At 41.3% G+C, this 71833-nt stretch overlaps 3 protein-coding genes across 5 annotated transcripts; 2 read left to right on the forward strand and 1 right to left on the reverse strand.

Moving 5' to 3' along the window:
• Positions 1–4132: 4132 nt before the first annotated feature.
• On the forward strand, positions 4133–17069 carry kctd1 (potassium channel tetramerization domain containing 1). Of its 2 annotated transcripts, none has more exons than XM_022758026.1 (5): positions 4133–4390; positions 10296–10474; positions 11532–11676; positions 13104–13409; positions 15813–17069. In XM_022758026.1, the coding sequence occupies exons 1-5, from the start codon at positions 4382–4384 to the stop codon at positions 15972–15974; spliced, it is 801 nt and encodes a 266-aa protein (XP_022613747.1). In that variant the 5' UTR covers positions 4133–4381; the 3' UTR covers positions 15975–17069. The 2 variants fall into 2 exon arrangements, with proteins under 2 accessions (XP_022613747.1, XP_022613746.1); XM_022758025.1 differs by lacking the exon at positions 4133–4390 and adding an exon at positions 9155–9392.
• A 23471-nt stretch (positions 17070–40540) lies between these two features.
• Positions 40541–44326, reverse strand: psma8 (proteasome subunit alpha 8). Its single transcript, XM_022757923.1, has 7 exons — positions 44121–44326; positions 42804–42930; positions 42458–42582; positions 42134–42256; positions 41894–42013; positions 41128–41190; positions 40541–41039 (listed from the first exon to the last, which is right to left on the reverse strand). The coding sequence occupies exons 1-7, from the start codon at positions 44220–44222 to the stop codon at positions 40944–40946; spliced, it is 756 nt and encodes a 251-aa protein (XP_022613644.1). The 5' UTR covers positions 44223–44326; the 3' UTR covers positions 40541–40943.
• Positions 44327–44957: 631 nt separating this feature from the next.
• ss18 (SS18, nBAF chromatin remodeling complex subunit) lies at positions 44958–55354 on the forward strand. 2 transcript variants are annotated; one of them, XM_022758164.1, is made up of 10 exons: positions 44958–45123; positions 45597–45673; positions 45769–45853; positions 46778–46934; positions 47714–47944; positions 48111–48281; positions 50448–50570; positions 52358–52488; positions 52941–53003; positions 53772–55354. In XM_022758164.1, exons 1-9 carry the CDS (start codon positions 45055–45057, stop codon positions 52956–52958), a joined length of 1062 nt encoding a protein of 353 aa, XP_022613885.1. In that variant the 5' UTR covers positions 44958–45054; the 3' UTR covers positions 52959–53003; positions 53772–55354. The 2 variants fall into 2 exon arrangements, with proteins under 2 accessions (XP_022613885.1, XP_022613884.1); XM_022758163.1 differs by lacking the exon at positions 52941–53003 and having other exon boundaries at positions 45055–45123.
• Positions 55355–71833: the final 16479 nt, after the last annotated feature.

A 71833-nucleotide genomic window follows, 5' to 3' on the forward strand; every position in this document is an offset into this window, starting at 1 on the left:
TATGTGAGAAAGCTAAGAAACGGAATAACTCATTCATTACATTATCAAATCATATAAATATGAGGGTTTGTGTTTACGTCTTTTGCCAGCAGAGAGATTGCCATTTCTCGCTAATATTAGTCAGAGAAAGTCACTTCCACTGTTTCTGTGCAAAAGAGTTTGTTTGTAAAGAAGCTGATCTGATGAAATTCCAGCTTTTTGTAACTTTACAACTAAGAAATATTTCATTTCATTTGGCCCACGAGGAAGTATTAAAGTTCATAATCATTTTGGAGGTTTACTAAGCTATCAAGTCTTATCGTGTGATTTCTAGTTTGTGGTGTTCCTCTACTATATTGTGATTTTGTTTACCAATGATAGGACTATCATTTCCAAAATGGTAATTTACAAAACTCTGATTACTCTAACACAAACAATCAAGTTTGGGAGGTATTAGCTCATGTAACACACACCTGAGACCCCGGTGGCTTTGACACAGGAAGGGAGGGTGGAGAAGTTCTGATTGGTTTCCTCGGGGCTCTGCTTCCAACTTCCCACCCGCACACATTCCCTCACTCCTCCTCCTCCCCTCAATTCCTTTATGCAGAGCAGCCCAAACTGCAGTTTGATGAAACACATTTGTTTGACTTAACTCTTGCCTCGCCATCACGGCTAAATCTCGAAGGCCTGTCGGTGTAATGTGGCCCAACAGCAATTGGGTTAATGAGAGGATATATGTGCAAGTGTGGGACTTGACCGGAGGAGCTGTTTTCCATTTGGGTTTGGTCTGCTCGTGTTATTAGGGAAACCTTTATTATTGTTGCCCTCTAGTGGGAACCATATAATAGGATTACATTTTATTAGAGCCTCCCAGCATTACCCAAGCAGCCCCCTCCTCTTGTCTCTCTTCCCCTCTCAGTAGTGTCACTCCTCTGTCCACTGTGGGTGGGATGGGTGCATTTGGGGCTGAAAGGGAAACCAACGAGCGGGGTTGCAAGTGATACCACACAACAGGGATCCTCATCTTTTCTGAGTTACAGGAAAAAAGTGATTTGTCAATATGAAATCTTGATTTTTGCGATCACGTTTGTCAAATCGCAAACTGAAAACCTTTCCATGAGGAGAATAGACTCTGTGGTGCGTTCCAGAGTAAAGTGTAGTAAATTGGAATAACTCCATTGTAGCAGCGTGGCAGAAACTTCCAATATGCAAACTTCAAAATTGCATATTGGAAGTTTCTGGAAAAGGGTATGAGTAACAACAGAATATGCAGGCTTGTCGGTTTTTCCTGTTTGCTATTGCTAACCGAACAAGAGAGCTCCCGTGTCATTAAATTACCATTGTTAATGTTTAACCTTCCAGGGCCGTACCTGATGGTGTGACTTGTTCTTCACTGTAGCGGCAGAGAACTTCTCCAAAGCAAAAATTTTTGTTGTGCAAAAGATAATATTTGATGAACAGTTCTGGCCTAAAACTGTGCAACCCTGCAGGGCAGATTGAGTCAGTGCTCTGGAGCAGCTTCAGCACTTTTCCCTCATCCATCCCACTCCCTTACATAACCACAGGCCATTAGACGGGTGTGGCGAGTATAGCAGCAGTTATTAATATGGTCTGAGGCTAAACCAACATCTCTCTCAGTCCATACTAGCTCGGCAGGACCGGGTAACCCAATGTCATTCAGTAGGTGCGGTGGTTTAGCCAGTAAAAATGGCACTGAACACGGTTATAAAGGTGTTTTGAGAAGAGCGGTATCTTTATTACTTGATGATAAAATACACATTCCGATCCCAAAAAGTCTAGACTGTATCACTGTTAAATTAGTAATGATAATACAGAGCCTTCCTTTCAGTGTAAAAATAGGGTCAAAGTCCAGCTTTGAAGTGAAATGATGTAACTTTTGATAAACAGCAGCTGCTTTGGGCCACAAATAGGTTATCTAATAGCAAATGCTTCAACCCAGTGTAACAATAGCAGAAATTAAAAAAGAGACATAACTGATTCCGTGACGTCCGTTACACCGATATGTATTTAAAGTTCGCCAACATGAGTCATCATAAGCCGCTAGCCATACCAGTTCAAATTTAGGCGGCAGCTGGAAAAGTGCTGAGCGTACTGACTGGAGAAAAGGTGTGTTTGACGGTTTATGAATTTGACTTTTCATTCATTCATTCCTTCAAAACTTCATGCTTTCAGTGTTTCAGTTGTGACAGAAAGGACTGATAACCAAACTAATGATTACTCCTCATATATATGTATATATATTTTTTTTCTGCTGCAGTCTGTTTCACAACATTCCCTCAAGCCAAAGAAGTTTTCCAGGGTTCCTCTCCCCTTTCTCCTGTGCATGCATTTATAACCCAATGATGTCATTCAGGCTACGCAGTTTCTGTTTGGGGCAAACGCACATCTGCAACCAATCTGGATAATTTGTCCACCGAAATATGGCGCAGCCAGCCAGCCAGCGCCTGCCTGCTGTTGCTGCTGTAGCAGTTAGATCCAAGGAAAATACTAAACCTCCACAGCAGCATTAGAACAATGACTTTTTTTTTTCTTTTTTTTTAGGGTTTTTTTTGGCACCAAGCACCACATGCATTCAAGGAACTCTGTTTAGGTTCAACAACATCTGATGCATATTTGAAATACTAAAGTGAGAGGATCCCATTAGGAATGGGCTCCATTTGTGTGGAAAATGGATAACGTATGGGATTTTAAGGCCCGCGGTGTTCTCCACTCACTAGTTTGTCAGATTAATGGCATTAAAAATGTGTGTGTGAGTGTGTGTGTGTGAGTGTATCCTTGGTAGCCAAGGCTTAGTGTATTTGTGTGTGCCGGCCAGTATAACCTCTGGGGCAAATAACTTCATGGTGACACTTTAATCCTGTGTTTGTTTTCCTGTGGGACATACATGGTCAAAAAGTGGAAAGTTTAATGATCCCTGGATTGGATGGGGATCGAGGATGTGCTGGCTCTTCCTCAAGAACAACTCTGTTTATCATCCACACAAAGATGCTGTGAGAAGGGAACTCCTTTGATGAGAAGAAGTGGAAAAATGCTTTTGTTTGTACGCTCTCACATCCCTCAGTCACTCGTCCCTCGACGTGGATTTCTTATTCCACTGTTGCTTCAAAACAAATTTGGATTCAGTTTCCTCCCTGGGTGAACATTTCAATCCTCAGCCTGTTTGTAAATATTTTTTTCAAATGGATGTTTTATTTGTTCCTATGATGGGTTATGTTACAATAACATGCCTATACTGATTTGCTTTCATAGCTGCTGTTAAAAAAAAAAGAAAAAAGAAGTAGGTCTTCTGAACAGTAGGGGGCGCGAGAGTGGATATTTCAGCCTTATTCTGTTGTACATGGCGTGGGGATAACTGGTGAGAATGTCAAGAAATAACTATGTCAATTCAATGTTTGGGCACAGAATAGCACTCTGGACTCAGACAGAATAATTATGCATGTTCACATGAAGGGATTTTACAACAGGAATGTCTTTAAACAAGTCATTCCTCTACTGTCTGCATCCCCCAAGTAATTCTAAAAGCCTCAGAAGTGCCTCAATCTTCCTGAAATCATGCATGGTTGAACATTTGAAATGAGCTCGACATCACCCTCAGGCACTGATTCAGACTTGATTGGGGCAAGGCAAGCTGCAAGTGCTTATTTATACAACTACGTCATTTGGAGGTTGTCCAAAGGGAGGAAAAGAGACTGAAAAGATTACAAAGGAGAGACTACAGAGTGAGAATTTCATTAACCACATTCCATTAATTTAATAAGTTGATTCCAGGCTCATCAACAAGTTGCCTAATGCACATGCAGAGTGTATGACATGTGTTAAAGAAACAGACTTAGATAGGTTAGATGTTTGAGAGGTAGAAGGGGGGGAAAAAAAAAAGCTCCACCAACAATCTATATAATTATCATCATCTGCTGCTTTTCCTCCCTGGCAAAGAAACACTCCATCCATTTGTAGAAATCGCCCCGGGGAACGTTACATCAAAACTAATCATAACGATTAAAATCAGCTTCTCTGCGAGAGGGAGGCAATAGGCAAGTTGGAGGCAGGAGGAGTGAGGGTGTTGTAAATGCAGAAAAAAAAAAGATTTCTTTATTTGATTTTATAAAAACATAAACTCAACAAAGACTGAGGCTCTGCTGCTGTGATCCCTTTGCTCGCAGTTTTATTCTGCAGATTGGTTTAGACTGGGGCAGAGACATGAGCTAATTGTATCCTGATCTTTGCCTTGAGGGGTTTCGGAGCCCTGGAGCAAGTATTCTCTGTATTTTGTTCTGTCTACCTTAGCCAAGCTATTGCATTTCTCACTGGTGTAGGAAGAGAAGCAGATCGTGGGCCAAATCGGAGGGAAAAGGTGCACAAAAAGATACTTTTGTGCCGCTCTATGTATCAGGTAAGCGGAGATTTATTTGGTTTGCTATTATTTCCGAGGCTGGATGGACTGGGACATTGAGGCGCAGCAGCTTTTACGCATGTGCCAAGCGATTCGAGCGGTACAGTTCTTAAAAAATATTTAACCACTTCCTGGCTATTGTTCCTTAGTAACTGTACAAATGTATGCGCGTGACTACAATATACAAGGCTGTGGTACATCTCGTCTAAACGAGCAGCGGATTAGACTGCGATCTTGTCGAGCAAACACTCTTACTTATCCACCGTGTGAATTCGCTCCTGGCGCGTTTCAGCTCCGAACAACATCACCGTCTCCGTGTCGCTGTTGCTGTATAACTTGTTCATAACTTACTCAAACCCGTGTTTTTGTCGTTTCCACGATGATTTTTTTTTTTTTTCCTTTTTCGAAGTCAGTTTTGTCATGAAACAGTTCTGCTTCCTGGCTGCCCCAGATCGTCTAATGAAAGACGCCATTGTGGAGTAATTTTGCCGCAGGCTTTTTTTTTCTTATTCTGTAAGACAGGATGTACCTTTTACACACGTCAATGCAGAATCTGTGAAGCAGCCTTTTAATAGGAGCCGTGGTCGTGTTAAGAGAATCATATTTATGTAAACGAAGACACAAATAGGAGCGAATTGTGTCCTCTCTTTTCCCTCTCTTGGCTCTCTGACCGCGCCGTGCGTAATCAACTCCAAGGTCCGGATGCGAATCGGCAAATATAGTTTACTAAGTAATAATCTGGACCTATTATTCCGCCTATGGGGCCGTGCATTGCGTAAATAAACACCTACTTCTCTTCATAAAGTTTAGACTTTTAAAAATGTACAAACAAAAAAAAATACATTGTGCATTTGGTCACTTAAAACATTTCTCACTGCACTACAGGGAGGATAAGATTTCGGATGACGTTTATTTCATGTCAGATCACCAAATAAAATCCTCCAACTTCAGGTCACCTGTGAGGAAAGCCTGTGGTCGGTTTCACCGGTTTCAGTGGACGCATGAATAAACAGAGTGAGACTGAGATGTTGGGCTTGTCAGGACCGATCACTTGATGGCGCTGTAATGACAAATCCACACCACTTTACTGTATGTACAGCATCTGTAGCTGCTGCATCTGTTTCCCATTAAAATTACATTTAACAAACAGACTGATCTTGGTAGAAGACAAATATTTATAAGGCAAATCAGTTAGTCTACATTACATTTGTCAGAATACACCATCAGCTTTTAAAGTTAGTGGTGCTTGACTGTATTAGAACTCCTTGGGCGGAAATGCTGTTATTATATTTCATATTATGGCTCTGCCACTCCTGTGCCCTGGGACAGTTCAGTCTGTGCCAGTGAACATGCACCACCGTCTCCAACAGCCTGCAGCAACACAGTGCTCATCACACTTCCTTATCTGTGATGTCACTGCTACAACAACTCCACAAAGAGCCATAGTAGCCCTACTTGTGGTAAAATTCAGGGAATAATTATGTGCTTGTATTTGATAAATAGGTTACTGGAGTACTGATGAAGTTCACATTGCCTTTTATTCATTGTTAACAGAGTGGCAAAGTTCTGAAGCATTGTTGATTCTATGGATTCTCAAAAACAGTGCAAATGATTATTTCACTTAAATGTACTTACTTTCCAAATATATAATGTGTTTCATCCCAATGTTATATTTTCACTTTAAGGAGCAGGTCAGCATAGTTTATTTACACCAGTAACTTTTTTTTTCCTCCTCTTCCAGGCAACCTCTCCATCCTTTCACTTAATAGGCGACAGAGCGACTGCTGTTACTGAGCAATCTGCCAGCTTTAAGCTGCGAGTATGACACGATGCAAACCACAAACAACCTTACACGTATCTCTGAAATCCATGCATTTTTAAACACGCAAAATAACACCATTATTGTCAAAATTCAGGACTTAACTGCATGTCAACATGTCGTGACAGAGGGAGAGGAGAGAACACGAGTTTAACTGGAAGTTTAAACAATTATATTAGCAAACTATTGAAAAGTATTGCTTTGTAGTTGTGATTAGTCACCTTATAATAACTAACATCCAGTTCTGAGATGCAAAGATACACACACCTGACCAGACCACCAGCCTATAATATTTGCCCACGCCTTTTTGTTATGACAGTCTCTCTACCTGTTTTTTTTTTTTTTTTTTTTTTTTTTTTGCAGTGACTGAAGTTAGCCCAAAGTCTGTAGTTGTCTGTGTGTGGACATTTGAAATGGCCGTGGGCACCAAAGCAGAGACAACCCATCCAGATTATGTAAATACCAGTCTGCCTGCCTCAAACTGAATGTTAATGCTCTGATCTGAAATGCTAATTGTGTCTTGTGCGATATGTCGAAACACTGAAGTGCTGCATTGTGGGATGGAAAATTGAAAGCTAGTTTGTTGTATATGCTGATCCCAACAGGCCCTTTGATTATTGCAGTGGCAGACAGATACTAGCTTCCCAGGTTTTTTGAATGCATGAATGGGTAATAGCCTGCGCACTGAGCAAGAGTTATAGTGTTTGTTTCTTAAAATATAAAGGAAGAAAATTATCCTTTTGCATAACAGGCCTGTCACTGGTGGAAAACAACAGTAGTAACTGGAGCAACCCATGTACTCCATGCTTTGATGCACTGTGTCTGTTTTAGATTTGTTTGTGCATACTGTGGTGCAACAAGATTACACAAGACGAGTGAAGGAGCAAAAGCCGTAAACACATACATTTCGAGTTGTTTCACAAAGACTGGAAACTTTGGGAACACGTTCCACGCACACACACAGTCGCACAGGAGACGTTTTGTAGCTCTGTGCCAAATTCAAAATGGCAACAGGTAGGAAAAAAAGAGTTGGTGCAGAGGATCTGCAGTCGCACATGTGATGAGCATCAGTGATCGGTCCCACATTCACATGCTTACTGATGGGTTCTGATGATGCCGCGACCTTTGAACTGTCCTTGAGGTAGGAAGTGTAAAAGGCAGCAGACATTACTCCAAGAAAAGGTCCACAACACATGTTGCCTTTACTTCCACCAACTCCGAATGATTTTGTGATATAAGAGCCCAATCCCACAACCTGCGATACCCCCCCCACCTCACCACCACCACCACCTCCCACCCACCCAACCACCCAACCAACCGTTCTCTTTCACTCTCTCTTCTCTCTCCCCTGCAATTTTCCATAATGCCTTACAGATTTTACACTCAATCCACCTTTGCGATGACAAGGCTTTGAGGAAATCCAATTCCACCAAGCTGTTTTCAGAACTTACTCTCCACAGGCACACACTCGCTCTCACACTCACTCACTCACTCACACACACACACTCACATACACACACACACACCACCATCTCCACAAATTAGTCAGGGAACAAATTACCTGCATTCTGAGTGTGATCCCACGCACTTTGCCGGCTGCCTTACACAGGTCCCCTTTTGAAGAGCAGCCATGTGATTTCTCTCTCTTTTGCCCTGCAGGCCCCTTTGCCTTCTGCGAGGGATTCTGGAGTTGAATTTTAAAACTATGTATGGCTGCTGCCTGCGCTTATCAGCGCGTGCACAAGCGGCATGCAAATCAGACCAGGATCACACACCGCATTGGAGGCCTACACTCAAAGGCAAGCTTAATTGCTAATTGGGTATCTAGGTGTGAAACTCACACTGCCAATGAGAAGCGGGAATGTGGATGTTTTAAGGCCAGTGGTTGAACTAATTAATTTTAATCTGAATGTTATTAAAAATTGTGGATTCCTTGCATTTTCTATGAAAAACAGCCCAGGAGAGTGCTGTGGCAGTACTTTTAACAGCAATTGGACATGTTGTGGTCTGTTTTTTACACTCCCTGATGTCATTAGGGTTAGTGTGGTGGTGGTGGTGGTGGTGGCGGTGGTGTTGCTGTGCTGATGTGGTCATCTGTTATTATACAGCAACTCTGACCTTTGTGAAGCATAAAGCCAATGAGGAACTGATCAGGAAGTGTCTGTCCTCTCTTGAGGGACAGAGGTTTTGGAGGGATGTGAGGTGCTACTTTAGATGTGATGTTTTTGTGTGAATGGAAAGATGGTGATCAGTCAGGTGGCTTATGATCATATGTGTGTGTGTGTGTGTGTGTGTGTGTGTGTGTGTGTGGGGGGGGGGTATAAGGGGCATTTTTTGCCCTGGTACTGGATTGGGTTACAGCCACCTTGTTGGTTTTGTCACTGACTGAACTTTGTGACTTTGTGGGACTGTTGTGTTGAAGGAGGGTTTGAGCTGCTGAACAATGGGGCAGCAACATCAGGAGGAGTGTGACCGCGCACAGAAACACTGCTCCCAAAAAAAAAAAAAAAAAAAAAAAAAAAAAAAAGAAGGGGGTGGGGGGCAAAGGCCAGCTGTGGAAGGTCCAGATGTGCGCGTTGATCCGACTCGGACAAAACAAGACGATCACATTTTATCAGGCAGCGTTTGTTTTATTCTGAAAATGCGACACACATACCTGCCACTGAAACAGCGACAGCCCAAAAAAAGCCGCAGGCGCTACAATGCTAATGTTGTCGGGGGCTTTGACTTCTCCCAGCCATTGCAAAGACGCTGCTCCGTGTGACAGCCACGGCGCCGCTCTTCCCCCGGTGTGTTCGCTATAAGCCCCCTCTCCACATTTTTGCAGGTGTGTTGGAGGAAGAAAAAAAAGAAAGAAAGAAGAGCCAACCGCGTCACATCTGTTAACCTTTAGAAAAAAAAAAAGAAAAAAAAAAAAAAAAAAAAAAGGAAAAAGTCAGCGCGGTAATGGACGAAACGGATATCATGGACTTAACGCATCAGAAAGCGAGAAAGCGACCGCGTCCAATCAGTTCTGCGGATGAGTCCGTGCACGCTTCCCTCAAACGGCTCCCGATCCGAGCGGCGGAGTGCAGGGAGCCCTCACTGATGTTCGCAGTCAGAGGAGAGCCTGTTCCCGCAGCGTCTCTCAAGCAAAATGACCATTCGGTGACTTCTTCTCCAACCACAGTGATGCCGGCGCAGGTAAACGCGTAAAGTCCGATATTGAAAGGGAGATAAGAAGGAAAGAAAGAAAGAAAGAAAGAAAGAAAGAAAGAAAGAAAGAAAGAAAGAAAAAAAACACAGAAACACTGGGGTCGACCTGTCACTTCAGCTGGAGGAGCGAAGTGAATAGCTTTTATTGAATGCAGTGTGTGAATAGATTGTCTTCCTGCTGTCCTTAAATGTGGAGTGCGCACTTAATTGTCACGTATATTTCAATGTCTCGCACGCACACTCCTCTTGTTGCCTTGTTTCCTACTTTCATTTACTGTTAATCTCTTTTTTTTCCCCAGCAAATCCAGTTATCTTCATTAAATGCGATCTCCCAGACACTATTTTCTTCCCTCCCATCCTCACTCAGTGCTCTGAAACTTTTGGGGGGTAAAGTCATTTTCTTCTGAGAGCTGAAAAGAAATTGTCTTGCTAATGGTGTTTGTAGGTTAACAGGAGACAGTTTCTCCAAATCCTATTACAGTATTCAAATCAAGAGTCATTATTGCTCATTTCCAAGACTGTGAGATTGATGCTCCAAATTAATTTGGTTTTGGAGATTATGGCCCACAGGAGTGGATGCATGTGCTTTGTGGCAACATTCAGGTCAAGGTCAGGCTGCTCTAACTTGCACAGAAAAATCTTCCCTTGCACTCCTACACTGTGGAGTGTGTTACACGGCAGACATATTTTGATTTTTGTGTCTGATTTTTTAAAAATGTATTTCTAAATCTTAATATTCAAAAACCCTATTCATAAACTCCTGCACGGTTGTGGTAACAGTGTCTTTTTTTCATCTTTGATTTGCAGCAGGAAAACAGAATCCGATGCATCTTCTTGTCAATCTCACCTCCACGTGTCATTGTGTTTTCTCCCTTGCCTTGTCTGAAACAGGATAATCGCTCCAGCATGTCCAGGCCCATGATCACACGGTCACCAGTGTCTCCCTTGAGTAACCAGGGCATCCCCACACCTGCACAGCTCACCAAGTCCAACGCCCCTGTGCACATCGATGTGGGCGGACACATGTACACCAGCAGTCTGGCCACCTTAACAAAATTCCCAGAGTCCCGGTGAGTCTGCTCTACCTTGATTGTGTATTTTAAGTGTGTTATGGAGATAAAGTTTGTGGGGTTTTTTTTTTTTTTTGGCCATGAGTGACAGTTTGAGTGTTTTTGCATGGAACAGGAAATGAAATTGTGAAAAGGTTCTGTGTTGTTGTGGGGAGTTCATTCTGTTCGAGTCAGACGTGTTTGTCAGCATCACTGTTGTAATGCCATCCTGTTTTATGTTTAATGTCATCCTGTGACATTAAACAGTCAAATGTCACATCTCTTCAAATCACAAAAATATCCCATGGATGCACTCACAAATGGTACAAATGCTGAGCTTTTTTAATCAAACATTTGCTCCACATATCTTCCTTCATCAGTCGCTTTAGGATTTATCAAGGTACTATCACAAAATGTCTCCTTGTCAAGTATGAAGCCTACAGTTATTTTGAGTGGTAAACAATTTGTAGGAGCTTTCAAGTGCAGGATGCAGCGCTCAGACAAAAGCAACTTGGTTATTCTGACAGATGTCACAGCAGCAGTAAAGGGCCAAAGGGCATGGGGCCATCTGGAGGCTGGGAGGCCGCACTGTCGCTCCGAGCCCGGGCCTGAGGGTGACTGGCACCCTGCCTAGGGCAACAAACAACCAGCTGGCCCTGACCTCTCCAGACCACCTCTGTTTATAATTTTTTCCTTTCTTTCTGTCTGTCTTTATTTTTCCTTCTGTCTTTCTTTCTATCCTTCTTCCTTTTCCGGCTGATGCGAGCTTGGTAATCTGTGCAAGTCTGTGCTAAGGTGTGAAAAACATTTCAGAGCTTGAGAAAACTGAGTGAGTCACAATCCTTTGCACATGCTCTTGCTTCACTGTGTCATTTTTGATTCTCTTTCTTTCTTTTTTTCTTTTTTACATCCTTTCTCTCCCACCACATAAGGTGCAGTAATGATCTCCAGAGCAGCACTGTAGAGATGATGTTTTAAATAGAATCATGCTATGAACTTTTGTTAATGTTGACATGTTGTCCCTCTCCCTCCCCTCCCTCTCTGTCTAACCTGCCACCCCTCCCGCCTCTGTGGGTAGAATTGGCCGTCTCTTTGATGGCACAGAGCCTATAGTCCTGGACAGCCTGAAGCAGCACTACTTCATTGACAGGGATGGACACATGTTCCGCTACATCCTCAACTTCCTCAGGACGTCCAAGCTCCTCATCCCAGATGACTTCAAAGTGAGTGGATGTCCATCCTAGAAACTGTGAATTCCCATCAGCCAGTCAGCAATCCTACAACTTAGCGCGCACAATGAATGCTAAGGCCATTGGATGCCTTTGGTCACTGGTCTTCCTTGAATCGCTGAAAAAAAGGTTCCCATGCTGGAGACAAAATATCAGGGCTCTTCCAAACAAAGCTCAACCCTGATGCATTTATTCATCATGGGATGCAGTTTGTTCCCCTCCAGCTAGTAGCAGCCAAAGATTCTTTTGAGATATGTAAGGGAAGCGATAAGCTTGAATCTGTGGCGCCCATGACCGCATTGCATGTGCTAAATTTTGCCATGGCTGTATGTTCTCGTGCCACTTCTCCATCCATGGCGAGTCTCACTGTATGTGACACATTAGCATTTCTTCTTTTTTACTCTTATGTGTCATTTAGTCAGTAATTACTTTGCTTGCCCTGGGAGAAAACAAATAACCACATTATCTGATGGACTGTCCGCAGTGTGACTCAATCAGTGGAAAGTATGTCAGCTAAAATAAGCAAAGACAAAAGACAGGCTCAAGTTCAGGCTGAGGCCACATTCACATTGGGTAGATTTGTGAGAGGAGCATGAGAAAACTTAAATGTGGTGCGATTTTAGGCTCTGCAGTCCTGCGGGTAAAGGATCTCCTCCTCTGCCCCACGCAGCCCTGTGTTACATGTCGCACCACATCTCCTCCACTCGGTATCTTTTGTAATTTTTGCTGAATAGTGTCTTGGCCTGGGTTTATTGCTCGTTCATGTAGAACGGTGGTTTCGAACTTCTCAGTTGTGTCTTTTTTTGGGTTTGGATGCACATTAGAAAGAAAATCACAACCTTAAACTGATTAAGTTGAGTCTGTTTTTGGTTATTTTGTTCTGTGGCATAGCAACATGTACTTCATGCTGCGTTTAGCTAGCAGCCTCCAGTTCAGTGCAGTCTACCTTGACAACCAGGGGATGTATCTTTTAACAATACATGTAAATATGTTATTGTTGGAACGTTTGAAAGAGTTTCTGGTCTTTTTCTGTCAACAAAATCATTCTAAATATTCATCATTATATACTGATTAAATATTAATTGATACAACCTTAATTTATGTTGGAAAGTATTGGGTTTCCACTGTTTATCTCAAAGCCCTGCATATTATCATCATAGTTCATAGTTTTGAAATTTTATACAGCTTGTTCGCGGAGTATTTTTGACTTATTAGAGTTAGTAGACAGGAGACAGTATAGAGCTGGCAGGAAATGGAGTAGAGATAACCTCTAAGCCACCAAGAAGCCCCAAACCTGCTCCTTAAAAACATTCGGTACTGATGAGATTTGGTACTAGCTGACCTGGTGCAGTAAAAATGAACATAAACAGAACCACAATATCAAGCAACATATTTAATACAATTTCTTTCCCCTCTTTCAGGACTACAGTCTGCTGTATGAGGAGGCGCGGTACTTCCAGCTGCAGCCCATGCTTGCGGAGCTGGAGCGCTGGCGCCAGGACCAGGAGCTGGGCCGGGTGTCACGTCCCTGCGAGTGCTTGGTGGTGCGTGTTGCGCCCGACCTGGGCGAGAGGATCACGCTCAGCGGCGACAAGGCTCTGATCGAAGACGTGTTTCCGGAGATTGGTGATGTCATGTGTAACTCTGTCAATGCCGGATGGAACCATGACTCCACGCACGTCATCCGCTTCCCACTCAATGGGTACTGCCACCTCAACTCTGTCCAGGTAATCGGAGATTTTGGCTGCTGTGGGTGTATGGTTATTTATACTGGGTGGTTTATTCCTCAATAAGTATAAACACTGAAAGTTTGGATAGAGGAGTGTTTTTTTTTTCTGTATTTTTTCCATTGAATTATAAGCCCAAGGAGCTGAGGTGATGATCTGTTCATTCAGCTTCTTTTCATCTGCTGTTATACTGTAGACTTTTCAAATTGTACTTATGTCTGATTGCAAAATCTTATCTTTTTTAATCTAATCGAATCACAAGAACAGCCTTGCAGAAAAATAAGTTCTTTGATGAGTTCATCAAAGCATCAGTTTAGTAAGCCATCATTACGCAAGTCTACCACCATCTTTACTTTTCTGTGATCTGACTGGAATAATGATTTTGACTTTTGCTCTGGAGCCGGTGAATAGTCAGCTACAGTAGTTATTTCTTATGTATCCCTTTGCAACACTCATAATACGGTCCTCACATCTTTCCCAATATTGCCTCCTGTGTTCATTGAAAAACAGTTACAAGTAAATCCTTATGTCATTTTGGGTGTTTTAAACTTTCAATCTTAAGCGGACATCGTTTGCCAACCTGCTAAAATTGGAGAGTAAATTGGCTCATTGTTGACTTCATCCCATCAAGTGAAGGAATATTGGGCGTCTTAAATCATGGTGGAGAGTCACATGAATGTGCACACTCGGGTGGGGGGAAACTGGCTGACAGCAAGAGGAAGTAGGCAATTCAGGATGCTGTGAAACACATAAGTAGACATAAGATGAGACGATGCCCCTGAGTGTCTGAGGGGGTTGCTGGATCAATGCTCAATTTAAAATCAAAATCAAGCCAAGCAACTCCATATATTTTTGTTAGGGAACATCCGAGAAACAAATCAATGGGACACATTTTCAGTAAGATTTCTTACCAAATAGTTCAAAGACAGAGTTACACAGATCCACGTGAATCCAGATGCATAAGTGGAGGAATACCAGCAGTTCTTCTGCAGGATAGTGGTACAGCAATGAAGTTAGAAAACTAGTCTTTCCATAACATTTTTAAGTTGTTGGGAAAGTTGTGATTTGTAGAGGAGCGAAACTATAACTTGAAGTCTTTCATTATCCAAGTTCCTTTGAAGGACTGAAGGCCAGTGTGCTCTTGACACTGTATAGAGAGGATTTAATATTATTCTATCCTTTGGGTTCTAGGCCAAACCGTACTTGTAAGACTTAAAGCAGGACTGTAAAATCAAAGCTTCTATATTCAGAAAAATGTGTTAAATTCATCTTTTATATTCAGCATGTATTTGGCAATATTGTATTTCTCTAATTATATATTGATATTTCACTAATTCATTGATGGTAAAATCCTCAGATATGCATCAATAAAAGATGGAGGAGAGGCATATTTAAAAAGATTTCACAATGATTTGGACTGTGTCTCCATCTGAGGAAGTCAAATCTCCATCTCCTTCCCAAAACACACACAAACAAACCCGTCTCTGAAGTGTGTGAGTCGTGGAGAGCGAGCAAGAGAGTGAGCATGCTCCCTGGCAGGTTGTCCCCAGGCAGGGCCCATAATCCTGTTTGGTTATTAAAGCACGCCGGCGGTGGATGCTGTATCTGCGGCTAATGGAGGCAGGGCGGGGGTTTTGAGAGAAAGAAGGGGGGCATAGAGAGCTGCCAGCAGTAGGGGGACCTTTGTAGTTTTGGCGGAGGCTTGGGCCTGGGGCTGGGGGAGAAATGGGGAGAGGGGGTTTTGCTGAGCAGCCCACACTGAGCCAAGTGGCAGAGAGAAAGCCTCACTGCTCCCTGGGGCCTCTTCGATGGAATGTGATCCTACAGCCCCCCCGGACACGTCTGTAGATGTCTGCAAGGCTGTGAGATCAGGAACAGCTACACACACACACACACACACACACACACACACACACACACACACACACACACACACAGAAAAACACACATATATACCAGAAAACAATGAAAATGAGGCATGAGGCAAAATGAGAGGCTCTTGGTTTTGTGGAAGTCTCATCCAAATTCCCGTCACAGGCCGTATGTCGCTGCAGCTTACTCCCAAAGCTGTTTCCAATGCTAGACTTAGCACTAACTCTGCAGCATATAAGTGAAGGAGTGTCAGATTATTCTGTGCTTTCCAGTTTCGCAGTAATGAACAAAAGGTTAGAGGTTACATTAATGTTTTAGCACCATAGTTTATGATGAATTGTAGACCTCCACAAATGATTTATCTGGCATCTGGATTACAAGGTTGACACTGACCATCAAAGATAGATGAGTAAGCGCTATCTGTATCGGACTGCTTATAATGGGTGCTAATGATGCTTTTTCCTTCTATAAGTGATGTCCTGTATTGCTACTGAAAGCTCCCTCCTTCTTTACGTTCCATCTGTTTTTTAGGTTCTAGAGCGTCTCCAACAACGTGGCTTCGAGATTGCCGGCTCCTGCGGCGGAGGCGTGGACTCATCCCAATTCAGCGAGTACGTCCTGAGGAGGGAACTGAGGAGGACAGGTCAGCGAGGACCCAATTCAAACAGGATAAAGCAGGAGCAGCTGGACTAGAATCCTCCTGAGCAGTAGGAGGTGCTAGACTTTTCTGCGGCAGCCAAACGCTCGATGCTGCAGAGCTCTGTGGACTCTGTTTTTCTTCGTTTCCTTGTTGATGTTTTGTTTTCTTAAACTTGAGAACCATCTAGAGAATAAAAAAGAGGTGCAACAGGAGATTTTTGCCATAAGAAGATACAAGACATTTGATAAGTTTGAGATTGCAAGGACATTTGTGATTGTCTAGCCCCCATAAACCAATTTAAAAAGGATTTATATACGCTGGATCCCCAAACAAAGTTTGTTTTAAAACTTGGAGCCTACATTAGGTTGAATATGATTTCTATTATACCCATATAAATTAAAAAGGCTTTTATCGCTTATGTAGTATGTTGCATAGCTTGTCACCAGTGACTTGATTTTGTTGTCTCACTGGCCAATTGGCTACGTCTGTTTTTATCCCTCGCTGTAAAAAGGTCACAAATGTGTTGCATACAGTACAGAATGTCTCAGTTGTCATAAACAATTAGTTTCAACAAAGCATCTTTTTTTTTTTCTTTTTTTTTTTTTTACAATTAACATGATGTTGAATATTGTGATACAAATGAAGTGTTGTTTTTTTTTTGTTTTTTTTTACCTTAATGGAAGTTATTTTATTGGATTATGCCATAAAATATAGTTGACATTAGTATCATCAAAAATTTTACATCAAAGACCATTCTATAAGCAGTAAAGAAAATAATTTAGTAAATTATTATGTCACACCATTTGCCTCATTGGGGAGTATGAACTACTAACCCCCATGTGCTACCTTGGGAATTATTTAATTGGATCATAATATTCCTCTGAGTGATGACCTGTAAAGTTTTTCATTGTATATGTGTTTGTGTTTTTTACATTGAATCTTTTTCAAGCAAATTTGTTGCCTCAGACATGACTGAACAGATTAAAAGCTTATTGTACTACCCACTCCAAGATCACTTTTACTTGTAGCACATATTGATATGAAGTTGAATATAAAGTATTTCTAAGACGACTGACCCACCTACGCTCCCTAGATTTGAGTTAAGAGGAATGTAGCAAAAAATGTGAAATAAATCTCAACTAAAGTTGTCATGGTGTCTGTTCGCTGTTTTTACATTGCTGTAGGGAATGCTTTCACATTTGCTACGTCTGCCCTGCTCTGCATTTGGAGCACAGTGGTTAGATAGTTATCCTTTAAACCTGAATTTACAGTATCTATTCTACCTCTGAAGATTCTTTCTATTATCCTGAATGTGTTCAGTGGAAAACAAGGAGCAAGATCTTGTACATTACGTTGTGTTTTAGCTCTCTACAACCAGAGAGGTAAAGCTAACTTTACTAAGGCAATATTGTACCTTGGAGGATTTATGCTGGTGCATCAGTGACGACTTGGGGCATCCTTTACTTAGTTATATTGAATAGAGCCGACTTCTCCACGCAAGTCCTGTCAGTTGTGCTTCCTCATATCCCTGCAGGGCCAAAATCCAAAGTGAAATCCCACACAGAGCCCTGTCGTCTTGTCTTCATCGCTTTTGGCAGAATCTCCACTTTCTTTGGCTATCTACGTTTTATGCTATATGTCTCCCTTTCAGGCCTCTTTGCCCCAGATTCCCTTTTGACTGACTGTTATTCTCAGAGGCTAGAGGTGCAACTGTGATGTGAGTGGTGCACAGCAATGCTTTGCTCTCAATCATAAAATCAAAACTTTCTGTGCCTGTGAAATTAACAAGTATTCATGGAGCAGGTGTGAAACACAACCAGTCTTAGAGTTGGAAGAATTGTACACAGCATTCAAGTGTTCAGGGCAATATACCACTGATGAAGCATATGTTTTAATATAGCAAACTATAATGATATCACTATTAAATCCACAAATTTAAATTTCCACAAATGTATCAGTCTTTATCATTTCAAATGAGCAAAATATTACCTGATAAGTATTTAAAACACTCACTTTCACTTACAATAATTATACACCAAAAAAATCAACAAGGGCATGTGTTTGATTAGCAAACTAGAGATATGTTGGTATTAAATTAGTTTATTGTGTTTGTATTCATTAAATGATTGGCTCATATTTGTTGGAATGACTAAAAGAAAATTCGGATAAATTAATTTCATTAATGTTAATCCAATGAGAATGAGGTCCTTCAAACCAACGACTCTGAGAGGTTACCTATTGCGCATGCTCCACGCCCACCGGATGCAGAAAAAAGGTAGAAGCGGGACATTTAAATCGCATGCCCTTCAATTTCGACCTAATTATTTGGAATCCTTGAAATGAAGGGTAAGTCATTAATAGATATCTACACGAATGTATTTAGTAAAAAGGGACAAGTGATGAACAGTACTTAGATATTTGTGAGGCATTTCTCAGTTGCTAAAACATAAATTGTGTCACTCATTTCTCACAGTTAGTGCTAGTTAAACTCTAGCTCTTAAGTTAGACAGCCCAGTTACATTATCTCACAAAATAGCTTTTTTGTGCGTGTAAAACCTCTGCCACTGAACCGCGGTGTAGAAAAAACAAATCTGCAACAAGTTCAGTGAAGGTAATGGCCCTTTTAGAGATTGACTTGGTGTGGAACGTGCACCTGTAGCCAGGCTAGCGGTTCTATTAAGAAAGTGACGCAGTGTGTGTGGGCAGAGTGCCATGACGTAGCCGTAGCCATGGTAAGTTGTAGCGTTTAGAGCAGTTAAGTTACTGTTTTCATTTTGCAGAGATGCTAATGTTGTAGCGCAGCAGTTATCGGTGGACCCATGTGTTGCGTCAATGCCACAGAAATAAATCTCTTGGTCATGTATGTCGGCATTTCTCTACCGGCGTCTGTGATGGCTTTTTTCAGATAGGAGCTAGGCTAAAGAGCTTTAAAACAGGGATCACCCGACCACGGTCTGCGGTGCAAAAGACTGTGTAAACTCCGTCTAACTTTTTCTGCTGGACAGACTCAACTCTCTCCACTTATATACAAAATATTGTATAGGAAAATATGATGCTATGAAAGCTGTGATGTAATATGTTTTTGTCTTGATGCAAAAATGTGTCCTTGTCAAACAAACTAAATTTTCATTTTAGTATTTTATTGTAGAGTTATCTGCACTGTATTTTGCAGAGGAATAACAAAAAAGCAAGATGAAATCTTTTTTAATTAGGTGAAATATTGTATATTTTTTTAAGTCTGGTCATCTACATTAAAGTTTAGCAACATGTGCTGTCTATAATCTATGTAATTTTAGATAGTGTAATACTAATAGAACAATGCACAATACAACAACAATAGAAATATTACTTCTGTCTCATGGTGGCCATCTCCGAGGTTCGTATCACAATGGATTGACCTATGCTTATAAAACATATTTTATGCCCCTGTCATGACAATTGCATTTCACAATTCTCTATACATGTGCTCGACACAAGTGCCAAATGAGTATGAAGGTTTTCACTTAATCAAAATACTTCATCGGGTGATTATACTGATTACCTCACCTTCAGTCAGAGATGAGGAAGCAATTGGTCGTATCACGTAGTGAACATTTTGGTCAGAATGAAAAAAACACCTGTGTGGTTGCCTCATTTCATGTCTGCTTTAGTTGAGATATTGTATAAATGTTGAGTACTTGCCCTTAGGGTTTCTGAGACCAGAGTATTGTCTATCACACAACATGTCCAACACTTTAATCAAACTAGCTTGTTTGCTATCAAGACTATCTTGTAACTACTGCTTAAATATTGTCCTTTCTTTTTTTAAGATGACACAGTGTTCCCTCAAGTCCTTGTGCATCTACCTAAACGAATACCTTGAGCAACGTGTGAAGGAATACATGGTGAGTTACTTGTGAGACACTAGACACTAGATGTGACAAAGTGACAGATCTATTAAATTCACAGCAGAAATTAAGGGTGATGAAAATGAATAACAGCAAAAGATACATTTGAAACTGTACAGTTAAAGCACATTGTGCTTTGTCCTTCATCTGCTGATTTGGTATTTGCTAAATGTATCAGCTTTAAACGTCTTAAAACAATATTATTAACCATTTTCATGTATTTTGCACATAGGTTTTTTTCAGGTGTCATGGAAAATAAATAATTCATGCACACTGATAAAAAGGAAAACCACACACACAAATTGCACACATGAACAGAACAGCGTGTCCCCGTCTCAAAAACAAAATTGTCAACATCAATTTTCATCCAAGCAGCTCATTTTGACCTTTTTGTCTATGGATTGATAACCTAATGAGTCTGCAGTTAACACTCTGTTAGGTGCTAGCATCAGCTGTGGTGTAATGAAATTATGTTCGTCCAATGATTTATTTTTTTGAGTGTAGTTTGATCATTTGGGAAATACTCATAAGCCGGTGTCACTCTTAAATATGTACAATAATGCTACAGCCATCAGCTGTTTATCTTAGCTCAACATAAAGTCTGGAAACCAGAGGGGAAACAGCTCTGTCCCAAGGTAACAAAATCCACCTACCAGCACCTCGAAAGTTTACTAATTAACATTATCTTGTTTGCTTAATGCATACAAAAACCAAGGTAAAAACCACTGGTTGTGGTTTAATCGATTATGTGCCAAACTCTTTCTGAGCTGGGCGCAGCGGCTTCCTTGATTACACGTAGCGTAGATAACTGTTTCCCATCTGTTTCCAGTCTTTGTGCTAAGATAATCAAACTAGTTGCTAGCTGTAGCTGCTGTTTGTCCTACAGACGGTATCAGTTTTTTAATGTAACTCCTGCCAAAAGAGCTAATTAGCCTATTTACCTATTTACCTATATACTAGCTACTGAATTTGGTTAGCTTGACGAACTATGGAAGGCCGCAAAAAATTCAATATAAGTCAATGTTTTCCTGAAATAAAAATATTGTGAAGGATGGCATAGGAGAAAAAACTGAACACGTGTTTAGTTTCAAATTCAGCAGTACTTTTTGTGCACCCTATGTGATTTTTAAGTTTGTTACCTGTGGGGCAGGCTATGTATAATGAGACCCTGTCCAGCCCTATTTTCTCTCACTTCCTGGATTCAGACTAACTTGAAAAGGAATTAGAGATATGCTTCTCTCAGGACACAGCCTGTTGGAGAAAAGATGAATGGTATTAAGAAACTGACTTCCAGTCCTTTAGAGGACAGGGGTTTTGAGGAGAATAAAGTAATTTGAGATCCTCCTCTTTTCTGTGGCGTGTCTGTGATCATGTCTCTTTCACTCGCTTTCTCTCTAGTGATTATTTCTAGTCATCAAAAGGCAGAGTAGGGCCTGGAGAAAGTGGCTGTGGCCATCTTTCCCTCGCTCCCCAGGCTCTGCTTACTCACCACTAGTGAAGGTCAGTGGATGGACTCATTCACCTCGTCTTCAAATCACCAGCCCTCACAGTGCTCAGTTCTACAGCCCAGTGCAAGCGGTGGCTGCTGTTCCTAATGAATGTCCTGACTAAATACACTTATTAGATGATGATATACTTTGTACTCTGGATTTAGTCTTATTCTATCTGCAGTCTTCCTTCTCCCTTTCTCTGTGTTGATCTGTAGGTAATATTCTGCACTGTAGGTGCCTCCTACCTTTTATTGAAAAAGCCTCATGGCCATTTTATGCCAGCAAGATAATTATAAATGTAACCTGTGGCAAAAAAGCAAAACACAACTCCCACATCTCTCCCTTGCCATTTCTCTCTTTCTCTCTCTTTCTCTCCTTTCTCTCTTCCCCCCCCCCCTCCTCTCCCCTGCCCCCCCCCTCTCAGCCTCAGGAGCTGATTTCAAATTTTCAAAGATATCTCATAGTGAGGCTGTGAGACTGAAGTCTCATAAATACCTTTATTATAATATAATGGCCACATATTTCTAGCCATTATTTCTAGTGGAAAAATTAGTTCATCTGTGTGATGAATGCCTCCACAGTCTTTGGGGCTTTAAATGTTCTTAGATGGACAATCGCTGGTAGGATAATATCTCAAATGGACACTCGCTAGTAGAATAATATGTCACAGTGGCTTTTCTTGAGTTATAGAAATTCAAGTCTTAGTGTAAAATGAGGCCGGCCTAAATACAAAAAAAATGCAGCTTAGCACTTACTGATGCATTCTTGGGCTTGAACTTGTTTGAGAAGCATGTTGCATGCAAAAGAGAAATCCTTGTTACTTTTGTTTCTACTGTGCCATATCAACATATAATCCTTAATGTCTTTCTGTTTTGTAGGAGCCCAAGGCAATTTGCAATTGTCCACATTTAATGTATAGCAGATTTAGTATTGCACTACCATTAAGGTAGAGGATTTACATGAAAGAGATTTTTTTTTTAAGAATTATCAAAATCGATGCAGTAAAACCTGAGATTTTCTGACTTTCAGTCCCCATTATGGGTCTTGATCAAAAATATTGGATCCTACATTTCCCATAGTGCAGCTTGATAGATCTTCCCTGACAGGTAAATGGTTTTCAAACTCCACACACCCACTCTCTGTTAACAAAACAAGAGTTTATTACCACGATAGCAGCTGTACTTATAACACAGCAGTGTGTTGAGAAAATGCAACATGCTAACAATGGTAATGTTAACATGATGATGTTAAGCAGATATAATATTAACAATGTTCACCATCTAAGTTTACTGTGACAAAAAATTAAGGAACTGCCAGAATGATTACAATTAATCCTGAGGGGAACATAAATCAAATACCAAATATAAGTACCAAATTTCATTCCAATCCATTGAGTAGCTGTTGTGATTTGGCTCAAAACCACAAGTGCCAACCTATTGGTGTTGCTAGAGGAAAAGTCAGGTGATCACTTCAGTCCTTAGGATATATCATCTGGGAACCATGAAAGTCTGTACCAAATGTTATTGCACCATCCATCTTAATGTTGATGAGATATTGAAGTCTGAACTACAGTGGTATACCAACCCACAGACTGACATTGCCATGGTTACAGGCATGCTGCTAGTATGGCTAAAAATTCCGAGCATCCAAGCCTAAGCTCTAATTACTCAAGTGATGTCACTCGAGTACGTTTTTCAGACATGACAAAGGTTCTCCAGAGCCAATGTAGACATAACTGTTCTGTTATGTACTCTCTGTGACTACTAAATGGATTTAGACATATAAAGTTGGTGAAGTACCTCTCAAATAAAAAAAGTGAAAGTAAAACACACTTAAAATAATATCCTCTGTTAACTCTCCATTTTTAAATGTGAAGCTTTACTCTTAATTATGAGTGATTAATAAGATTTCTTATCTTCTATAGTGTTATATACATGTATCCTGGTCCATGCTACAGAACGCCTATACTTGGTTTACCTTCTTAATCAAAACAAACCTTCATCAGACCCTCTACTCACCTCATGGTGATTGGACTATAATATGTGACAGTGCTCCAAGTGGAGGATTTGAGGTAATGCTCCATAACATGCTGCACTTTCCATTGTTTATTTATCAGTCAGGCCTTGAGTTATGGTGCGCTTGCAGTGAGGAATTTTAGACCGGACTATGGTCGCTGCAGGCCCCCTGGCATACACTGTACACTGAGAGGGAATCATTTATATTCTACTCCAGAGGTAACAGAAGAACATGAGATTGGGAAACAGCTCAAACACCACTCTGCTTGTGAGGCTTAAGGCACAGAAAAGTCAAGCTATTTTTTTGAGGGGGGTGGGGGGGGCTGCAGAGCATATTCAAGCAAGTTCTGTTTTTCTCATTTTTTTTTTCTTGAATAGTTTCTCCAAAAAATCTCCTAATACATATGCTGTTCTCAGTTATACTTCCATGGTCACACATTTCAACACTGAAACTACATGGCTCAGTGGAGGTGTGATGGAATGCTGGCTTTGGTGAAATTTTCAGCAGCGATGAAATCTGACCAGTGAAGCTACCGGTAAATGCTGTAGGTGTCCATGTTCTGACCTGTATTGAAAAAGCCTGGAGGGCATTTTCAGCCACTGAGATAATTGCAAATGTATCCTTTGGCAAAAACATCAGCAAACTTGCCCCCTCCCTCAATGTTTTTTCTCTTTTCTCTCCCTCCCTCCCTCGGTTGAGAATTAATAATTAAATGATTAAAAGGTCTCAACTGTACTGTATTGCTCACCGGTAGCACCCCTCCCTGCACCAGCCTTACACATGGGTAGACCTGCATGCTAGGAGTGCTCTAATGATTCTGGAGCTTGCCATTCGAGGGCCACCCATCCATCATAGTGGTAAGGCCAGCGGCTTTATTATAATACAGAGGACAGACGTGCTCTGAGGCTATGTGGGACACAATAGAGGTCTTTCAACAGACCTATAAATACATGATCTGTCAGAGTTGCTGTCCTGGGGGCGCTCTCAGCCAGGCTCTAGCCCTCCGGTCGGCCATCACTTATGCTAAGATATGCGCCAGCCCCGAGGCTAAGGCTAAGGCTCAGTTCATTTCAGCCCCTCATCAACCACCACATTCTACCTCCAGCCATGAGAATAAATAAGAACAAGATGAAAAAAAACGTGATTCATTATGATGGAGAGCAAAACCTTAACAAAACAAACAAATGGAGGAAGTGAAAACAAACAGTGATAGCCTACTATTGACTCTTTGGCAGCAGCATCTGAAAAGCTGTCGCTGAAATAACACTGGGAGGGTGGGGGGGGGGTTGATCCAACAGCACACTTCAATATGAAGGAAAGGCTGACCATACAGGTTACATGCTGAGACATTTATTTTGCTATCGCACTGGTATGGACAACAAAATTCTGACAAACAACACTGCACCTGCGAGTATGTGAGTTTAGAGGAAGTAGAACGTTGCTGTCTCCCATCAGCTTTTCCTCCAGTATTATGTTTTTGGAAGTAAATTTTAAGTGAAATAAGCAGCTCCTCCTCCTCCTGCTGCTCCTCTCCTCACCTTATCTCAGGTGAGAATCTCCTTTCACTGTTGCCTCCGAGCCAAGATCAGCAATCTGGGAGTTGGGTGTGTTCTTTTGGAGATTAGTGTGGATGGAGGCTGTTGCATGTTAGAATAATAAACAGGTGAACACTTTAACTTTGCATAATTCTCTATCTCTGGGCCACCTTAATGTATTAAAATCATATTCTTCCTGGGGGCAGAAAACCAGCAGCAGATTATGTCCAGGGCACAGTGAGTGGAAACCCAATGACAAATCCCACCACTCGCACAACAATGATCACTTGGGAAGGAGGTTGCTATTTATCATGCTTTTCACCAAATCCTGGCATTTAATGGTGTGATTCTAGCTGTTTGAATTGTAAGTATTGCTAATGTGAATGGTGATGTGGTAATGCCATGTTTACACTGGGACTCATTCCGCTGTATCTACAAACAACACCTTACTCAAAACACATGTTCATGTGAGGCACCCCCCCCCCCAGAGCTTCCTGTTCCCATCCAGAACATACCCACTCCACCAGCCCCCTCTTTGAGTACTCCAAGGGTTATTCCGGTCCCCTTGACAGCCAAGCCAGGTAGGGGGTAGTGTTCATAATGGCTGGTGTTCTCAGCTTTAGAATTTAGTTGCCCCCCCACCCCACCCCACCCCACCCCATCCCTTCACACACAAATGCACACAACAACGCCCCCTGCACCAGTCTCATCCACCCCCCAGCGCTCCCTCCCCAACTCACTCTTCTTCTTCTTCTTCTTCTACTTCTTCTTCCCCCAGATCTCTCTTTGCCACAGCTGCTTCCTCCTGGCCTTGCCCCGAGCTTTCAGGAGGCTTCCCAGCTCCCTCTCCCTTCCCCTGCAGTCAAGAAGGAAAAGCAGGCAAAAGGAGGAAAATAAAACTTCAGGCACACCACGCAAGGCCATCTGGGTAATCTTGTTCAAAAGGCTTGAGGTGATAGCTGCAATTTACACAGGCAAAAAAAAAAAGAAAAAAAAAAAGAACAGACCTCATTTCCATACCTACCAGCCTCAAGGAGATGAAATTGAATAAACTAAGAATTAGAAAAGAATTACAGTAAAACCAATACGGAATATTCAACATTAGTTCATTTTGTCCTTGCAACACCCCCTCCTTGCACACACATCTTCTGGTTTCCTAAGAAAGAGAACAGTTGGGCTGACATGAAGGTGCCATGGACAACTAACAGAAGAACACAAGCGTACACACTCCGATACACCAACACAGCTCCACTCAAATACACGTGCAGGCACACACAGCCGAGGGGAGAAACAATATTTGCGATGAAAGCAAATCAAACTGAAATCCAACATGTTAAAGTCAAGTTGATTAGTGTGGAAATGTAAAAGCATCTTCAACTGGCATATCCCACAGTCATAAAGATATGTTAATTTGCAACTTAATGGCTGAAAGCATAATTTTGCTTATATAAACCTTGAAACGTGCTGCATTTCTGAAATGCGCCTTAATTTAATGAAGTAAACACCACCACAAAACAATAAATGCCCCAATTAAAGAACAGGCATGAAGAGAAGTGTCTATTTCCCATTTTGCCCCCGCGGACATATGTACCCAAGCGTGTCTGTGCATTTACTCACACGCAGAACCATATGCATCGTGTGCAGCTCATAAACATCATGCCTTCACGTTTCACATTAGCATATGTGCTGTGTTGTTTAAGATGTAGGTTATCTGGTGTGAGATCCAGGCTACATGTTTATGGCGATATCACTGAGCACGCATGCATGTACGTGTGTGTGTGTGTGAGCGTCTGTTGGGGGGTAGGAGTGTGTGTGTGCGTGCGTGCTTGCTTGCATGCCTCGGTACATGTGATTGTATGCAAGAGTACGTCTGTGATGGTATGGTGTTACTGTATAATTAGTACATAATGTAGTCAGGGTTACCATTCATAATTGCGTGCATGTTATTGGAACATATTGTGTGTTAAAGGCAGGATGTGCCATCCTCTATTCTTTCTTCCTTCTTTGCCTGCCCCTGTGTCTGTATGTCATCTGGCCTGCTTCGCACTCCTGGGGGGCATATCCCATCAGGCTCGCTGTGCTCCAATGTGTCCCGACAGACCTGATGTGATCTGAGTGGCTGACGGGTTTGTCCCTGCTGCCCGCTGTCTTTTCTCTTCCCTGCTTCACTCACACATGTGCCTAAGAAACACACAACTTGATGCAGACTGACTGGATTTTGCACCTCCTGTGGAAATCTTCCAATCAGTCCGTGTGTAATTATCTGCTGCATGTGCAGCCACCGAAATGTGTTCAGCATGTAGGGAGTCGTGCATGATACCTCACAACAATAATCTCCAGTTTGATCTTGAGTTTCAATTTTGCCACGGATAATTCAAGTGTGGAACATGGTTACGTGCCTCACTTCTACTTTTAGTATCCATTTGAATGAGTGCATAAATCTGAACGTTCAATTATGAAACCCCGCTGGAGAGAAACAATGCCCTCTTGGTTCAGTAGCCATCTTACACACACACACACACACACACACACACACACACACACACACACTCACACACACACACACACACAGAAGCCTGGGGGGATGCAGAAAGAGTGGGGGTTGGATACCATGAGTCTAGGGCATCAAACTGGGGCTTAGAGACAGAGATATACCAACTGGAACCTTATACCTACAGGGTGTGTGTGTGTGTGTGTCTGCTCGTATCCTTGTGTTAACACAAACTCACACACATATGGAGGAAGTGAGTGTCATATTGAGGAAGGCAGAATGCTGCATAGGGGGAACACAGTTTGTGGAGGCTGTGTATGTGTATGTGTGTTTGAATATAATCTAATTGCTTACTAGTGGAGGACAAAATTGTTTCGCCTGTAGGTATAAGTATGGGTGGTGCTGATGAGAACTGGTCTGATATCTCAATCCACCAATCAGCTATGCAGGGCCACCCCACAGCTTACCTCTTAGAATCATGTCCTTCATGTACTAATACTGTCTATGTGAGCAGGACTTTTTTTTTCTTATAAAATCAGGTTATTTGCTCTTAATTCTTTCATAAAATGGACAATGAAAATGAGGGTGGTTTAAAGTCTCCATTCAACAGCAACAGGGAGCATCAGGCCTTTAGCCTTTAATTAAAAAAAGATCAGGGGGATTTGTATTGATATTTTTCTATGCACTTTAGGCACAGAACTATAATGCCCCAAGTCCACAGTAATGTTTTTTTGATCAATGATTAACTACCTTAGTTGGGATCTTAGATCACCTTTAGGTGCTCCTCACAAGCTAGTTTGTCTTGTGGCTAAAATGAGCCACAACATGGAGGAAATGGCTGCAGAAATGGCTCAGGGAGGACAGTGACGAAGCAATGTTATTATCCCGCTTGTGTCCATTCAAGCAGCACGACTCAAGTATTTGCTTGAACTCAAGGTGAAGGTCCGACGAGACAGGTGCTTTCTATCACTAAATTTGCTTTCAGTGACTATTGTAGAAATGATGGATGGCTCACTGTGGCGCTCAAACTTTTTCCACATGAATAATATTGCAGCTGTACTGTTCTAAGATGACACATAAAGTTGGCCATTTCTGACATGATGTTTTGACACTGTCAACTTGGGAAATTCTTCTTTCAAAAGCCCAAGGACATAACCGCCATTTTTAGGGGGGGGGGGGGGCATGTGACCATTACGCTGTCTGTGATCATTCTGACCGGCTCGCCGACAGGAGGGGAGGGCTTGCAGGAGGCCGGGCAGGTCAGGAGTCACTTGAGTCATGTGACAACCCCAGGGCTTTGTTGGGGAGTGACAGGGAGACCAAGAATCAGAGCTGTGGTGTAGCTGCAAGCCCACGGGTGAAAAGGAGGTCAGTGGCCACAGGAAGCAGTGCAAAAGTGCTCAGAGCTACTGTCCTTAATGAGAGCACATCCCCTGGGGTGTATATCCCAGCAGCCTAACTGCCACATGAAAAACTCCAATCTATATAGAGTGCTGCGGGCGCAAGAGAGCAGCCATTTTCATGGTCCATTCCCTAAGCCAGGAGCCATCTTGTGAGGTAAACAAACCCAAGTACAAAGATGTGCACCTTGGTACAGGGCCAGTGCTGTTCCATCATTCACACTGTGCTCTATGAGTCCTTGTCTTACCATTTGTTTGGTTTGAAAGATCTTGACTGCTCGAGTCTCAGTAGGGGCCTCCTACAAAGCATTGTAAATTGATTTATTAATAAAGTTTGTATGCTGCTGAAAAACAGAGGCTAATAAAACAGTAGCCCTATAGGGTGAGTGGAAGAAATATATCTGAAAATAAACTTTGAGTAACTCATTAGATTAATAAAATTATAAGAATAATAACCCTGAGCACTGCCTGGGGAGGGAAATCTCATTAACAGGTTTTTCGATTCCACCTTTCAATACATTTGTTAAAAGTGCCAGAGAGTGTTCAATTATCACCCGCCCTCTCACCTCCAAGACACAGGGTGACAAGAAACCCCAGAGAAACCTGCAGGGCCAGGGAGGGGCCATGCACACAAGAACACACATACGCACACACATATATATGTGTATATATATATATATGTGTGTGTGTGTGTGTGTGTGTGTGTGTGTGTGTATGTATATGTATATGTATATGTATGTATATATATATATATATATATATATAAAAAACCAAATATGCACAGGGTTTCACTTCATCCCCCTCTGAGTAATGGGCCTTCTGACCATTTGTTTAATACTGTCAACAAACAAGACAAAAGCTGGAGGGCTACTCAGGCAACGCAATCCCACTCTTAAATGACTATGAGCCCATGAAACACACACTCTCAGGTCTGTACATGTCGTACACAAAGAAGGGAGCTTTTGCCTATTGAGTCTTTTAACAAAATATTTCTTATATTCTAAAGAAACTGCTTTCATCCAGCTGGCTTTCATAAGAGCAACCAAGAGCCCCACCTAAGTTTCTTTCTTTCATCTGTTTCCAATCTTCATATTGGCCTTTGGGCTACATCCTTGAGGCAGGAGGTTTGGAAGGCTATATTTGCTCTGGAACCATTTACTGTGCCCTCCTCCTTCTCGAGACATGGCAGAGCACCCGAGGGGGGGTGCAACTCGGCCCACCTGGAGTGCTGTGTCTCCACCTAACCCCCCCCTGGTGGTAGTCACCAACACTGTGCAGCATTAGTTTGTGCCTCGCAGGCCTCCAACTACAGCAACTGCTTGGAAAGACATCACAATCTGGAGATCAAGATTGAATAATGCCAGCTTCAAAACAGCAGTTTGTACGATGCAGAGCTGAGAGAATGGATTTGAAACATATGTGGCCAACTAAAAGCTTGACCACAGCTATATTATGGCATAACATACATAGCGTTTACATGCTATGCATTTTTTTTTTAAAGCAGAGATGAGATGCTGGGTAAACAGAACGTTGAACTGTATGCTCAAAGTGCACACTGCACTATTTCCATGTTTATTTTTGGTACCAACTGGCTAACAGTTAGCTTCACTGCAGCAACACCTAGAGCTAACACCTCTTGCCAGCTAATATTCCTTAAAATAACCTCCAACATCCATGCAAAGAAGGCGTAAAATGGACTTGTGATCATAATAACTAAGACAGCTAAGTAGCTTCCTAATTAAAAAGTAAGACTTAAGTTGAGCTATATGTGGTTAGTCTGCCTGCGAGTGCCAACTTCTAGATATTTTGCACAGGCTAAAAAAACTATTTATGTTTTACCAGAAAAACAGAGCAATTTAAATTGTTTTTATTTTTTCTAAAATATATATTTTTCATTAAGAAAATGTGCAAATTGCTGGATGTATCCCTTTTGTCAGTTTAAGCGATGTGCATTATGTGTGTGATGTACTTTGTTTGACCCTGATAAAACGATGGCTATTGTGGACTTCAGAATATGTGGTGTTTTTAAGGCCATGAGCCTCTAGAAAGGGCAGATCAACCATCTTGTTACTTGCAAACTAAATTAAAACCTCAAGGAAAAAGAGATACGAAGAAGAATGTGATTAAATAACACGTTGTGGACACAGATGTATGGTAACAATTTGGTATATTTACACACAGTAAACATGAGTCTGTTCTTATGTAAAGAGGCAAGATGATTTGCAGATAGGTAAAAAATATATTAAAAAAAGACAGTATCTCCGCTGGAGGCAAGAGAGAAGTCATTTCTTTTTCAGCCCTCTAGCACCAAACCTGACGTCATTCATTTCCATTTCTCTGTTGCCTATGCCGCTGTTGAAACTGCAGCCTGTGCTTGCCTTGTTCCATTTTATATCCAATGGATTGGCATTTAGTGTGACAGAGGAGAAAAGAATAAGTGAAAAAAAAATCAATCCTTTGAAAATGGGTTTTCATCAGCTACAGTGTCTGATGTTGTGGTGAGTTAATGAACAAGGGCACACAGTGGCATTGATGCAAAGCACCAGAAACCAGGACCAGTCATTATCATCCAACTACAAAGCTGCCGTGACAACAGTTTCTGACCTGCAGTGCCAGCCCAACCTGTGCCACCTATCAGCAAGAAAACTAATGGTGGTTTTTAAGCTGCAGATGTAGATGATGTGCACAATAGGCCTTTTTTTTTATTTATTTTTTTTTTACTTATAGTAGGAAAAGCACAACTGTTACTAAAACAATACTGACGGCTCTGCTTTATTCTAGTGTCCCTGTAAGCCACGACAGTGGGCTGCCGTGCACAATACCAGGAGCAGCTAAATGGTATTGAGCACCATTAATTTTATTATTTACACCTGTGCTACTCCTACTGTGACATGTCGAAATGTCTTCCATGAGAAAGCTACAGGCAAAGAAAGTAAAACCTTCTGCAATTTTGACATTAATGCCGCCTACAGGCAATTAGGCCTAGATTGATTTTTCTGTCTTTTGTTTTTTATATCTGCTGTCTGTGTGTGAGTATATGTGTGTGGGTGTTTGAGGTTAACACCTTGGCTCACTTGTCTGGAAAAGTTTAATGGTATGTGTCATAATGGGGGAAATAAATGAGAAATGAATTAAGAAACTCTTGAAAAGCTAGCATGTGGTGTTCTATACCCTGACACTGAATTGTATTGTAGTTCTGTTTAAATATAGCGTATTCAAAGTACTGGAAGTACAATATTACATTTAGACCAATTATTTCATTTTAGCTAATAAGTGGAAAAACAAAGGCAATAGTTGCTATATAAAGATAAGGAAAAAAAGTCAAAGGCTGTAACACTCAATGACTGTAGGTGGTGTGTTAAAAGCGTATACATTTCTTTGCCTGTAGGTGGCGACATCACTGTGTCTACATGTAGGTCTCACCTGCTGTTGGTGGCATAGGATGCCATGTGTAAAAGTGGCCTGACAATGACTGAACAGCTTCCTCTTGTGGAGATCCTGGAGCAAAGCTAAATGTGGGATGTGGGTTTGTGAGCCAGATAGATAAAATTCTAATCGTGTGATTCTCTAAACTTTTTTTTTTTTTTTTTTAAAGAGGAATGATTATCTGACAAACTACTGTTGCTGACACATTTATTCCATGTCTAAAGATAAGGATTTGGTGTACAGAATATAAGGTAAAAAAAAAAATCAAAAAGTAAACCGAAATGAGTACTGGTGCATTCATGATAGAATGTAGAGCAAAAAAAAACGCAGGCATACACATACACACACACACACACACAGTCAAAGTTTTAGTGCTTAGTTTTGATTCAGCTCTTCATTAGCCACAGGGCCCAACTCCAGTTAGCTCCAGTATTAGGCTCAATTAGAACAAGATCCAATTAGAGGGCTCCTTCCCCCTGGGGCAAGGAGAGGCAGGAAATGGAGACTGAGAAATGTATAAGTCGACAACATGCGGACACAGCCAACATAAACAAACTTACTTTGTTGATCTCTGCTGTTGCTACGCAGGAGTCCTCTGGGAGTTAAAGCCCTGCTAGTCTAAGCTATGAGATAAAACAAAATAAAAAAAAGCCCCGCAGCAAAACATGAACTCTGTGAACACAAGGGCTCCGACACCATGAAGGGAACGTCTGGGCCCAGAAAATGAAAAGCCCACAGGCGTTTTCCATTTACAGCTAAAAATCCAGCACTAGCTTCTAGCCAGGGTTAGTATCAGACTCTCAAAATGAACACTTACACTACGGGGGGAACAAATGAGTATCTTTCTATTGTCACTCTATTAAATCTGTCGGTTAATAGACATATACCTTACTACTGACAGAAATCAATAATGTACAATAAGATAAAGGACAGGAGAGAAAGAAAGAAGAAAGAAAGGTATAATTGGTGAAAGAAAGGGTGGAAAAAAAGGGAGAAAGACAGAGATCCAATTGTGTGATTCTCAGCTCAGTATTTGCTTCTATCTGTATGGTTAGAGGTGGTGATGGCGGCAATGTGCGAGCTGTTTGGGCTTGCCCTTGCCTCGGGCCTCCAGTGTTCCTCCCCCAGGCGGCGTGTGAGGGAAATGGTGTGTGGTGCGAGGGTAAACCTTGACCTGCCTGCCAGGAGGCTGCACACGGAATGAAATGAGCACAAACAAAGTGGGGGAGAGAGAGGAGGAGGAAGAGGAGGAGGGGGGGGGGGGGGTGGGGGGGAGCAGTGGAGGAGGTATATGGCTGTACTTGTGTCACCGCTACACCCCTTTGTGTTGTTGTCTGATCTGACTCTGAGTGGCAGGATACACAACGTACAACCGTGGAGGGACACACACACACACACATCTCGCTCATTTGGGAGTGTTCAGGTGTTGTGGGTGGAATCCTGGTATGTGGCGAAGATGGAAAGTGAAATGTTACATTTCCCTTCATGCTCTGCCAAGTTGTGTTTCAGGGAAAGATGGAAATCCCATTATGTCACATGCCTAACTTGGCCCCACAAACTCTGAAACTCGTTTGTGAAAATTGGGTTCAGATCTTAATGAGTTGCAAAGTGGCTCCGGTCTTATAAGTCTGCAGAGGATATATTTGTTGAAACATCAGTGAAAGTGTGGCTATGCATAAGCCCTGATTTAGAGTTACAAGCAACTTGCAGCCTGGCAACCTAAAGTTACTGCTCTGCTCTGTTCTTTCCTGTCATTTGATTCTGCAAACAGTAGGTGTTTGAAGAGATGAGAATTTGTTCATCGCTATCCGGGGAGAATTAAATAAATTTAAAAAGGTATAATCGCTGTAAACCAGTGTGTTGACAGAAGTGTGTACGCCATATCACCCTGCTTACCTGTGAAAAGCCCAGTGAAATCCATTACATACTTTAGAGACAACTCATGAATGGAATAATTAGCACAGCATGCTTTCCGCCCGGCTGGAAGTCTCTCTCGATAATGAACAAAGGAAAGGAAATTAGCTTTTGTCTCATAAAGTCACAACTTCAAAGATCCCTGCCATTGCATTAATACAGCCATAGCCTGCAGCAGCATGGAAGAGAATAAAATAAGCACTCTCACTCAGACCCCATTCCTATCAAGGTCTTTCTCAGGACAAATACCGCAAGCTTGGCTCTTATAGACCACACACACTGGACTGGATCAGTAGGAGAAATTAGGAGAGAAAAAGCTATGCAGAGCCATCCAAGCAAAGTGGATCCTCACACAAAACATGGTTTACATTAGTAAAAAAAAAAAAAAATCTCCAGGTGTAACACTATTTGAAAGTATCATTCCTCCGTGCAGCTGGATGTACACTTAATCACATCAGGTCAACACTTAGGCCCGGGGGTTCCCAGCTGTGGCCTGAGCGACCTGCGACGGCCGTCTCGCCTAACTGCTGTTGCAGTCAGCTGCCCCCAGGAGTGTGAGTGGTACACTGATCTGGTGCTGGGTCATCTGGCCTGGCACTACTACATTACAGCACATTAAAAAAAAAAAAAAAAGACCAAAACAGCCCAGTGTTTGTGGGGGAGCTGACACGATTGATGGTGACGGATACAGTTTAGGTCCACAAATTGAATCAATGTGAGGGGGTTTTCCAGATACTGTGGAGTGTAGAACGTATCCATGTGAAGTGAGAGCATTTTTAAAAAAAAGATATAGTAGTCTTTCTTACTGTATGCTTAACCTCCTCAACATCATCAATATTTTGTCCTAACAGTTGTTATTGTCATTGTCTCAAAGCTAAAGGAAGCCGCACTGAAGACCAGGGCGAGGCAAGTATTGTCCAAGGCACTCTCTCTTCGCCTATCTGCTCCTTTATCTGCCAGGATCAGTTGTTAGTGCTGGCAGTTTTCCTCTACTGTCCTCTGGAGAGAGGTGGCTCTCAGCTGGAGAGAGGCGCCAGAGGCTATGCACTGTCTCCATTGTGTGGAGAGACACACGGAGGACTTGAGAGACTCAGTGCAGGTGCAGAGAGGAAGAGTGAGAGGGAACACACCTGAGGGGGTTGATTTTTTTTTTTTTTTTTTTTTTTTTTCCAAAAAGCCGGGTTTTTTTTTTTTTTTTTTTTTTTTTTTCTTCACAAAAGTCAGGCTTGTTTTTTTTTTTTTGTTTTTTTTGAGGGGCCTTTTTAGTGCAGGGACATTTGTTGTCGGGAGGACAGATTTACTGGAGGTACACTATACTGGAGGGAGGGACAAGGCCCTCAGTAAGAATGCTTCCTCTTTAACTGCCAGAGACATTTGGTTACAGATGCAGACTGCCAGGATAAATAAAATTTTCAGCACTGAGGACAAATTGCAGGACAGTGCTATCACTGCCAAGCTACCAAAACAGTGTTATGAATTCAGTGATTCAAAGCAACACTTGGTTTGAACGTATAACGCGGTGGGACGAGGCGTGAGACCGGTCCATGTGTGAGGTCATACTCCTCACTTCAGTCGCAGGGTGGGTCTTTCCCGTACGGACAGGTCACAACAAGCTAAAGCTGATAACCTCACCTCAGAGTGGGAGGTTTCCTCGTGAAAGTGATCCTTTTGCTAACTGTTTGTTTAAAAGCTGACAGGCTACAAGAGTCTCTGTGACAGCATCTATTCATCTCAGGGTGACAGACGGAGAGAAAGAGGGAACGAGGGAGGGCTAAAGAAACAGAGAGAGAGAGGGGAGGCGGATGAAGAGAGATGGTGAGAGAAAGCCCAGAAAAGAGTAAATGGGAGATTGGTGCGTTTTAACAATAGGCTAGATTTACCTTTAGCTTTGAAACATCTTCAGATCATCCTAGTAGCAATTTCAGAAATTCATCTGGCGAGTGACTGAATGAGTGCTGATGTTTTCATCACTTTGGTTTTAATTATATGTCTCATTCAGCACAGTCTTCCCTCTACTCGGCTAATTTAGATTGAGATCCTTCCAGGCTTTCCCCTATCTTTCATTTCCCTCCCCTCCTTCTCTCCTCTCTGCATCCCATCAGCCCCTTTGTAGAAAAAAAGAGGAAGGAAAAAAACCTTCATGTCTGTGACTTTCTTGCCCTCCAGCGTATGAAGCCCTCTTTTATTTTGATCATCGCAGCACAATGGATTCATGCCATTCTGGCAACTTTATTCAGTATCAGCCCAAATTTACATACTGCTTAACAAGTTTGTGCGTGACTGTTGATGCCTCTGATCAAAGTGCTTTTGGAAATCTTTCTCATCTGATTTTTTTCCCGTCCTTCATTTCAAATGCATGCTGCAGACAGGCATCTTTAACTCAGGGGCAAAGAAAGGTAACCTTAGTGCTGCACAAGCCCAAATGTCATCCAACAAGGAGGGCTCATGTCCTGGGGATAAAGATAATGTAATCTAAGCAGTATACAGTGTGTGACTGTGTGTCTTTGAGTGTGTGTGAGTGTGTGTATCCCTGTTTGCCTCAGTGTCTGTTGGAGGCTTGGTTTTGGGGGCGGAGGGAGACAGGGGATGACAAAAGTCAAAGCAGTCATGTGTCATTTTTGGTGCTGAAGGGCTGGGACCTGCCTCCAGGGCTGTCCTCTCTGTCAGACGCACTCAGATATCTGCGCTGAACTCTCTCGCTGTCTCTTTTTCTTTTGCTCTCTCCATCCTTCTCTCTGTCTTTATCTAATGCACGCGCATGTATGCAGCTGCTGCAACTAACGCAACAATTCTGTGCTTTTTAGAAGCACACAGTAAGGTAGATTTAAATAATAGAGGCCTGAAACAGAGGGTTTTAAACCATGAGCATCTGCTTTAGATACAAGACATGTAGTGACTCCCTTCATATTTCTAAATAACTGCAATTTGACCACATCTTCTACCACAGGAGAACGACTGGAAGGGGCATGATTTGCTCCATGACCAGTGATACATGTATCCCGCAACACTGTGAGGGTGCATTAGGACAAGTGGGGAGAAATTTTTTTTCTGACAATGATCAGGTTGTAAATCAAGATATCAGAGGCCACACTACAAACCAATGGCCCATAAAATTCCCATGGGGATAGAAGAGGAGGCTGCACAGAAGATGTACTGTGGCAACCCATTGCAGGAGAAACAGTAGCCCCCATTTACAATAACACAGTACATGTGTAAATATACGTGGCTATCAGAGCAAACAACAGAATTGAAAACATTAAATAAATGGGAAAGAAAAATGGATTCAAAAATACAATGAAAAGAGGGTGTGGGTGGAAAGAGAGGAATCGTGGGAATGCAAGATTGCACCTCCCTCAGGCAATCGAATTATCCTATGGGCCGATGGTTCCTCCTTATGCGTCGGCTGACATTTTCCTGTAACCCCATCCCGAGTAATGCTATGTGATGTGTGTGACTGGCTTCTGCCACGGCCCTGAGAGGCCATGAAGCCCCAGGGCCATTTGCTTTTGGCCCGCAGCATCATGGGAATTATTTATTTTAGCTCTGTCTGCTCCTTTTTGCCTCTCCCTCTCAGTTTGCCCTCTCCTTCCTCATCTCTCTCCTGTTCTCCTCGTTTCTCTTTCTCTTTATCTGGCCCAGTGGTGTCTACTTTCAATTAGAGGAGGATGCACTTGTATTCTTCTGTGAGACAAAACCCCTGACAGGTGACTCTTGAGGGGTAACTCAAAACCATGCCTTTAGTCTCCTCACACAAACTGTTAGTATTCCAGCACCTTTCAGAAGGACACAAAGGTAAACGATAACTGAAGCTGATGGCGGTATCTGTTACTCAACTGTATATGTTGCTCTGTGTGATGATGATAAGAGTGGAGGGTGTGTTCAAGAAGAAAACAGTTGAAAATCAAGATCTGCTGTGTGTTGTGCATGTGTGCAAGAGAGAGAGGGGGAGAGAGGAAAGAGATTTAAGGACAGAAAAGATGAGATGTGTGATATGAGATAAAAGAATGATATTCAAAATGTATCCCTGGAGCTAGAAGTTAAAAGAGAACATTAAAAGAGAACATATTTTGATCGCTTATGGATATGTAAGCCAGCACACCAATATGCCCAAACTTTACTTCATACTGCAGAGCCCTAAAGGACATAAGCGGAGGCGGGCCGATCTGCTATACACAAACAGCGTATGTGTGTAACTGTCGACATGTGACAAGCAGAAAAGGGACAGTGTTGAGAACGTAGCCTTTTATGACCCAACACACTTTGACAGCTTGGCCATCGCTCGAGGACACAAGCAATGTTGCTTTTTCATCTGACAATTTTAAGCAAAACAACTCTCCCTCGATGGATTCAATTGTTCAGAGAGCCTTTGTGGCTGTGTGTTAAAGTACAGAGACAAAAACATGTCAGTAGCCCGTAGATTCTGCTTGCTGTTAGCTAGAGGAGTCACACTGTCAATCTGTAGGACAAAAAGTGAGATGAAAGTGTAAGTGATATGATGGCAACACTGCTTTTATGCAACACTGCACTCTGCTGGTGTAGGAGGTGATAACACCTTGAGTAATTCAGCAGCAGGAGTGAGACAGTCTTAACAGAGGACTAATGTAACCTTAGTTCCCTAAGGACGCAAGTGTCTGTGTGCTTCTACCCTTGAAGCAGTTGCCTTATTTGGACCTAAGGACATTCTGCACTGACAAATTTTAAACATCCCAGGAGGGGCATACTTTGAAATATGGCCACAGGGTGGCACATTAGAATGACAAAAATGTAGATCCTCAAAGTGAAATGTGCCTGTGACTTGGAAATCAGCTAGAGAGGAGAGTAATGGATATCGTTAGAAAAGGGTCAGACTATTGATGTTAGATACAACCAAATACATAAATCAGATGTGAACATGAGGAGTATTTTTTCCCAGTATTTTGTTCTATACTAACTACAACATGAGAGCACCCTTTGCCTTAAGTGCATGTGCATGACAGATCAAGAGAAAAAGAGATGCGGGCACTGTTTAAAAAAATCTGTTGTGTGTTCACATTAATACAGTCTTTGCTATGCGTATGTGCAATTGGCCTGTGAGCTGTGTGTGTGTGTGCATACAAACAATGCACTCAGTCGACAGCCCGCAGCAGTGTGCATTCTTGCTTGGAGAGTACATGTCCTCGGGCCTCGTTCCTCCGCCGATGACCTCTGGTGAAGCCATTATTTTCTGCATTAATGATGAGCAGCAGCCAGTGATGAGAGAGATGGACTTTGTCCTGAGGCACAGTAGCGCTGATTATGGGCAACAACAATGCCAGCAAAAAAGAAAAAAGAAAAAAGAAATAAATAAAAGAAAGCAAGAAAAAGAAAACTCTTCCCACAAGCAGTTCAAAAGCAGCAACACAGAATAAGCTGCTCTTGCTCTATTGACAAGATGGATCAGATAACCTATGTAGCCAGAGGATTACCCAGAATACTTTAAGAAAGGCTACCTATAACGTGTGTCTCTGCAACCAACAAACAGGTAACTGTGACAACATTATAATCTTACCTAACCCTGACCTGAAATACATTAGTGTGTGGCAATTAGTGTATGAATGAAAGGGCTGACAGTGAGTCATGTAAACCCCATCGTTTATTGCCATACTAGGATTTAGTGACATAATGTGTAGGATGTAATATTAAGAGGCTTAATTGATCCTCTGACATCAGCCTAAACACCAACCTGTAAGACTCACAAACAAGACAAATTGCAGACAAAGTGCAATTGCTCTAGTCAAGGCAGCCAGGGCACCCACTCAGGAAATCCTGGCTTGGGGAGATGACTCTAAATGAAGGACTTTACCATTCACCATTATGTCTTTGGTGAGAGTCAGAGGGAACCCCCGGGGCTCTTCAGCACAGCACGGCACAACTTTTCAAAGGGCTCCAGATTAAAGTCACTGAAAGTTCCCACTGGGGTCTGAGGCCAGGATCCCATTAAGCAGCCCTACCACACCGCCGGCCATAATTGTGTCGTTGAGAATTCAGAGCAGTGGTTGCTTGATAAGCGAATTTAGGGTGAAATAAAAAAGGAGAGGCAAAAAAAGGGGTCTCGTTGGGCCACCATTAGACACTTCATTCGCTCATTGCTAATTTGTTTTAAATGACTGAGGGAGAGGTGAGCACTTTATAAAGCAATCTGAGCTACCTTTTTTTCCCCCCGCAATTCCTGTCTGTGCCACAGAATGCTGATAAATGAAAAACATTGCCGTTTATAGCCACACACTACACTGCCGCTAGTGGTGTTTTAAACTGTACTTATCTTTATCGCACTTCTTGCTTTGCAGTAGGATAATCAATAAGTCCCTCTACTCTCATCTTGAGGAAACCGGTCAGTGCATCACTAGTAATGACAATTATTACTCAGTCCTCTGAGTAAACACCCTCTAGTAAAGCCAACAGATTGTTTACAACTACTTTTATAAATAACATAAAAACATGCTACAAACAAGTCAGGTTTTATTGAGTATTTAGTTTCATTGTGGATCTGAATGTTACAAATGGTTTCTTTCAACATTTGAGATTCATCACCATCAGAGCTGTTTGCTGAATGATATAAAAACATCCTGTAGGCATAGTTTAAGGTCTAAACCATAACCTGAGATCTATGGATGTGCTTTTACATATTGGTCAAATCATTAGCTGGAAGTATAGGAACTAGTTATTCTTTGCAACTTGTACAGCATCACTCAAATGTGTGCAAGACATCAAAAGATCTCAAATTATGATTCAGCTCTTTACAATGAAATAAATGAGAGTAAACCCTCTGACACATACTAATATTTGCAACCGAAATATGCTATTGTCATCCAAGTGCAATAAAGAAAAACTCTTAGTTAACTGCTTCAGGTGGATTTTTTCTGTTTCTTCTTCTCTGCCTCTTCTTCTTTCTCCTTCTCGATCTCAGCCACCAGGGTCTCAATTTCCTTGGATTCCAAAATCTGCAAACAGCCAAGAAAAGTAATTATCACCCTATAAATAAAAAGGTAGAACAAAATAAAAAGATAAATATAATTTGCAGCAAATCACCTTCAGTGGCTGATTCCGTCTGATAACAGCAAGTTCAATATTCTTTCCTCCTGACTGGACAACCTATGACAAAAAAAATACTTTAATGTAACAAATCCCAGTGAATCAGCATATATTGACTCCTGTAGCCTCCAACTCAAATCCATGTTGAGAAGCTGTGACACGTTGTGAGGGTATTTATGTGCAATTAAATCCAGCAAAGTAAATCCTTGACTTCTGTGGGTAATTCTGCAGTAATTTGTTGTAAGCATCGCTTAAAAATTTCCTTTTACATTGAGTGCAATTTCGATGGAAATTAATTTGAATAACACCTTACAAAGTATCACAGAATGTGACAACACAGATACAAATTTCGGTCTATTGAAATGAAGCATTTATTTTATTTGTTTCGTAAGAAAACTAAAAGCAGAAGGCAGGTTCTGCTCAAAACAACAGGCAAAGTCACACATGGTAACGATTCTGGCGGATCACTTTATGGTTCACATCTGGCAGCAGGTGGTGCTCTTTGATAAAGGCAAGACTGGATTAAATTCACTATGATAGGTGTAATTACATTGGAAGCGACAACTTCTCCATCTAATTTTTCACATTTACGTCCTGTCTATTTGTGACATCCTCTATATAAAAATGCCTTTAAAACATATGTATGGCAGTTGGGTAATCCTGTTGTAAAACAGCTTTGTAATTATTCAGTTTCAGTATATGTAGTTAACGACAAGGTGTGCAATTTCAAATATGTCAATGCAAACACTAAATCCGACCTTACCTCAAGCAAAGCTTTGATAGCCAACTTGATTGCCTCATTGTCCCCAGCAATGGCTTCATCTGTGTAATTCTTCTCCAAGAACTCCCTCACAGTTTTTGCACTGCGGCCAATTGCGTTTGCCTGATTTTTTTCAAAAATAACAAAAAAATCAATTAATAAATCAATTTCATATTGATAGGGTAGTTATTGGAAATATGTGGCAAGAGAACAAAGTAATGTACAAAGAGCACACTCACTGACCTTCCAGGCATGGTAAGTTCCTGACGGGTCTGTCTGATACAGCCTGGGAGTTCCATCGTAGTCAAAGCCAACAATTAACGCAGAGATGCCGAATGGCCTGCGCCCATTGCTTTGAGTGTAGCGCTACAAATATGGCCAATATACAGACCAATGTTACTGGTTATTCTTAAAAATCTTTCTTAAAAATATATTAGCCAGCCAGAAACCAGAGAGTAGAGCACAAGAGCTGAAACTGATGTTCTTACCCACTGAATGTGAAATCTTAGAAGTTCCTTTGAGTAAATTAACAGCAAACAACAGATTAATTGTAAGAAGATTAAATACCTGTTTCAGTGTAGCTATGTAGCGTGTGATGTATTCCACTGTGACTGGGTCCTCAACAGTTAGCCTGTGGCTCTGGCACTCAACCCGAGCTCTGTTTATCACGATACGGGCATCTGCTGTCAGACCTTAAAATCATTGAAAGAAGTTAAATAGCTACACAACATGCAAATAAAATACAACAGGAAATTCCAAGTCAAAAAAACTGCTATATGATGTTGATATCTGCAGTGATGTAGAGTAGTGTCACAACAAACTCAGCTGTTTCAAAATAATACTAGATGTGATACAATATTACATAATAAATGTATTATTCAGTTACTGAATAAGATTGTATTGTTTGAGGTACCTGCAAATGCCATGCAGACATGCTCATCCAGGGCACATATCTTGCGGACAGTCCTTTCCTCCTGCAGCTTTGCTACAGATTTCTTCTCAACACCAAGGACAACAATGTCTTTACCTCTTATTCCCACCTGCACAGAATATAAATAATCAAAATTATTTCAATCCCATGGGCTAGCAATTGTTGGTATGATATTAAGTAGTAAAGGGAAAATATCCAGAATTTCAAATCAACTGAGTTCACAGACTGACATCTAAAATCCAGAACAGGTCTTTTTACTTCAAGTTTGATTTCTTTCTCTAAAAAGACTGTTTTCTTCAAGCAGGCTTGAGGAGCTTGAGGAAGAGTTGTAAGCCAATCGGTACCTTCAACACCAAATTGATCAATTGAACAGTGACATCACAGTATTCACATGCTCTGCTCTTAAGAGAAAAAGTACTTTAATACAAAATTCCTTCAGGCTTAAAGTTTGAAAGAGGGTATTTTGATTGTTTCCATGCACGTCAATCACATTACCAACAGGTCAGATCATTACATCAAATTCAATGAACAAAATTGGCTGGATTACTTCCAAAACAATTCATGTCAAGTTACACTTTTTCCACACACTTTAGGGGTTAAAGAGGTTAACGTAAATAACGCGAGGTTCAACGGACTTAAATTGAATATGAAAGTCAGGTGTAATTCTACCTGAACTTAGTAATACAAAAGTTATCTATATCTTAGTTAGCTGCAACTACAGTGATTTTGTGACTATATAAATAACTTAAAGATAGCTAACAAACCTTATTAATTAATAATTAATTAAGTACACTAATTTAGTGCACTTACGGTGCCACATAGTATCTGGGAATTATCGTGTAAGCTAACATTGGACATAGCCCTGTGTGTTTACCACCTTCAATGTTTGAATGATAATGTATTTTAATATGTTTGTATGTACAACTTCCGGGGCAAAATACAACTTCGATAACCGCATGTAAAAGAAAAAATGTTTCTGGCGTTACTTGACGTTATCACATTGAAACTGAAACTATTGTGAGAGTGACACAGCGACAAAATGCTCGCTAACAGCAACCTACTCTTTTCATTTCTAGTAGCTGATTAATATTTCATACATTACAAGTGGAAGTTGCAGACCAACAGTCTAACAAGGTCGTAAAAAATCACAACACATGAGTATAATACATTGTGTGAAACACGAAGTTAGCTAAATATATTAGCAAATGAGTGCCTGCTACTCGCTATCTTAGCTAGGCTAACTACCGCTTGCGGACGTTAGCGTTAGCATTAGTTTAATTTTACCATTTTACGACTTACCGCTGTGGAACCTTTTTTTACAGCTTCTTGTGCATATTCCACTTGAAAGAGATGGCCATCAGGAGAAAAGACAGTAATAGCTCTGTCATATCTTGCCGCCATTGCACTGCAAGACAAGTACAATCACAAGGAAAGGGGGAGATTTCAACCAAATGATTCAGCTAGTTAGTATCAAACTGCTCAGTCTATGATGCTGCCGTGTGTTGAAAACTGCGCCTGCGCATGACCTCTGAACCTCGGGCGATACCAAAACCAGAGGAAAGTTGTAACTATCTTTTTTGTGACAGAAAAATACTATGCATTTAATTTGTGCAAGTGCTCTGCGAAAGAAATAAGTTTACTTCGAAAGTTAAAGATAAAAAAAAACCGTTTCATTTACTCGGTTAATTTAATTAAGCCTGGGCAATGTGGAATGATGGTGCAATGTGGGAGACTTTTAAACAGATAAAACTACGAATAGTAAACATTTTCTTGAGCCATTATTGCCTAAAACTGTCAACAATATTATAAACATTTTCTAAGATATATAGGTATATATATTAAAGCTTCGACTGTATTTCCCCTTTTTTTTGAGCAGTCCATTTCCCGTGGCCTTTCTGACTAGATCTAGACCGTTCCACTATATGAAAAATAGGTGGAATTGCATTTCAATTAAGTAAAAATGTAGGTGCTTTCAAGTATATTAATAAATGTGTGTTGAATATTAGAATTTATCGTCACTAAATTTAAACATCACGCATTCCCATGTGATCAAAATAAACAATACTAATAAACTATGTTTTAAAATGTGTTGTATCCCCCCAAAAATGGACCGCTGCATTACGAAATTGCATCCTATTCTGAACTGTTTGATCTGAGTTCTCCCGATTTGTTAAGTGTGTTAGCTACTATTGATTTTATGCTCTAGTTCACTTTCATTTTATAGAATATCACCATGTCGGTGGCGTTTGCACCTCACAGGCAGCGTGGGAAGGGTGATATAACACCCGCTGGAATACAAAAGGTAATTCATCTTTTTTAGCGCGTCGCAGAATGGAGGCTGTAGAATCAGACGCTGCTAGCCTTTGAGCTAATCAATGTAGCTGTGCCCATCCAAGTCCAACTGTGAATAGATCGGGAACAATGTTGCAGGGTCAAAGCGCGGTGAATATGAACCTCTCTGGAGTCAGGACGCCATGTGTAGACAATAGGTCTTAGGTCGACTTACCGGACTAACGCAGAATTTAATTTCAAATGAATGGAGGCCTGCGTTTTTGTTAGCTGGGGACAGCTAGCTAGCAAGACGCGTCTTTTGTTAGCTAGAAACGCACACTCATATTTAACAAAAACGCCCCCCATCCTGCCCGTTCTTTGCAAATTACGGCAGATTAACGATCAGAAAGCAAACCACACAAAATTACTCAGTCTCATTCATTTTAAATGATGTGTTCTCACACATAACACAAACGTGATATAAATCTGCATTTACTTTTGCAGCTACTTGACGAAAACAACCAGCTGATCCAGTGTATAATGGACTTCCAGAGTAAAGGCAAAACCGCAGAGTGTTCACAGTAAGTTATGAAAATTCCGTCCTGTCTCCACGTTACAGTAAATTTAAAGCTCACATTGTCTCAAAACCTGTAATGACGACTCTCCACCTGCCCAGGTATCAACAGATGCTGCACAGAAATTTAGTGTACCTTGCCACGATAGCAGACTCCAATCAGAACATGCAGTCTCTCCTCCCTGCTGTGAGTATTGGTTCTTACTGACTGTTTTGAGTGAGTGAAATGTAAATAACAGTGTGACCTCTCTGCCTCATATGGTAGTTAATGTTGAGTGCTTGTATTGGAACATGTCACTTGGGGATTAGTTAAGGTGAACAGTCTAAGCCAATAAAAAAAGGGTTAAAAAAAAAATAGAGATGTTAAACAAAAAGATCGACGTAATAGTACATCAAATAATAACTTGTTATTTTGGACATTCTAATAGACAGCCTGACATGTTAATTTTAGGTGTGTCACTTCCCACATTAAATATTACAGTCTGAAAGATTTCATGGCAAATGTGTAATATCCTGTTTTGGTTATTTCAAAGATCATCCAGTTAAGAGTTTCTTGTGACAGCTTTCTGAAATACGTACAGAATTTTTTGGAGCTTCACCCATACTAAAGGTGAAAAGTCTCTACATCTCTGATCTTTTTCTTTTGCAAGTCCCACAACTTATTTAAACACTATATGAATTGAGTTTTTTATGCACTGTAATAGTGGTAATAATAGTAAATATTTTGGGTTGCTTAGACAACTAAATTAGACACCCCATCATATATCATATCATGTCATGTCATATGTAAAGCTCCAATAGCCCAGATTGGACTTACTATCAATTAGGTAGTAATAGTATGTGCTCAGTTTGTTCCACCTTCCATCTTCTCTTTAACACCTTTTGTAGTCCTTAATGGTCACTAGCTGTGACTTAATTGATTGTACTTTATTCAGTGATTATGTTACAACGTACCACATGACTATTTATTTTCCCTTTTTTAAATATGCATCTTTGGAAATTTTAGTCATCCTGCTTATTTTTCTTGAGGTTTCTCCTTTGAGTGGCACAGGCTCAGATGTGTTTCTAGCCAGCTGATGTGTATTTTTGTGTGTGTGCTGTGCGCCTGCAGCCGCCCACTCAAAACATGCCTATGGGCCCTGGTGGAATGAACCAAAGTGGACCCCCTCCTCAGCCTCCTCACGGCCACAACATGCCCTCTGAGGGTATGGTCAGTGGTGGCCCTCCAGCCCCACACATGCAGAACCAGATGAATGGACAGATGCCTGGTAAGTGACCCCCCCTCCAAACATCCCTCCCTCGTCTTTCTCTCTTTTCTCTCTCCCCTTCTTCTCCCTCAGTCCCTGTCTCACTTGGGTTGCCTAGCAACAGCACAGAACCATGAGGGAGGTCGCTCTGCTGAAGGATGATGTCACCCATTTGCCAGCTCTGGTGGTCTTGGACTTGTACTCCATTTGATTATGCTTATGCTCTCCTCCTTAATTATCATGGTTTGCTTTAATGTAGGCTGTTTGGTTTTTGTTTGCAAATTTGAATATTTTATTATTTTATTGTTCTGCAATGCATAGAGATAGCTTGAGATCATGTTTTTTTTTTTTTTTTTTTACTAAGGCACTGATTGCTTTACCACAAAATTATTGTAATTTGTAAAAGGTAAAAGTCTAGGGCACTTTGTAGAAACCAGAAAACACATTAGTGATCACTTAAGCTGTACCATGCAATGCCATTCTGTTTTTGGTTTAAACGTCACAACAGAGAATACACATTCTGGTTGACAGTATTATGGTATTACTTGTATTCTGTGCCAGTTTGGAATAATTTTGTACTTTCTTCACATAAAAGAGTTGCCATCTTTCAAAGTTTTTTTCCATCATAACTTCCCACTTTTTGAATATTGCAAGAGAGGAATAGATTACAAGAAGAGGCAAACACAAATGAACTCATTAGAAAGAGGTGCAGGCAATTAATTAGAGTTACTTACGTTTAACAAATAATTATGTTTTTTTTTCAAAGTGAGTCATAAATCATCTCTGCCATTATTTTCCAGGGCCAAATCACATGCCGATGCAAGGTCCCGGTCCAGGCCCCAACCAGCCCCCAAACATGCCCAGTGGCTCAATGAATATGCCCCCCAGCAGCCATGGCTCGATGGGTGGTTACAATCACACCGTCCCGGCCTCCCAGGGCATGCCAGCTCAGAGCCAAATGAACATGACCCAAGGCCAACCCATGGGAAACTATGGGCCTCGGCCAAACATGAACATGCAGCCCAATCAAGGTAAAACAGCTCATTTGTTAATTTCCACTTGGTTGTATTGATTTCCAATGCCTTCTCACCTGCCTCGCTAGTGTGTACTGCACATCATTCACGTGCATTTGATAAACGTTGTATGGGTTTTCTCTCTAGTATCGTTTGAGAGTTAACTCTTGTTGGTGTACTACAGGCCCCATGATGCACCAGCAGCCTCCCTCCCAGCAGTATAACATGCCTCCTGGTGGTGGTGGACAGCACTACCAAGGACAACAGAACCCAATGGGCATGATGGGCCAGGTCAACCAAGGGAACCATGTCATGGGGCAGAGGCCAATGCCACCATACAGACCTCCACAGCAAGGTATACCCCTCAGAGTGTGTCTGTTAAGTGTGCAAGTTGTGAGTGTTGGTTTTCCTTCTCCCTAACCCTCCCTCCTGCATTTCTTACTATTGTTCCTCTCAATTTCCTTTATTTCCACTTCTGTAGCCCACAGACATCTTGATGACTAAAGATGTGACCTAAAGCCTCCAATCATAAAATTAGCCAAGTGACCAAAAGAAAGCTTTCTAACAAGAACTAGCGGCAAGGACTCCATCCTCTCTGCTCTTCCCCTCACACAACCGATCCAACAACACCTTGAATCTACTTGTGTGTATGTTGTGTGTATGTGTATGTAGGACCCCCTCAGCAGTACCCAGGGCAGGAAGACTACTATGGGGACCAGTACAGTCACGCAGGACAGGGAGCCTCAGAAGGTAGGAGATCCCTCCAGTCGCTTGGAGAAACCCAACAAAAAATGAACCCAGGAGTTGTGTTAAAACACAAATGATGCAAAGAGACTGCGACAAAGGCAAAATTTCAGTTTCTTCATTATTTTCTGGGAAATCAAAGTGACTTTGGGCTCTAACAAAGGAAAAAATGGTATTTGGTATTTGATTTTGAAGAAACATCCACATACCAGGGTGCACCGTATTCCAAAAGGTGCTGCAGTCCGTGGATAAGTTAGCACCCAGTCTTGTAATGACATCCCCCAGTTGTGGTTGGTGCTCTACCTGTGGTGTGAAAGAAAAGTCAGGGACAGAGTCTTGTGTGAGTCTTAATAGTCAAAGCTGTACCAACAAAAGGTAACATGCTCACCCTTCAGATTGCCACATGTGATGCCTTTTATATCAGGTGGCATTTTTAGAGAAATATCCAATTAGTGTGTTCAAGTGCTTCTCAATGATCCAGTTTCCACTGAAATGAAGCAGACGGCCTTTATTTGTTAATATACAGATTTTGTGTAGACAAAATAAGGGACCTGTGTGATTTGTAGAAGAGCAGCGCTAGTGACTTAAAAATCTTTTTTTTTTTCAGAAATGCTACCACTGCATTATGCTCTAAATTTAACAGTGGACATACTGCCAGTTTTCTCCATCTGGTGTGTTTCAGGGTGATATAATTACGTATTATAACAGAGTAGCAACACTGAAAGATTACAGATTCATATTCAACAACTTCTTTTCTTTCTTTGTCCAATTAACATTTACTTTTTTGTTGTTTGTTTTGTTTTTCCCCTCTACTGACTACACTGTTTTCCTTTTGACCTTTCAAACACAAGTGTTTTCCTTTTTTGAAATGAAGAAAATCCAGCCATTCTGGGAAAAAAACCCACAGCTGTCTCAGAAACTGCTGTTACCAAGACACTGAAGTATATTGTGCATCTCTGGACTCTTCAATAATATGATCAATTTCATCTTATCCCTCTGAGATTTTCTGAAGTACTTCAAATGCCAAGCAATACTTGAATACGTTTATTGTCTTAAGTTAGCTCTATGTTTCCACGTTGAGCTGATGTAGGTCATAATGATTACAGTTTGCAGCCACCATATCCCGATCAAGACAATGGTAGGCCTTATGTGAATCCCTCACAACATCTGTGTCACGGAAAGGATCTTTATAACTTCATCTAATGTGTGTGCTCATGACAATGCTGACGTAGTTTTGTTTATTTATTTATTTATTTTTAATATATTTAGATTATTTAGGTTAGGATGCCTTTTTGCTACCATTTGATTTTTGAAAAGTATACACTATAGAGAAGTAGCTAAAAACTAAATATCTAAATGCTCAATATTTTACCAACTTAGACTTTATACATTACCTGATACTTCAAGTGTTGCGAGACACTGACTGGGACTTAAAGCAGTCAAAGCTTACTGAGATATGAAAATCAAGTTTCCTTTCTTCACGTTTACTTGAATGTCGTTAATGTCAATCATTTACTGTTAGATAGTATTGGATACTAGATACTATTATATTTTTGTATTTAATCTTTTTTTCTTCTTCTTTTTTTTTTGATGGCTGTGTATGCCAGCCAATGTACAATTAGAGGTGCATCTTAAGAGAACCATCCAAAATTGATGGAAAATTCGTCTCTTAAGTAATGGCATAGACCATGGCATAAACGATCTTTATTCAATGTCTACCTGCCTGCTTTGCTGTTGTCAGCATGTTGCTCACATTGCCTGTTGTTGCCCCCTGAAGGTAATGCCCAGTATGGCCAGCAGCAGGAAGCATACCAGCAAGGCCCTCCCCAGCAGCAGGGCTACCCTCCTCAACAGCAGTACCCGGGTCAACAGGGCTACCCACCACAGCAGCAGGGCTACGGTGAGTTACCTACGGGCACATATTTTTCCTGTAGGAGGCAGTATCGGCTCTCTTGGGCTATCTTCTTTACTGCTGAATAATAATTCCTTCTCAGTGAGTTGGTGGTAACTGCCCCTCGGAAATATAACTGTACCAAATGCATGTCAAGAAGACAGCAAGAGCAAAGAATTAAAGGACCGCCTTAATGAATGGTTCAGAGCTTGGTGGAAGAGAAATTTAATCAGTAATGGTGTTTGGCACCACATTAGCATTTCTCCTGGTGCCTCAGTTTGATATGACACACTGTTCTGAGGGAATGCGAGAGGAGCTTTGGCTGATGGGTGCAAACACTGGGCAAAGTGTGTCAACTGCCAGACGAATGTTTTTGAACTCCTTGCATTTTAGCACTTTGGATAAATAGCTAAGCAATCTGTCAATAAATGATTGTAACTTTTTTTAATGGTTTTGTTGAAACATTTTAAGACAGTTAGTCGTCACCATTGACAGACTCATGACAGAAGGCAAGCTACTAATTGTAGTAAACACTGACTGAAAAATTCTGAGAGACCAATGTTTCTTAATTCACTCATTGCTATTCCTGACTTCTAACTTTGGGTATTTACTCTAAGGTCAAGGCTTAGAGATTTAACCATTTAACCACAATTAATAAAGTCTAGAACGTCAAGAAAATGTTTGACTTGCATTTTAAGTATTGGTGTTCTTACAGCTCTTTAGGCTTTCTTTCCTTATCCCATGTTTCACTGGAACTTTCCATCACTCACCCTGTGTCTGAGCCAGAGCTCATGTTAGTAATGAGCTAGCAGAGAGGCAGAGGCTGTGAGGTGAGATCCATCTGGCACACACACATGGTTTCTCTCGCAGACCCCCACAAGGTTATGCTCAACAGTATAAGGCATTATGAGCGACTAACGATGCTGCGTGGGCCTCATTTGACTCTAGCCCCTGTCAAGCTTTGCTCGGTCCTTCACAGTGCCTGCATAGATAGTTGCAGTGTATGGGGGCTGATGAAGTGAATTTTTTTTTTTCTCCATTTTTTTAATGAAGCCTGCTCCTCTAATGAAGACCAACAGAATCTCCTTGATGTCTCCTTGCATTAGGGAACCATCGCCTGGCTCCAACCTGACTCACTCATTCTCATTCATTACTGAGTCAGGCATTGTGGAGGCAGCCTAAACAAATGGGTCTGACATATCCACATCCTCTCTTTGTCATCCATCAGCTTTTTTTATTGCAGCCCATTAGTGATAGTAAACTAACAGGGATTCCCAGGAGTTCTCAGAGTAACAAGTAGAAAACAGAGACAGTTAATGAGCAAAACTTGGGCCATTTTTACACTTGACTCCTTTGTTTGACTCTAAAGTTCAGTTGTCCCACCTCTTTCCAAGCAGGTGACAAGACCTGCATAAAAAATAAAATTCACAATATAACATGCATACATGAATAATCGTCCTGCTACAGTACAGATTGTGTCATAACTACATGCAAACCCTTCCATATTTAAAACGGAACTGATCATTTGAGTGGGTTAAGGTGTAAGGTAAGTATATTTTTGGGTCCACATTACCAAACTATTAGACAAACCGGATTCAATCCTGGATTCAAAAGAGATGCCCAGTGTGAACAATACCCACTTGGTTCCAGAGACAAAACATGCTGATGATAACGACATATTAGAAACAGCTTAGTTTTTGTTGACTGTGCTCAACAGCATTTTCAAATGTTGTTGGGTTTACTCAAGGCTGTCAAGCATAGATAATGTTACATTTAATTCTCAATGTTTGTCATAGGTCCCTCCCAAAGTGCCCCAGGACAGTATCCCAACTATCCTCAGGGGCAGGGACAGCAGTATGGGGGCTATCGCCCTCCTCAACCTGGACCCCCACAGGGCCAGCAGCAACGCCCTTACGGTTATGACCAGGTGAGTATACCCACAACACTGGACAGTCACAGAGACTTGTCTATACAGCGGTCTTAGTTTGTCCCTTATTATGTTTACTGCAAGATGTAGTTTTATATTTTGTGTAGTTTTCAGTGAGACCAGAGATGAATGTGAGTGAAGTTAGAAACATAAGTTTAAGAGGTAACATGTTGTGCATGCTGTCATCATATTGCGGGTTAATTCTGTTCTTCCCAAAAAGAGTGTATGTGTTACAAATGTCTTTCGCTTGTTAACCTGAGTCTTAGTAACATATCCTGGCTAATGTGGTATGCCATTCCAGTGAAATATGTGGGCTTTAAGAGGATTCTTCCTTAAACTTGATGCAGACTGCTCTAGTGTTTAAAGGGAGATCTATTTGTTGCCCTGTATTTCCTGTGGTCTTATGTGGGGACCACAGCTACACTTTGATATCTTTATCTTTGAATATTCAGGGGCACATGAGGAAATAAAGACCCGGGGATTTGAACCCCTGACTAGCTCTGTAAGAAGCAAAGGTAATGGTTGCTGTGAAGACCTCAACGTCCAATCTAGACGTTTGACCACCTAGCCTTAATTTGCATTTGTTATGTTTCTTCTGTCTCTTTTGTCTCTATCCTTCTTCCATCTTTCTCCTTTTCTTTAAGTTTTTTTCTTTGCTTTCTTTCTTTTTTTTTCTCTTTTTGATTTGTTATTAACCAGGGGTCGAATTGTAAGTCACGAGGTCCAGAAACACAGCATGCTTAATCTGCAGTGGGACAGCCAAAAGCTTACCTGCTTGAGCTGTTTTCCTTAATCTCTGCAATTTACTACACTGGTTTTGATGACTTTTTTGCTTATGATAAAACTCTGAAATATATTTGAATTAAAGATGTGATGTATATCAGACTGTCAAATAATTCCAAATTTGTTTCCATTGTATTTTCCATTAATGCCAAACACATACTTCGACCCCTGTTTAGATATGCATCAATTACTACTGTTCTTACACTGAATTTGTCTCACTTGAAACTAGTGTCCACTATTTGATATGGAACATTGTCCTCAGCCATGCTGCTGCTGAAACCTGAGGTATCAAGTTAGAATTTAGAGCTCACAAGTTGTGAGGCCATGCTGCCACCTGCTGGTCAATACCAGCAAATGCAGTCATAAATCATGGTTTGCAGTATGATATGGTTGAAACCACAGATGTTTGTTTGCACCCTATTGAGATCTGTGAATATAAGCTTTTACTTTGTGCTTTTGAGAAGGTGAGTAACATGTGTCTGTCACATTTCTCTCCACAGGGCCAGTATGGAAATTACCAGCAATGAGAGATGGTCACAGCAACCCACACAGCTCTGCTCTGATCTCTGTCTGAGTTTTGACCTCTGGTCATCCGCTCAGCAGACTTTAATGATGGTTGCGGCTCACTGAGATTTCTCTCTCAGACATGAACATACAACACTCAAAAATACAAGATACGTTTCCCCGTCTCTTTAGGCTCTTATCCTTGCCTGTAAAATGTATTCTGTTTATCATGTACATTGACTCGATAATGTCAAAGTCCACAACTCACCCTCTGGTCCAGTATGTCTCAAAGCAGCAATGCCTTAAAAATGGAACTGCCTTATCCTTCAGCATTGCAGATTGTGAAACGAGCTAACAAAATTTTGGATATCAGAGATGATTTAAATGTACAGTTTCAATCTACTGTGGTGCATTGTTTCTCTATCATTCAGCTCCCTGTTCATAAGAAGCAATAATGCCAGCAGTAGGGAAATGTGTGGGGGCTTAGAGATGAAATGATGCACCAGACAAACTTCCCGCTAGGCCATGGTACATGTCTTGATGTATGTGATGATGTAAAAATATATTTTATGCTTTTTAGACCAAGCTAACTTTGTATAAGACATTGGAAACTAGTACTAAAGCTGTGTTGTTTATTTCATAAAGTGTATGTGTCAATGTTTTTTTTATGATCTTAAATGATGATCCCATCCAGCACATTTTGTTTTGTTTTTTGATTTCTTTGGTTGTGTTGAATTGTGTAACTATTGATTTGGATCTGCTACTTCAGTGACACGGACACTGTTCAAATTCTTTGTGGAAAAATGAAAACTTAATTGACATGCAGAGAAAATCTTTCAAGGATAAATGCCAACAGCAGACCCGGAATTAGAAGATGTTAAATGTCTGAAATCATGTAACAGTTGCTATAGTCTGTGTTGAGCTGTGTTTTTAAGTCAGTGAAAAATATATATCAAATTTGGTTCATGAACAGATTACCTGACAGAATAATGGCCGTCGTTCTTCATTTAACATGTGCTCAAAGAGGTGATATGTAGCAGAAGCCACTGCGAACTGTAAGATAATGCTCTCTGGAGCCTTTTTTTTCTATACAAGCACCTCAATCTTGTCCATTGACTGCAAAGTGGTGAATGGGAAAGATGAAACTCGGTATAATAAATATTTCTGACAAGTAGTTTGTTTTGTTAGTCTTGACAATGCTGGAAACCCTTCTCCCCTTTGAATAAATGTCTAAGTTGATGTCATTCAAATAGTGTTGTGTGTGAATAATAAAGATTGTTACTGTCAAATATGTAACATAAGATGTGAAAATAATGTTCTGAAATGGATTCCTTAATTTCACAGTAAAGACTGGTTGTGCAGTTTTATATCACTGGCTTGATATCTGTTTTATGGTGCATACTTTATTGATCCCATATGTACAGCAACATAAAGAAGAGGAAATCCATGTCCTCTGGTATTGTTTATATATGGCTGTTTTAATATTTTGCATTCTGCACCCCATCCAAGTGGTGGTCACATTTGTGTCATGGCAATGTATAACTGTACATTATAATAAATTGGAAGAAGCTTTAATATATTTTGACTTGTGTTATTTGTAGCGTTTGACCTTATATTGAGATGCTGTTAATATAAAAGTACAAGACCATTCATCCAGACTACAACATAAACAAGATGTGCACTATTGGTGCCGTCATAATGTGACAGTATGATATAATTGTTTTGTCTTCATTTGCTATCTGGTAGTCAGTTTCCAACTGATAATGACCCTGCCCCGCTCAGCAGCATGCCTGCTTTGTCCAGATGCATCCAGAGAGGTCCAGAGCACATTTACACCCAAAATTACCTTCCGTGTCCCTCTTTCCCCTTCTGCTCCCTCCAGAGAGGGAGAGGGACTACCTGTCACATTGGGGGGAGTGATACAGATGGTACGCCAGATGTGTGGCCGAAGCACGTGATGGGAGAGCGGTGCTGGTGTTAAGAGGGCCACAGACTGTTTGGGTTGCCTTGGTGCCAGTGAGGAGTGTTTTTGTGTGTGTAAGTGCGGGTGAGTGCAGCAGAAGTGCTTTAAGAAAAGAAGGAATTGTGAACTTCTTGAGTGTGCCTATGTATAAAATTTGTGCATGCTCGTGTGTGCATTTGTGTACACTGCTCAGGTTTAGTGGCATCTCCTAGTCACCCCACCATCCTGCTGCTCCACAGCTGGCTGCCCCACCCTTCCCAGCTGCCACTGGGGCTCCCCCTGGCCCCTCTGCTTGGCAGAGCTGGCGTTTTGGGCGCTCCCCCACCAGTCCTCCCTGGCAGCTGCTGCCCTCAGCTGTGCTCTCGCAGACGGTATCGGGGTCGGACAAAGTCACTCCTCCTGTGACTGTGTCTGGGGCCGTTGGGGGAGGATGAAGAGGTGGCAAGGAGACTCTTACCTCCTATGGAAGATCTCCTTTTAAACGCTCATGAATTTAAATTGATGGGCACATCAAGGAGTTCTGGTCGGGTATAAATACATATGTGGTAGTTTATTAATGATTAACTTATGTAATTCAATATTACAAAAGTGTAGTCTCACAAAAAAAGATATCTTTGGCTGTGTAGTTCTAAATGAGTTATCAAGAAAGCCTAGAGGAGAGCATTACTCCATGCATGTTCTATGATGGTAAGGCAAATAGTGTGAAAAAGTGGCAGGATGATTATCTTGTTCAATATTTTGATAATTATAATTCAGGGCACCTTTCAGAGGAGGCTCCTAAGCACTGAGGGGAAAATGACATTGTGATCATAGCTGGCAGGCAAGATGTGATCTCTCTCTCTCTCTTTCTCTATCTCTCTTTCTCACTAACTCTCCCTTTCACTCTCTCATACCCACACTCTCAGTGTGACAGAAAGTCTATGGGGAGGTATAAGAGGTAGTTATGGGGGGAATGCAGCAGCCTCCACAGTTTAATTGGAGATGTGTCACACTAAATAAATGGTGCAAAAACAAGCGCTGACTGGAGGCTTGAGGGAGTGGCCCTGGGGATGCAGCCTGTTTTATTGGGCAGGAGCTTTGCACCGCTCCAGGGTGAAACGGGGCTATGCACTGCTGAGATACCCTCCAACCACCAAACCACCAGGCCTTCCAAAGACTACTGTGGAGGAAAAGACAAAGGCATTCGTTTCACCCCGCAGAAAAGCATCTTATTGGTGCCGATGAGAAGGTGTCGGTGAACTTGGTCGGTGACCTGATTGTTCCTCCTCAAGTAAAGGGCATATCATCGTCCTCATCTGCTATTTCAATTTCTGCACGCTGGCGAACAAATCCATAATTGTAAAACCTTGAGTAAGTGCTGTCTGCCTCGCTTGCTCCTAGATCTTATGTATGTCAATTTATGTTTTGAGAAGACGCCAGCCAGCAGCCTCCAGCCAATCCCATTTTCCTGTGTAATCCATACATGACCTCCAAGTTACCAGGAGAATGTGTTTTCCGATATTCTATCAATGTTGATATAACTGTTGTCTCGCTTTACTTATGCAGTATCTGTGTGTGTGTGTGTGTATGCATGCACCTTAGATTCCAGAGTTCATGGCACGAGTTTTGATTTACCTCTACAGTGTGCTGCAGTAATTGGATGTGACACCATTCTCTCTGCTCTCCCTGGGGGGGATATAACAGGAATCTGACTATTATGGCCCCAGTCATGAATATGTCACGACAGCTGCAAACAAAGGCCTGTGATTTGGATAAGACTCCTCTGTATGTTGTCTCCACACTGATATATGAGATAAATGCTTCAAAGGTAAATTAATTTTCTGTAAAGCAATTTGCTGTGTTTACAAAGAGTGATTAATTGCCATTGTTTGGAAAAAAAACTATGGTAGAGATGATGTTCAATATTACATGTTCATCGTTATGCCTCCCAGATATATACTTGCCTCCCAGATATTTGTGAAAGCTATTATATCTAGTTTCAAAACAACTGAAAGATATTTTTTGGACCTGACATACACAAACAGGGTGATCCCCTAGAAAGACATTGTTTTGCATGCACCTGACGTGCAGTGCTTTGTTTAAATCCCATCGTTTGTTGAGGGTTTAGCCATCAAATCAAATTGAGTGTGCTGTTTTGTATGTGTTCTAGCCTCATAAAAGTAGTCTCTGGGTGAAATAGCAGGTATGCTGATATCAGTATTCCCACAGCCTGCATAATTGCTGTAATTTGCTTTCCCTTTGGGTAATCTGTAAACATGGCTGTTTTGATGTTTTTGGCATCCTCCATTGGCTGAGCTCTCTACTCCTCCAGTGGAGCCCCCATCCCAGCCCAGGGTGACACAAATAGATCCTTCCCCAGAAGGCGCACGTAGTTCCACACGGGCACAATCAATACAGCCCAGTCGTCACTGGAACTGTGGCGGTATTAAAAGCACCCCGTGAGCTGGTTCTCACCACGGCGGTGTTTTAGGGAAATAAAGCTATTGATCCTCCAGGGCCTCTGGCAGAGCATTAACCTGGGCCCACAAATTAGAACGTGCTCATCTGGACACATCTGCCTGCAATGTTCTCAAAAAGCCAGTCCCAGGGAGAGAAAAGGAGGGATGCGAGGCCTGCTGCTTCCAATGATGAGTAGAGCGCTACTTGACGCCCATGTCAGAGCGGGGGAGGCATCTGGATGCCCAGGACTTCCATTAGAGGCCCAGGATGGTGGCATCGGTCGATGTGGTAAGGTTTGGTTGGGGGTACTCCATCTCAGATCAGTGTGGTTCCTTCCCCCTGATGTAGAGAAAGAGAGGGGGCTGACCCACAGTAAACCTGAGCTCCTGACTGGAAGGACAATGAGGGAAAGGGCTGCTTGTTCCAGCAATGTCAAAGACGCTGCCTCTTTGCCTCTTTTGTGCAATTTCCAGAATTTTCTATCATATTACACAGACATTCAGAAGAACTATCCACATTTCATGCATTTTCAGAACATTCTAAAGCACAAAGCAAACAGTAAATATTCACTGATTTATCCCCTTATTTGAAATATTATATACCACAACTCTTGGATTTAGCACAACAGTAAACTGCAATTTCCCATATTTTGATTACATTTTTATTTGTCTAAAAATCTAGAACTACCCATCACTCTATGGACTCCATGAGGCTATATGAGCCACTGATTCAAATGTGTCACTTGCTGGGGTGTCATACATTTCAGTAATTATATTTGACAAGGAGATCAGAGTCTGGTTACACAGAGATAGAGACACAAACACAGTTATGTGCATCTACATGCACAAACATAGTATGAAAGGTAAAGATCTACTGGCTGTTTATCCTTCATTTTAACCATGTGACCCTGAATGCAACCCACCTGTATGATAAGTGACCCCAATCTGATCCCTTCACCTTTTCTTTCTTCCATAACACAAAACGTAATTTAAGTGTGAATTCTGTTTCACCTATAGATTACATTTAAATGTCCTACAGGAGAGCTATTCTGTGCAGACATGTTTAAAACTATGTAAAAAAAAAAATCCGCTATGATTAATATTTTGTTTATCATGGTTTTACCACATAAAAACTAATGGGGCTGTAAGCACAGGCACACCTACGCTTACTTCCTGATTGAAAAATGGGTCAGGCCTTATGCCCCGCCCACCACCGCTGCTTGCGCTACGTCGACAGGTGAAACAAAGTTGCTATAAATTTGAGTTAAGGAGGAAACGTGGAGAGACACAGCCACATGTTTGAGCCTCAGTCAGACCCAGACTCAGGAGTTTTTGAGGAGGTAATTGTGCACCAAAATCGACTAGAAGACGTATTTGAATGGTAAGTGTTGTTAATTGGTCATGTTGTTAATTAGCTTGTTAGCTTGCAGTGGCTGATACAGTGTTAGTGGCTGTGCTTATGCTAACTTCTGCTCTCTGTACTGACAAGGTTTCGGTGATTGCTGAAGGAGCAGCGTGTATCAAGATGGTTACTGTTAGGGGAAATATCGGAGAGTACAGGTACATGTTTGAACCTCATTCAGACCCAGACTCAGATGAGAGGCTGTCCTGCACCAAAATTGGCAACTAGGAGACATATCAGAACGGTTAGCATCTTTTATTTGTTTATGCTGTTTGTTAGCTTGCAACTAGCAGTGGCTAACACAGTGTTAGTGGTTGTGGTAATGCAAACTCTTGCTCTCTGTACTGACAAGGTTTCGGGTTTAATTTGCCCGCCCCTCGTCCCCTAAAGTCGACGGGATTGGTTCCTTAGTTATATGACATATGAAACCCTGGCTGTCTGAATCATAGACTGTATTATGAGACTGTCACTGGTCTATGGCAGTTCCAAGGTGGAAATGAACAGGTATGGCGTTGACTGCTTATTTCGTATTGTATAAAAAAACATTATATAAAAACTAATATATGAAGATGTTAACAAAACTTGGTTTTCATTGGAGGGGGTCTTTAGGAAAGATTTATATGATTAGTGTTTACTGATCAAGAGAATCCATGTGTCTCTTTTAACAACACATCCACCAGCTATGCTCAAACAGACAGACGCTTTGGAAACTTTCCCTTTTTTTTTTTCAGCCTGCCCTAACAGTGGGAAGCTTGGAAGTTCTCTGCCCCAGTTCTCCATGTCCTTGAGAGTTGTGCCTTCGGGCCGGGGCTGGTGGGGTCCCGCGGAGCACAATGTGTGCTTCTCACTCAGGCTCCCGCTGTACTCCGCCGCCCCTGCATGGCTCTGGAGAGTTGCCAAGCTCTGAGGGGTTGTCCGTGCGAGTGGGGGAGCATGCACGTTACCACAGAACCGCTTCATACACCTCACTTCCTTTCCCCATGACAGTCGACCGGATATAAATCACTTTCCTGGATTGGCTGACTACAGTGGGCTGCTCGGGAAGACGTTGTTATGGATAATCAGACTAATTGCAATAAACAGTGTGAAGCGATGTGCAAATGACTGAGGATCTTGTTGTTTCACATTCGGCTTTTGCAAAGGTTAAACCATAGGGTAGACTGTACGATGCCAACTTAGTGAAGTCAACAAAAGCCTGTGTAGTTGCATGAAATATGAAGAAAATTGAATTCCTCTTGGTAATGTTTTGTTCAACATTATTTTACTTTACAACTGAATTAACATCATAAGAAAAGGCAATTATAGAAGGTGGTCATAATTTGTAGCTGTATATGTTTGACAAATCTCTTTATATTTTATTCAGTACATATGCATTGTTTTTTTTTTCTTTTTTTGTAATTAATATGGATATTGGCCGAGAGCAAAGATAAAGATCCATTTTCTAATATTTTGTCCTTGGATTGTGCACTCGGGGAATTCACTCCCCTTTTTCTCTTTCCTTTCCCTGGCTAAGGCATGGGGAATTGGTGGGATGAGAGGCTATTCCCTAAATAGCCCATGGCAAGAGGTATCCTGATTAGCATGCTGCCTGCTCTCTGGCAGCGGTCCTCCAGGCCACCAGCGCTATCACTTACGTGCTGTTTGTATTTGTAGTTGATAGTGTGTGCTGTTATAATTGGAATGAGCTCAGGAACCTCGTTTGCTTTTGATCCGCTGCCAGCCACTCAGAGTGCTACTGGGCCACAGCTCTCACCTCAACACTCCCAGTGGATTATGGGAAACTGCAACGCTTATGTTCTAAAAAGCGCCTGACAGCATCTCACTCAAGGTCGAACAATACAATGGTAAGTGTGGGGAGTAGAACAAAAAAAAAAAAGATTGAGGAAAAAGTTGAACAGATATATTTGATGTAACACTGGGTATTGAGTCAGGAACTGGGAAAATGGTATTTTCAGACTTGACAAAGCAAGTGGCAAATATCAAAGTAACTGTATTTGATTGTTTGGAGGAGTTTCAATAACACACAAGGATATGTGGAATTACAACTCACAGAAGACCTTATAGTGCAAATCTGCATTTCTGTGAACAACCAGCTGATGTAGAGATGTAGCTGTTGATATACAGGGGAAATCTTTGCAGTCAAACAAACACAACACAGTCCTTTTTCACAGCAGTCATTTTGACATGTCATGGAATGAAAAGCACTAATAATGTTAGTGATTTCAGTCCTGGTTGATATGGAGACACCTCTGGTTATTGGTGGTAACAGCAAATGGATTTTAATGTACAGCAAACACTCCTTGAGCAGCTGGTTTGTAAGACATACAACAGCTTAAAGAGCAACCACACAAATTCACTTTGTTTTGATAAAGAATTCAGTCAAAAATTGGGCTTTTCCCATCCTGCTATGAGCAACCACAGTGGTACAAGTAGATTTCCACACAAAAGCAATGGGGTTGGAGGTGTACAACTGTCGAGAAATGACAAAAATAACCATGTCTTATTTTGTAAACTCACTCTTGATGAACTATTGTCAGTGCCAACATCAGAGACAAATAAATTGCATTTCCTGTGGCTGCTTCACAATAAAAGGCAAACCATGTTTCACTAGTTGAATGCTTTTAACGTGAAGCAGGAGCAAGGAGGAAATATTCTAATTGGATTAGCAGTAACTTAACAGAGCTGGTACAGCTGTGGAAGACTGAACAGCAACATCAAGGCTGATATTAATGAGATAAAATTACAAACAGTATGACACCGGATTACATGTGACATAGTTTCCTGTGAATCCCCTGTGTGGTAATTTGAATCCAGCACAGGAACGGTGGAATCCTCCACTAAAAATGAAAACTACTATAATGAGAGGTAATTACAGAATGTAAATACACAGAATGATTATTGCTGAAAATGCCTACCATAAAAATGTCAAAAATTGGCTTTGATTTCATGAAAATCTTATTATTACAACGTTCGCGTTAGGCCGTGACAGTACAACAGTGAGGCAGCATGCACGATACCAGAACCCTGACACTGACACTGAAACAGTTGTGTAATTCAGCCATCATTAGTTTGATCATTTAAACCTGTGCTTGTGCTGCTGTGACATGTTCAGATTTCTTCAGTGGAAAGATCTATTACAGCCCAAGTCCCAATTCTGTCTTTTACCGATGGCCTATAACTTATCATGAAACACTAAACGCATCATAATTCTGTGATGACTCAACAGGCATGACCCAAGTTCACTCTCCACAGTATTACTCATCTGGACCCCACCATCAACTATAATGTCAAATGTAAAGAACTCTGTAATGATCTATGCCTGTGGTTCATTTCCTTTCGCTCCATGACATTTCTACAGTTTGATCTGCCTGCTCAGCACTTTTCTGGAGTGGACCAACTCCTGAGACTTATGGGAGTTTGACACTCCCTTGCTGCCAAATGCCAGCAGGCCAATGAAAAAAGATATCTGAAACTCCTAAGTGCAATATTTAATCAAGCGCTGGGTTACATTTGCTGTTTGATTAGGTAAGAGAATTCCACCTCCCAGAGTCTGTGATTGCTTTGAAAATATTTGGCCGAAAAATTAATACTCCTCTTTGAACTGTGTGTTCTCAGCACTAATATCCCAGCCCCAGTAACAGTTTATAATTGTCACTGTTACATTTGTATTCTGTGATAGATGACACCAAATTACTATTTTTCTCTTCTTAGCTTATTCATTTTTATCAATATTATTATCATTTTTATTGATGTCGCTGTTTTTTATTATTGTTATTGTTGTCCTTTTAATTATTACCAATGTTTTTTGACCATAAGTCCATCTTGCCACATCATAGTCACCCAGGACTGAGGAGGGTCACCTGAGAATAATCCTGATGAGCTTGTTCCAGGAGGGCATTACCACTGGTTAAGTACAAACACCTGCTAAAATATTGGCAATTAGGACATAATTAGCTGCTAATGTATTTCTAATCCGAAGCGGGCCATAGATTTGTCTTTTTTTGCGTAGACTCCTTTTTTTAATGTTCTCAGTTGTTATTGTTTTCCTCAGGTATTTGTATCCCGAGAACATTGACTAAGTGCCCTAGTTCATCATATGCAAATGGCTTATTAATTACACATGCATTATGCCCGTATTCAGAAGACATCAAAGGGCCTGCGAGTCTTCAGATGGTCCCCCTCTGTACCACACTCAGGTTACAAATGCCTGCGTGTGCACTTTCCTGCACGCCTTTTCAGGCAGAATAACTACATCCTCAATTAAAAATTTTCACAGGAACTGCTCTCTTCTTGCCTCCTAATATTTGAGAAAGACCTCCGGTGGTCTGCGGTTGTTTGGTAACCGCAAATTGCAGATAATCATTTGAGCCTAGATTACATAGCATTATTAGAAAGCAGTGAGACAGTGAGTGTATCTTTGTAGCAAAGCCAAACCAATATTTGCTTTACTAAATGAGAAATGTCTATAGTTGAGTGTGGCCTCGCTAAGTTGTTCCAAATCTTGCCATTGATCAGCTCCTTGATCAGCATAATAGCGATTTGGTATCACTGCTTCAGCGTGAGCGTCAGACATTTCTGTTCTGTGTGTCTGCGTGTTTGTTCTGTCTATTCCTCCCTGGTGAATTCTCTGTTAACAACCCATAGAGCAGGTGTCAGAGTGTGATTTATACAACCTATAATGCCTCACATTGATTAGCAATAGAGCTGTAATGGGATGCAAGCTCTCAAACTCAGGTTGCAATGAAAAAAAAAAAACATTGCATACTACACCTTGGTAGTGCTGTTCTATATCAATATGCATCCTACTTTTGCATGAGAATCAGCAAGGCAACCTGTCCAATGAGATGGCGTATAGGGAGTTTGTGTGTGCAATCACTGTAACCCTGGGCAGTCCTCTTATCAGTCTCTGGTGGGCTGCTCTGACTGGGTGCTGCTAGCATAATTAGCACAGCACTCACTTTGATGATAAAATGGGTAATAGAGCATTCCTTCCCTCCCCCTGCCTACCTGATTTTACCATCATTTATTGATCCAATTAAAATAATTCAGCTGTTAATGGTGTAGTTTTTGTTACGGAAAGGAGGTTTTGATTAAAGATACTTAAGAAGATGACGTGTGTGTAAGTGTGTCTGCTGATCCAAATCCAAAGGTGGATTTCTTGTATCTGTTGTATTGATACTATTAGAGCTTAAATGTTTAGACTTAAATCTTAAAATAAATGTCTTCTGAAGCAGCTCCTGAGCTGATGTAACATATTCTAACCACCCAAAGGAGCTTAAAAAATGTCATTGAAGATACTGCAGTAATAGAGAAGTGCTGTGGATTACTGATACTGATGCAGAGCAATTTTTCCTACTCGTGTACAGGAGCATATAGTGTACATCAAAGCCACCAGGTGGGGCTGATTCTTTCACAAATGACTCCCATTTTTGGTACTTTTGTTTAGAATCACAGCAGAACATGCGTAAGTGAAGTTTTATTCTATGGCAACTCCAAAACTATCATTTCTCATTAGGAGACCAAACTGTTTGTGGTTGTCCTCATTACTAAAAAGGTAGAGCTCTACCCCCAAAGGTAACTTCATCAACACCAGAGACAAATCTATCTTAGGTGCTCTATTTATATTTCTGACTCACTGCCACAAAGATTTATTCTGCACTCCTGTCAATCCATCTCTCTAATGGGCAATGGCATCCTTTTTAGTTTAGACGGCTGGTGTGTGTTGGTGTGTGTGGGTGTGTGGTGTGTGTGTGTGTGTTGTGTACATTCTTTAGCACCAGAAAAAAAAAACAAGTACCTCGAAGTCACAGAGCCCCGTCTCATCTCTAAAGAGAGTCATCTTTAGATAGAGAGCTCAGATGTCATGTAATTAAGATGATAAAAAAAAAAGCCCATTTGCACTTCCATGGGTTATTTATGTGGACTAATGATGCTCAGATCAACTATAAGATGTCTGCTAGTTATGGGGTTAATCTCCTCATTCTCGCAAAAGCCGCTAAGATAAACATCTTTACACAGAAATGGGCTCATGAAAATCCCCAGAGAACTGGATCCCAACTTCATAGGAAAGTTTGAAGGACCAAAAATAAAACTGCTGTGCACACTAGCGTGGTCATTTCTGCAAAATCTTGAAACGAAGCAAAGCAACCCGAGCGATTCTAGTAAAAATAAGTATTGGAATGTATAAATTAATAAATACATCATATATTCCAAATGATATATTAACATCACAAAAAAAATACAAATGTAAAATGATAAATATTTAAAGTATGCAATCATACATTATTCAGGCCTACAGAATGCAGTCAAAATATAGGCTGGTTATAACACTGATATTTTAGTGTAACAAATTAAAGAATAAACACAAATCTACTTGATCTGTTTTTACAGAGTATAGTAGCATTTGCTTTGTATCACAATAGATGTGGAAACTATGAAAAGCAGACTTTCTATTTGTAATTGAGCTTCATGTATATTTTTGTTTTGTTTTTTTTTTACCATGTTTTCCAGGGCTTCATCAGCACAAGACGTCAGATAACTGTATATTACTTTCAGAGGATCTTGCTCACTGAAAGCAAAAAGTTTTCATCCAAGATGCGAAGATATCATAAGTTGTTTGTTGTGACTGTGGGTCACTGTTATTTACTCTAAATTAAAATCTTTAATGACTTCTGAGCTTGTCAAAATTGATGAATTCATGACAAGGAGCCTGGGGTTCACCTGAGTGTATGGGTGGTAGAGGTCCTGCTAATACACGGGATGTGTAAATGCCATGCCTTCTGATGACTTTATCATGAATGCTCTGATCATTACATTGTCATTAGTTAGCAGACATGGTTGCACCTCGTTAATGCACACAAACAATCTGAGGAGCAGCGGATAATGTTGTGTGGTGGTGGTGTTTAATGAGGGTCCACATTTGCATAGTGGCCTCCACCCCCACTTGCATTCCCACCCAACTCTCATTTATAAAAATAAATCACATTAGAACATCACCAGTTAATAAACTCGACTCCGGCCCACATCCCACATCCCAGTGATAGCCAAGTCTCAGTGCAGGAAATACACAAAGCAGTCTCTCAGGATTAGAGAAAACCTATTATAGAAAATTCTCATATGGCACTGGAACAGCCTTCATATTAACACTGTGCTGCTGAAGTAAATTATGCCAGTTGTTGTGTGTGCTACAATCAAATAATCTATCAAGGAATCTCCTTTGGAAGTTGGAGAAAATGTTGAAAGTCAGCCTATCAAATAATGCAACCACTTAGAAAAGTCAGATTTAATTACACATCCTATCACTGAAAATAGAAGTAAAATACGAGTGTGTTTGATTTTGAAGTAGTTTGTAATCTTGATTGCACATAATTGTACAGGATACCACCTGAGGCGAGCTAGTTTCACTGCTATTTCTGCATTATTGAAAAGCTTTGATTTTGTGACGAAAAGATTGTGCTTTGATTATGAAACAAATGCAATTAATAGCAGCGTTTTTGCATTTTGAAGTCAAATAGCTGAGCCTGTTTAATATGCTTCCCTGATGCCATGCAGTGCTCACTGTGAACACCACCGCCCAAACTAGAGAGGTCAAGAGCTACAACCTTGTAAGAGTGCTTTGTCTTGTGTCGGTGTGTCTGTCCAAGTGTGCACACGTTTGTGCCCCCAAGTCAAAACCCGCTAAATAAACAGTGTGTTTCCTGATGCCTAACGGTGTGCACAGCCCATGCACTGCTGATGTCAATCCACACAGGACTACCAGTGGCCCCACTTCGCTCACTTACTTACTCTTTGGCTCACTCCATCCTTCCTTCATGCTCAAATTGACACTTGGTGCAGAGGCAGGCAGACAGGGGGCCTCTCCGCCCTGCGCCTCCAGAGATGTGGCCCAGCTGTCAGCCGTCTAATCCAGTCCAACCTCCCCCTGAGCCAGGCAGGAACTCCAGGCTGTTCCCCCTCATCCTCACGCCTAGAGGCACAGCAAACAACTCAAACCTCGTCAACACTACACACAGCGGGACGGGAGGGGAGCACTTTGCTAGTCAAATCAGTCTTGCCCATTCTTCATAAATCAAGCACAACCATGTGACGGCACCCTCCGAAAGCCATGTGATTGTGAAGGAAAGACAACAGGTTGCTGACATTGTGTTGGTGTTATGTAGGAATCTACCGCATCATATAGAAAACCACTGTGAGGAATTTGGGATTTTGTGATATTTAATGATGCTATGTTGTTTGTAGCGTGGCATTGTTACTATGTACACAATGATACAGACCATATTGGCCAGTTAGGTGCAGTAGTACAGGCATGCATGAGACACTATCCAATACGCTGCTGTCTTTCACGGATACAGTAATTTGACCTGACTTTGTAACCATGTGTCAATGTAAATATATAATATCATATAATAGACAATTTGATAATGCATAAAAACAGCATTCCAAAAATCTGGATATAAGTTTGTGTGATTTGTGAGCGCTCGCGGCAGAGTCGTGGGCATGTGTGTTTTCAGGAGTGTGTCTGTACCTTTCGTGTGGCTCCCCATGGCATTCCCAATATCAGTATTCCTGTAGATGTGTTTGATGTGTTTGAAGCCACGTAGCATACCTTGGAACATGACAGTAAACATGGCAGAGGCTCTCCCTCAGTGGAGCAGTGATGCACGTCACCCCTCAGAAGTGTGTGACGGGTGTACAAACCAAACCCACCGGGCCACGTCGTCTCCTGGGATTATCCCTTACTACGCTGTCTCCCTGACTGGCTGCATGTTGCTCAACGCTACTCCGTTCAGAATAATTCCAGCCTCAGCCTGGAAAACAAAAGAGCACACTCAAAAGGGAGACAAACATAGAGGAGAAATGCAAAACATGGACTAGTGACAAGTTATGGAACCCACTTAACGGGTTATCTGACCCAGCAGCAGCAGATGTCATGATATATCCTGTTCTAATGTTTTCCCTGTGTTTCATCCCTGGAAAATCACTAGTGTATGTTTCCTGCATGCATCCCTGGGGAAATTAAGAGGCACACTATGTATCTCGGGAGGATTCCCCCAAGAATGAGAATAAAGCAGGCTGCATGAAAGAGTAGTGTTGGTGTGAGGGAGCTATTGGTCTGGTAAAGAGATTGCCAACACATCAAAATAGCATGGGTGTTGAACAAGACAGAAACTTGCACCATTTACACCTGCCACAGAGAGAGAGAGAGCGCGAGTGCCATCCTGACATGGAAAATTTTCATAGCACCGCACATACCGCATGATGTGAAGTGCAAGAGTTGACGCCTCATGTCAGACTGAATTTCATGAGGTGACATGTACAACATGTTCACATGACAGAGGTGCTTTGAATGTTGTTGTTTTTTTTTTTTTAGCGGTTGGTAAGATAAGTCATTTGTATACAGCAGCAGTTTATAATGTCACACAGGCAAAGCTTTGAAAAGAGGATCCGTATGATCTGGGACAGAGAGGAAAAAAAAAAAAAGGAGTGCATCAACAGTTTGACAAAATAGTCAGTCGTCTAAAATATCATCAAGCTTTGCTCATTGTATCTGACGCTGAATATCAACAGTACCAAGAGTGATGTTAGAACATAATGAGTCTTTATTACTCACAGTAGTGGAAAATTGTCTCTGGTCTCACCAAGGACATCCTGTAACAGCAGACATACGGCTCTGATTTGTCAACATTCACTCGCAGCTTTAAAACACTAGAAGACCTGCTTTTGAGATGTAAATCTAAATGATACCATCTAAATATTCATAAAGCAAGAATATATCTATGATCTAGGGACCAAGAGGTACAGTTAAAAAGCTCCAGTGGACTTTTAGTTAAAGTGCAAATGAAATTTAACTGCATGTTGTTTTCTGCTACAGCATTTACATTATATCTGCTCTGTAAATCAAAAGAAAACCGGAAACCAAAAAGGAGATATTTATGTTTTGTATTTTCTTTTTTTTTTTGGTTTCATGATTGTGCCCCTTTTTCTTTACTGGCAATGAATGAAACTACTGTAACAGCCCGACAGCAGCCTGCTCCACAAGAGCTCTACAGAGTTTGAACAACCACCCACACTAGCTTTCCTGCTAAAGTCTCATCCTTATCCATCTTACAAACACGGACACTCATCTTGCTCAAACATTCACCGGGGAAAAGTACACTGCTAACATCAGTTTGCAGGCTAGATGGCTAAGCTGCTCCGCTGCAGCACATTAAACAGCACATACAGTTTACCAGCAAATGTCCCTTTGGTTCCTTTTGTAATGCTGGTGTGGCTCTGACAGAACACATTGTCTGGTCATGCTTTATAAGGTGCAGTGCACATTTGTATACTTTGTGCTCCCCATGTCAGAGCCAGTATTTAATATTCTAATATTTCTCCAAAAAACTTTTTTCTAACTTTTAATAATGATAAAGAAATTACAATAAATCTAACACTAACATTATTTTTCACAACAAAAAGGATGAATAAATTCATTTCAGATGGATTATTTTACTTTTTCCTCGGCCATGGATGAACTTACATTATACAAAAGAAATCTCATGGAGCTGTATCTCAAGTCCATACTGCAAACTGACGTATACAGGCTGTAATTTATACTAATCTTATAATATAGTCTTTTTAAAGTTAGTATACCAGAAATAAACATAACTAAATAAAAAAAATATAGATAACTATTTTACAAGACACAATATCCTATTCTAATTACTGAACAAAAAGATAATAATAATTTTTTGTGTATGTGGTTTCTAGTGTCTTCCTGGAGCTGTTTCACCACCATCCACATCTACTTCTCATTTTTTCCAGCTGTGAGTAGCTCCTCTATTTCCTTCATGCATTGCATTGTGGGAGAACAGTGTCCATCAACAGCACACTCAAAAAATCAAGGGGTTTATAGAGTGTATACTGAATGTTAAGAGCATATTTTATTTTGTCACATACTCAAACCCTGCTTATAATTTGTAGAATGGATGTGGGACACAGCTACAGTTTTTGTTGTTGCTGTTTACAGTGCTAAATATCAGTTTTATTTCTATTTCCAAGGCAACTTTTAAACTTTTTCATTCTATATTAACAGGATCACCAGGATAAAAAGTGAAAGCAAGACAGGGAGACATGAAGGGATGGAGAAGTGGTGTTGGATGAGGAGGAGGAGGAGGAGGAGGAGGAGGGCAGTTCATTGAGGTCAGGATGACAGTAAAAGAACAGATGAGATAGGGTGGCTGAGAAGTGTTTTGTAGGTGGGATGTTGTCGGAGTGGGGTGGGTGAAGGGTGGAGGGGAGTAGAGACAGAGAGAGAGGGGTGGGGGTGGGGGTGGGGGGTGGAAACTAGGCCAGTGTCCAGACTCAGAGCACCAAAGGCCCTGCGTCCCTGGATGCCCCGTGTCAGCCCTCTGACAGGAGAGATGGGACTTTAACACAGAGTTTTTCACCACCAGACGCTCCCCCCACGTCTCCTCTGAAGAATACCCCTCCTCCTCGACGCACTCACCAGTCAGAGTTTGAGGAGAGAAATGCACTCGTTACAATAAGGAGGGCACATGGCATGGGACCTGAGGCTTTGAGTGCCGCCTCCTCCACACTCTCAGTAGAATTAGGCTCTTTCCTGCAAGTACTGTGAATTTCCAAAGTTGACGTGGAGTAAATAGAATTTTTGAGGCAGGTTCACCCTGCTTAGCTGCATGACCATACAATCTGTTTATCTGCTTGTTGGTGTTATAAAAATAACAAGCTTATTGAACATGAATGCATGACTCTCTGATAGCCGAATTTGAATATTCCTCCTCATCCCTGCAGTCTATTGAGCTCTCTCCTACCCCACAGATAAAACAGACTTATTGTCAGGCTTAATCAGGTGGTCTGTTACCTTGGCAATTAAAGCCTTGTTAGAGATATAAAACCTTGAGACTCAAATGGAGAGTCCCTGGCGAGTCAAACCACTGAGCAAATCCTTAAACCAAACAACCTTCCAGTGGGAACACTTCTTCTCTGAGGATAGATGTTTAATTATCTCTGCTTGTTTGGGGGGGAAAGGAAGGTAAAACCATTTCACTCCCTCTTGTTTGTCTTAAAAGCTCATGAGTATTTATTGGAATTAATTTAAGAGGCAATCAGTGCGCTATGTTTGATTGTCACAATGTATTGACCTTAGACAGTGAATATTAAAAACGATTTGTGTCAGGGATAACTAAACCACATAATGAAAGTGAAACAAAATACACAGATTAAAGTGTTCACCTTTTTTTTTTTTCTTTTTTT

This window comes from Seriola dumerili, unplaced genomic scaffold (genome assembly GCF_002260705.1).
Source record: "Seriola dumerili isolate Sdu_G_001 unplaced genomic scaffold, Sdu_1.0 BDQW01000291.1, whole genome shotgun sequence".
In the NCBI taxonomy this organism is placed as follows: Eukaryota; Metazoa; Chordata; class Actinopteri; order Carangiformes; family Carangidae; genus Seriola; species Seriola dumerili.

Excerpts from the sequence above, each read along its gene's own strand:
- kctd1 (XM_022758025.1), top strand. The coding sequence starts at position 9,156 with ATGGACGAAACGGATATCATGGACTTAACGCATCAGAAAGCGAGAAAG. Across the intron at positions 9,393-10,295 it reads CCACAGTGATGCCGGCGCAG|GATAATCGCTCCAGCATGTC; the intron begins GTAAACGCGTAA and ends TGTCTGAAACAG. Across the intron at positions 11,677-13,103 it reads TCATCCCAGATGACTTCAAA|GACTACAGTCTGCTGTATGA; the intron begins GTGAGTGGATGT and ends CCCCTCTTTCAG.
- psma8 (XM_022757923.1), bottom strand. The coding sequence starts at position 44,222 with ATGGCGGCAAGATATGACAGAGCTATTACTGTCTTTTCTCCTGATGGC. Across the intron at positions 42,931-44,120 it reads TAAAAAAAGGTTCCACAGCG|GTGGGAATAAGAGGTAAAGA; the intron begins GTAAGTCGTAAA and ends TATTCTGTGCAG. Across the intron at positions 41,040-41,127 it reads GACGGAATCAGCCACTGAAG|ATTTTGGAATCCAAGGAAAT; the intron begins GTGATTTGCTGC and ends GGCTGTTTGCAG.
- ss18 (XM_022758163.1), top strand. The coding sequence starts at position 45,055 with ATGTCGGTGGCGTTTGCACCTCACAGGCAGCGTGGGAAGGGTGATATA. Across the intron at positions 48,282-50,447 it reads ATACAGACCTCCACAGCAAG|GTAATGCCCAGTATGGCCAG; the intron begins GTATACCCCTCA and ends TGCCCCCTGAAG. Across the intron at positions 52,489-53,771 it reads GCCCTTACGGTTATGACCAG|GGCCAGTATGGAAATTACCA; the intron begins GTGAGTATACCC and ends TTCTCTCCACAG.